The sequence below is a fragment of the Platichthys flesus genome, chromosome 6 (genome assembly GCF_949316205.1).
Source record: "Platichthys flesus chromosome 6, fPlaFle2.1, whole genome shotgun sequence".
Taxonomy (NCBI): domain Eukaryota; kingdom Metazoa; phylum Chordata; class Actinopteri; order Pleuronectiformes; family Pleuronectidae; genus Platichthys; species Platichthys flesus.
In genome coordinates this window covers 17,620,010-17,691,497 of record NC_084950.1, presented here as the reverse complement: position 1 = coordinate 17,691,497, position 71,488 = coordinate 17,620,010, and the positions used below count along the sequence as shown (strand labels likewise).

Sequence of the window (71,488 nt, the reverse complement as noted above, 5' to 3'; positions counted from 1 at the left end):
ATGCACCGGAGCTGAGAGCCACACGGTTAATGAAACTGGGTCTTCAAGTCAGTGGCGTGACTTTGAGAAATGCTCCGTTATTGTTTCTGCACAGCTGAGAATACATCGGCTCACACTGGGAATTTTCTTTCAATAATTAATAGAAGAGAGCTTCCAGGGAAGGACGCAGATCTGCAAGACGCAGACAGGGGAGTGCAGAGACGGTCAAAGAGTTCTTCAATGTGCAGACAAGACGTGCTAAAGTGGAAGATGACATATTTTCGAATTAAAGCAGATTTGCTAGTGAGCTCCTTTTAGAGGGCTCAATAGTTGCAATCTTAATAAAGGGATTTGGGGATTTATCAACACTATACACAAATGCAAAGCAGCTGTTAAGGGAAAAAATAAACAAAGGTTTTTAGACTGATAATGCTCAGCAATTCACTGGGTTTACATTTGATACACGGCAATCAGAATCAAGACATCACATGCCATATTAACTGAGATATGCTGGAAAGTATGCCGAGCATCTTTATGGTCCAAAGCCATGCAAGTGATGCTGCTCTGAGTTTTTTTTCTTCTTTACAACACCACCATAAATATCCCATTAGATAAGCTGCAGATAAGCTCTGAAGAAAGACAAGATAAGTGATTGAGAAGAACTTTAACATTCAGGTCCAGCCAGTCAAACATCTTGGTCTGAGGCTAAAAAGGCAACTCAAAATAATAATTACCCGCATCCTCCGTTCTCCTGCGGTCAGTTGTATTTTTGGTCTATTCCATTGAATTTGGACTTGTTTTCATTCTTCATCAAGCAGGAAAAGGCAGAACAGAATAAGGGCAAATATCCATAAATACATCTAAAACTCGTAGCTCTGATGCTAAAATGAGAAACGTCACGAATCAGGATGACAGAGAAAAATATGTTGAGATTTGTTTAATGTTTCTTTTTTGGTTTAAATGAGGTATCGCTCCTGTGATTAGATAATCATGGATTCTATTAATAATAAATATATTTCCAGCTTTGATAAAGCCTGATACCAAACAGTAGCGTTTAGCATCTGGTCCATATAAAATCTGGCACAGTGTTGATTCCGGTTGCCTAATGCCAGGGCTGAGTAAAGAACGACTGACAGGTTTGAGCTCGCTAAGCCTGTTCTTACTTAAAATGCATTCTCACAGTCCCAGTTATGTGATGGCCACCGGGTCGTAACCCAGGTCAGCTGAGGATGTAGCGTCTGATCCAGTGAAAGGGCAAGCCGTAAAGGTCAAAGGTTACACATTTAGTCGGTGCATTTGTCACATTTATGTTTCATGTTTCTCCTGTGTGAGTGTTGCCCTTTTAGAGAGATGGCCGAATTACAAAGATGTAATAAGATCTGGATTTCAAAAGCTTCAAAATATCTTAATTTGGTTCACTTGTCCAGGGGCACGGTGTCACTTTGGATGTCACGGAAAGACCTTATCTGGGTCGTGGCAGGTCAGTGAGCTCTTTAAAGGTCCACCAGTCAAAAAACTTATCTCAACCTTATTTAGTTTATCAGTGGATGAGTTCATGTGAAACCAAAACAGGATTTAGCTCCCTGGACTGTGATAGAATTATGTCAGAAAATCAACAAAAACATTAGGCTGGATCTACTCTGATCAGAAAATCGACACACAGAGCAACCTTTTTGCATGACAACTTTGAATACAGAACAAACCTCTGTCGTTATTGTATTGTGTTCATGCACTGATTTATGGGTGGTGGCTGCTGCCTTCAAATCTTTGATGATCCCAGAACAGTTTGTCTCAATAGACAGTGAAGTAAAAGCCTCTTTTCAGTGTATGCATATAGGCTTACCTTACATGACCTGCTATAGGGGTAGAGTTACACATGCAGTGTGTGGGAGGACATAAAGTAGGCCTTGTGAATACTTCACATTGGTGGCAAGAGGGAGACCACCAAAATAAAATAATAATAGTTTGGTGTTGGTGTAAAAAATTATGAGCGGATGGAGATGCAAATATTTAAATTGAGAAACATGGGATCTTAAAATGCATTTTTGTATTTCAGAAAGCATAAAAGCAAAAGTCTACATGGAGGTAAAGAGAGCCAATAAGTTAAGGCATCAAAAGAAGATTAACTCACTTAGTAGTTTCCAAGCGCTTAAATTACGCAAACACTTCTCCTTTAACTCCCCGCTGCAGCAGCAGGAGTTCAAACTCACAGGAGCGTTTGTCCGCTCTCTGCTCCGCACTGGTCCTCTCTCCACGATTGGTGGGGGCCACTCGTTTAAGCCAATGGGCAGGGCGCACCGCTAATGTCATTTCACCGTGACCGCCGAGCGGAGCAGCACCACAGCGCACCGTGCGCAAATGGGATCACCGGGATGTGGTGACATATGAAGTCAGACCAGACTCTCTCTCTCGCTCTCTTTGCAAGTGCTCCTCTTCTATTCACAACAACATCTGAGCTTCAGAGCTTATCGCTGTGCACAGCTCTGGGTTCAGCTGCGCGGCACAGTGGTGCACCCTCCTCCCAGGACTTTTTCATCCGATGCCAATGAGACGCAGCGTGAATCGCCCTTCTCACTCCAGGAATATTGGTTCTGGATACTGGTTTTACTGAGACTGAACGCTTTGGAAGGTGAGTGGAGCAAGTCAGTGCATGTTTTCTGTTTTTGGACAATATTTTCAGAGTGTTCATTATGGTTGGATTTGTTTAGCAAACTTTATTTTGAAGTTCTACGCGTTGAAATTGCTCTAATTGGTCCAGTTTGACCCACATTGGGTGCGTTAATAAGAAAGAAACACATGTGTAAAGTGAGAAAGCAGCTCATATAACATCCTCACTAATAGCTTGTGTTGATAAACTACTGATGTCAGCTCAAGAAGTCAACAAACTGGATCTAATGAGTTCATCATCCAACGTCGCTTTGCGCTTTTACGCAGCAGAGACACGTTTCACTCTCCCGTGCGCGTGTAGCCACAGCGACTGCATTTCTCTACTGATGAAAAAAACTTGGTGGGGCTGGTGGGAGAGTGTGGAGTCCCCGGGGCCTCCAGATGTATGGACTCAGCTGTCGCCTGTCACTTTGGTGACAACTGGTCTGCGCTCCGTGACCGTTGCCTGTGCGCCACTGCAGGGCTCTATAGCTGTCAGGAGAGCTGTTGAGTGGTCACACACCCCGGCCAAATATACAGTAAGAGGAGTCACTAGCACTTTCCTCATTTCTAACCTTGATGGATAATGTTAAACCCACTTGGGGAATAACAACGTAGGCATTTAATCTCAAATGTAGTCTGGGAAAGTTTTATTGAAGCAAGGGAATCCATCTGTCAACTTGCTTTTCACAACATTGTTCAGTCAGTGCTGACTCTCAGTATAGTTTGATCTACAGAATCTCCCAGGATGCTTTTAAAAAGGAGCCAAAGTGGCTTATTATAAGGCACAGATATGGTATAAAAGCTCCTGCAAGTTGCTCAAATAAACTCCTCACTCTACTCACAGTGAAACATGCCATGAAGGGTTTTCGTTTTGGAAAACAAAGACGCACCCTCAACATCTCCAGACTCATCTGTGATCAAAAGTGTGATAGAAGAGCCGACACTGTCATATTTAACCAAGAATGTCTTTGGGTGTCCTCTGAGGGGACACCCAAAGACAGAAAGACAGAACGACAGAACGACATATCTACTTGGTTCAGACTGCATGACTGAGACTGGCCTGAGATCTGTCACTATGGCCACAGCTGACACAAACACATTGCTGCTGTCAGCTATAGGTGCAGAGCAGGCCCAGGACATGTCTTCACACGTACACGTTAAATATGTACATGTTGGTAGTGATTTGTGGACAATTCAAGAAGAAGTGGATGGGACTTTTTTTTAAATTATAAATTGGATTACTTTAACAGTAAAGAGGGAAATAAGCTTCACGTTCTGCACCATTTCCACAATGCCACTTCAAAGTGTAGCTTTTTTTTGTCCCTTAGATTCATGATTATATCACTTTCAACATTCACTCCAGACACTGTCCAGTGCAGGGAGAGAGAGAGAGAGAGAGAGAGAGAGAGAGAGAGAGAGAGAGAGAGAGAGAGAGAGAGAGAGAGAGAGAGAGAGAGAGAGAGAGAGAGAGAGAGAGAGAGAGAGAGCGCACAGAACCAAGGTGGTGGTGTCACCTAGTGGCTGGAATAGAGGTAGACGGCCTCACTGCCCAGTAACTGAACAGTAGCGTTGAGTTTATGACCTGGACAACTTTACATTTTTATCCAGAGTAACTGTGAGGTTTTAAAGAAGCGTTTCAGGTTTCCTGTTGTGAGGTTCAGCTGAGCATGAAGGCTGAATTCAACAATACTCCAGGCCCATGGTCAAATGAGAGCGTGTATGTCTTAACCTGACATCCAGCACATTCTGAAAACATTCTGTTTCCACAGGTTTTCTAATGAACGGTGCATGTGTATTCACCCTAAATGTTGTTTCATGTATTGTATATCCACAAATCTGGCTCTCATAATTCGCAGCTGCACATATTTAATGTTTAGATGATCTTGCAGGCGAGACATGCGGGGGAGATTTGAGCTGAGCTGGTATTTTCAGTGATCCGCTGCAGGTGAGAATTCTCTGTGATGATTTAAGTTATTTATAGACATAATGATTTAAGATTTTTTGGAGCAGCCTCCCGTGTCAAACGACGATGGTTCACATCTCATTTCCAGAGCCTCTGAGGGAATCGTGCGTATTAATAGAATCAAACGACTTTGAAAAAAGAAAACGTTTTGTTCTAGATTGTGTGTGAAAGTGAAAGGGAAATAAAAACTACTGGTCTTATCGTCATTTTTCTTGGACGCAGCAACGGAAAAAGTTCCGATTCTCCTCGGCTGAGTGTGTTTGATTGCTCACTTAGTAAATGTGGATCATGTTAATGGTTTATTTTAGCACCAAAGTGCATTGTTATAAAACTGGAGGATTTAGGATCGGGCAGCAGATATACAGACAGGTCTGTGTTTTTGTTTGATTGCCTCCATGATGCAGCTTTCAACTTGAGAAACTAGCTATAACATTAGCTCACTTAGTGCCTGGCAAGACGGGTGGAGGTGGAGACAAATCGCAGACATGAAGCCGGCCTCAGACATAAACAGTATGGCATGTTGTGGTGTGTGTGTGTGTGTGAGTGTGTGTGTCTCTTTTGTCTTTGACTACTTTGTGGGACACATTTCAGACTAAAAACAGTCATTGAGGGCAGGTGGTTCCATTGGGGTGGTTAAGGTTAAGGATCAGTGGTTAAGGTTAAGGTTAGGGTAAGTCTCTGGGAAATGAAGGCCAGTCCCCTAAAGGTGGCGTATGATAACGTGTGTGTGTTTGTCTGAGATGGACAGAGACAAAGTGTCCACCTCTGTGTGTGTATGGCCTGTCTGTACGTGTCGGGAGAGTGCATGGATTTGTGGCAGACACCCAGCTGAGTGCGAATGAGCAGAATATAAGTCCCAGTGCCCGTCTGTATACGCTTTCCACTGTTGATTTAAAAACCCAGTACCAGTGAAATGTACACAGAGGCCTGTTTGTGCGAGGCTAGAATGAATCACCTTCGCGTCCGTGTAAATCGCCTGCAAGCCAAACACTCTGGCAGCCTTTTATCCCCCAGGCGTGGTGCAGCTCACCGCAGCGGCCGGGCTAAAAGCAGAGCGGGACAGGGCCGTGTGTTGTGAGGAGCTGTCAGAGGAGGCCAGTCTTTCATGGCTCTGGACAGGGAGATGTGGCACGGAGTTGGGCCGCCATAGATAAGCTCCAGAGAGCAGAGCCCCGTCGACTGTAAACTGTTTGTGGTAGGTTGGCAGGAGGCTGGATGAAATATGGCTTGTTTGAACGCCGGTGGTCCCAGAAATCTGAGGGCACTGGGCCTGGGCCGAAGGGACGGTGGCCTGGACGGTCAAACTCAGGGCACTGTTACACTGCAGTCTGTGGATGTTGCTGTCTGTGGGAGAGATTATAACCTTTGTGCCCGCTGTGTGGTTAAAGTCCCTCGCCGGTGACTTTCAACGTGTCTGTGAGAGTCGGTGGGATGGGCCTGAAGCGGTGGCACACATTGGATCCACATGCTCAGCATTATTCTAAAGTGATTAAAGGTAGTTAGTGATTTTGCGCCTGCAGGCACAACTCGGTTTATTAGGGAGCTGCAGGATGATGTTAGAGGAAAAACGTTTTTTGGCTCACACACTGGATTTTAGTGCCCCGGCAGATCTCTTGTAACCACACGGCTTAATTGCGGGAGCGACCACGAGACCACCGCGATGATGAAAGCCGTACTCAACACACATGTTTCATTATCACCACCATGTATAGACACGATGCTCAGCTCTTGAGTGAATTCTGGATAATAACCACGGCGCAGCGCTGCAGAGGTGCTTATTACAAACATGGCTGTCTTTGCTAAAGGGGAATAACACATGTTAGGACGCCAAATGTCGGCAGCTTTAGCGACGGAGCTGCTGGAGAGTTGTTCTGACCCTACCTGACACAAACATGGCTGTCTGCAGGAGGGCGTGTTTGTCTCTCCGTCCCTCCACATCTACAGGGATCCATCCAAACAATCACAGCATCACAGGGCTGGAAGCGAAAGAAAACACATTACTCTGAGATAGTCATTAAAAAGCCCAGCTCGTTTCCCCGGCACACAACAGGGGATTCAGTTAAAGCTTTCCGGACTCTTGGCTGGAAAAATGTAAAATGCCACCCCCCCTCTCTCTTTCTCTCTCTCGCTTTCTCCTCTTCCTGTGGCTCTTGTTCCTCCTGCCCTGTTGGCATTGTCACAGGGGTGGAGTCAGTGAGCGTGGATGATATGGAAAAGGTCAATGGGGTTTAAAAATGGGCTCTGCAGGGCAAAGGGATTTTTGGATGCTGAAAACAAAGGTATTTCCTGGGATTTGTTTCACAGAGGTTACAGATGGTGGGGTCAGTCGCTGGATATCAGCCAGAATATTCCTCTCAGAACATTTACTCATTAAAACTTTGAGCCTGTCTTTTTTTTTAACTACCTCCATTAGTCAGGCTTGGAAACACATTTGTGCAAAACAAGAGAACGAGTTTAGGCCAATTCCAAAATTGCTAAATACACAATTGAGGTTTGCATATTGACATCATTATTATGTATTTGCTGCAGTTACAGTTATTGTATTCTGAGCCAGTGCTTTTCAACAACCAGTTGAGTTGGTTCCAAATCATGACAAGTTCTGATAAGGGACATGTTTTTGTGATTCTTATCATTTGCTCAAATCCGAGTCTGGATCCCATGGAAATCCAAATACCCTTCCTGGTGCTCAGCAGGATTTAAATTCCTTGTATGCAAAAAAGAAACTGAAAACCCTGACAGTTCCTTCATGCAAAATACAAACTGTCCATCTAAGATGCATGACTCAAATGGAAATAAGTGCAAAGCAGTGAGCACTCAAGTTGTGAAAGGCAAGAAAAATAAATGTATGTGATATTTCTTACTTACAAATCACTGTTTGCGTCTCATGACCGTTTACGACCACACTTTGTCAGCTCAAAATACAAAGTTTTGGCTTTAATTTTGTTTTTTTATTGTTGTTGTGCAAACAAATACACCAGGAATGTAAGAAAACGTGTTCAAACTCGGTGAAGAACCTATTCAGCTTCTTAGTGCTTTTTCTTTTTCATTGACATCACTACCGTGGCTAACCACTTCTGTTGTATCATGTTATCTTTGTTGTCTCTCTTTTGATAACATTGTATTCAAATGCTTTTTTACAATACATTTGTTTAAATTGGCTTATTACATGGAAATGTATTATTATTATTATCATCTGAGAATAGTAAGCCCAGTAAAGATAGATGTTGAAGCACAATACAAAGATGGGTCAATATTGACAAAGGCCAGCTGAGGACATGTCTTGCAGAGCAGCAGCTTGAGGCCAACAATGGTCCCACTGAGCCGGCACAGAATCAGTTCATTTGGCCACAACAACCTGACGGCAGCTCCTAGTGAGAGGCCAGTTGAAAGAGCTGGGCTTTTGTTTGCTATGCTCGCACTGTCTTCCTGTTAGGGGCTGGGCTCCCAAAGAAAACAAGAGCAGTGGCTCACCAGATGTGCACATCTGTGCATGCGTCCCGGGCTGCAGGCAAACACACACATACTTGACCATTACAAGGGAGAAAGTTTTATGATTCTGAGAAGGCATAAAAAAAGCAGCTCCGATTTTATGGGGAGGATTATTATTTTTGAAAACACAAACATTGTTTGCCCCCACTCACATGTTCTGTTATGCTGGCTGGAAGTGGTTGGGTGTCATTAGTGACCTCAGTCCTAGTAGCTCCAAAAATAACACACTGGTGGAGACCCAAACAGACGCATTACATGTGATGTGTCTAAGAATAAGCGTTGCCCTCGAGGACTGGTATCCTTAATGTAGGAGGGTGATAAGCAGCCAGTTGTGTCCTTTTTTTCCACTCTACATATACATTGTGCCAATACACACACCCTCGCACACACCCACACACACAGACAGATCACAGACACTGACGGCCCTTAGTCAGGCCTGTATATCTGTGAAACTGACCAAGGCCTCTTGAGGGCTCCAGACTAGAACTCCTTAGACCTAAATACAGACAAACAATTGTTAATTTTTAGTTTTTATGATAAGTAGTTTCTATCATACTATAAACCAACAAACCTGTTAAAATGTTGAAAAAAAATCCAAATTATAAAGAACTAAATTCCACTTGTTGCCTATAACATGCTGTCATTCTAGTATCCCATCCAATTTACAACTGCAAAGAAATAATGATTCATCTACAGACACTACGTCAAAAGTATTAAACTTTACGTTGAAGCCAAAGAGGACATGGAGAGAAACTTAGGGTTTCAAACAGATGCATAGATAATTTGATGTATCCTCGCCTCCCAAGATGTATGACCTTTATACATGCATAGCATCTATATCCTTTTCAGAAATGTGAGCATGAGACAAACATCTAACATCCAGACACGTCTCCTCAGCTAGGACTAAACATCCAGTGGTCCGTCTCATAAGGAAAGTCAGTCTAGGACTTTTTTTTTTCCCTTCTGTACATTTGAATGTCAGTCACATGAGGAGGTTAAAGGGTCAACAACATCAGAGCAACAGGGAGCCTTACAGGGCAGATGATTGGGCCTCTCCTCTGGTCTTTCTGATGTTTTTACCACCACCTTAATGACTTATATTGTGTCCAATTAAGCAGATCTGGAAAGAAGCATCCCCGCTCTGAGTTCCCTCTATGCTGTGGCATTGGAGCATGTGTTTAATTAGAACGCTCTAAAAAGACTGTAACAGAGTGTTTCTCCTGGAATGTTAATCATTAGTGGGATCCTGACTGAGCAGCTCTTAACTGTTTTAGAGTATTGTTGGATTCCATGGTTTGCCTTTTGAAGCTGTGCGGCTCAGGAAAATGCTTCCACGTGTGGGAATTACCAACTTTTTGTTCTTTTCTTTTTTAAAGACTGCATCCTGTCCTACGATGAATTGCTCGTAGCACTCTGGGCCCCGAGTATATTGGCTGTTTTGTTACGCTGGGCTCATTCGTGTGTCCGTTTGAGCCCGAGGCTGGAAACACAGGAAATACTTTTCTTGCCATATGAGGGATATACTGTTTAACTTTGGGGGAGAAAAGCCCAGATGTGTGTGAAGTGTGAGGTTTTGAACGCTTGTGCGGGTTAAACTCTATGAAAGTGTGAGGTCATAAGCTTAAAATTCAGTCTGAAAGGTCACAAGTCTTGAACCTGGACGTTCATGGGGTGCTGCTCCAACTGGAATGATCAAATCATTTCACCTTACATGAAAATGGATGCGTGGAAAACTTGACAGCTTCCTATTCATGGGGGAAATATAAGTCTTGTTGAAGAAATGATAAGAATGATGGTGAAAACAGGGTAGTCATGTGGAGTGAATTCATTAGCTTAAGATGTTAGTGGTGCTCTTTTGTAATTTTACTTCTATATTCATCCCAGTTAGCCCAGGGAGACCACACATGACAGGCTGTGGCCTTTTGCCGATCCAGTGCTTTTGTCAGCACAAGTGTGTAGTGTAAGAGCAGCCCATTCATCCTTGGCCCGCTCTGTGCGTAGACAGCCACAGGCTTTTGTTGAGTTATAGTGTCCTCAAATAAAAGGGGCTTCCTCCCTTTAACAGCCCCGGGAGCTCTGTCGCTCCACTTCCCATTGTTCCCAATGAGGTCCGGCTTTTACAACTAGGTGAGAGGATGTCAAATTGAGGGTGAAATATGACCTGTCCAGATCGTACATCTCTGCAATGTTTAGAAAAGTGGTTAGCGAGCAGTGTACTTATGATCAAGTGAAGAAACCGCCAGTGTGCTGACACCGGGCTTTGTTTGGCAGAGACATTTCGTGTCGTACAGGTTGCTTTATGGAAACCGGACATTCATGTTGTGTTACATCATGTGCAACACAACAGGGCTACAGTAAATTACCTGAAGCAGTAATAAATAGGTAGATAAGTAAGATGTTCGCTGATTGTTTCCATGTAACCATTATAACTGACATCATCGACTTAATCATTATTGTGCTGGTTTTATACGATACCATTACAAACTGTAATCTAATAATTAAATACAGACAGCTTGTTTATAGACCTAGGATTTAAGCTTTGTGACCTTTTTCTTTGGTAAGTTGGAAAATTTGATTTTCGGGCAGAGTTGAAAAGTACAAATGGAACCATATCTCATTACCAATTGAGGCCGATAAACCGCAATATCTTTTTGTTTTTCATTTTGATTTCCCCTGTTCGGCGCTCTTGAGAGCCACATGATCTTAAGAAAGGTCAAGTGTCAAGTGAGTAGATATTTCGCTTTAATTTTTTACAAATGTCTCTTGTCAGAAACAAAGCTCAGGTCTAAGCTCTAGCCTGGGCTGCCTCCAATGTGTCAGAGTGAAACAGTAAAGAGGGGTTATGTGAGGGTTATAGGGCTAACAAGCCCACAGTCTGACCTGAGTTTGTCAGCGCCAATCTAGCTAAGTCAATATCAATGCGCTGACTGCTCCACCAGTTGACCTTTTCCTCCCTCTTTCAAGGCGTAAAAAGGATTGTTGTTACAGTAGAGTGATAGGCTTTTATTGGCCTTTATAACTGAGGCTTTTGTTGGGCCTGTGTCCTGCTAATACCCGTTGGCAAGTCATTTAAACCCTGAGAATGCCTACTTTTTATAAGCAAGCTCACACACCAGTGAGAGCTATTCTCAACAATGGTCATCAATGAAGGTAAGTTGGAGACTGACCCTCCCTTTGCCCCCTTGGTACCCCAATTTATGATGTCGTAGGACCAAACTTTGACTAATTTAAACAGATTAAGTGAGACTCTAATTTAAGATAGAGCCCCTCTCCGCACAATCTTTCACATCATGTTCATGTGTCTTTACCGTGAGATATCGTCGGGTTCAGCTTTGACTAGATGCCTCATTTTATGGGTCCTCTTCTTCAAGGACATGTTTAGACCAGAGAAGAATGCAGCTTTATTGTTTAGTGGGTGTTGGTACTGACGACGACCATCCCTGTCCTGTTATTGTCAGGGCATGCTGGTCCTGGACTGCCTTGCTGCTACACAGAGTGGTGTTTTTACTTCTTTTACAGCAGTGAGAAGGTGTAGACCAGGTGTGAGGTGCTGGTCAGGTCATTGTGGCTATGACAGGGGAATGGGCCGTAAAGCCCCGGGGCAATAGATTTATGGGTCATCTGGTGCTCTCTAAGGTCAAGGGTCAGGGATGCATGACTTGTCCATCTTTATATTATTCAACTATCTATGGCGAACCTTGAACTGTGCGGCCTGCTGCTTCTAACTATGGAGTCGTGCAAACTCATACAGATTTTCAGAATGCTGTTATTCTTTACAACCAGAGAGACTAAAGATAATCCACAGATGTCTTTAAATAGTTGTCCAAACCTCATCGCCAGAGGCCATTGTTTGGCCATTTTAGTGTAAGAAGTTCTCACATTTGAACTTCAAAGAAGTTTAAAACGAAATGATGCTAAACTCTTTTAGGAAGGGTTTTGTCAAAAGGGAATAATGATTCTGATCATCTATACATTTTCAAACTATTTGAACAGTTCTGTTCCCTCATAGTGCTTTGGCCAACTACAGTCTGCAACCTTTGTCCAGGTTAGTTTACCATCTAAGCTTTGCATTTCATTAATGCCTCCCCCTTCCAGGGCAGGATGCTGTGTTTCCCTCCCCTCTAAGACTTGCTAATGGAGCGGGGTGCTGAGTCTTTTGGACCAGAACAAAGGCCTGAAGTTTGCTGTGAAAGGGTTCCTCTCCTCCTGGCCTTGGCTGCTACAATGGCATTGTCCGCACACCCACCCACACGTATACAGTACATGCGCCCTGCAGAATAAAAGCACATTAACTCCCATTTTCTTTAGTTTATTCATTTATGTTTCCACTTCGGACAAAACTTTAAGCTGCATTTCATTTTAAACGTAAATGACAGTGAGCTGACAGTCCCCATACATCGCCCACAATGTGATATTTTAGCACATAGGGGTGGGAATGAGAAGTGGGTGAGCATGCAGAGGATGGGGAAAGTGACAATCAGACGCTGTCAGTCATGCAGAGTGTGTTAATGTAAGTAAGAGTGGTCGTGGTTTGCTCTTCTGCACTTGCTGACATTTTGATTACACAACATGTGCTTACTAGAATGTCTAATGACCAGTTAGTGCAGCAGAACATCATTGTCTACATGCAAAGTCCAACATATCAGCTGATCATCTATTATCTGATTAAGGGAGACTGTGGGAATTTGCACCAGTGAGTATGGTGGGGATGTGGGCTAAATGGTGAAGTTGACAGTGCTTGTTCCTCCGTTCAATGTTATTCGAAGATACATTTGTCCAACTTTTAAGTTGCATCCACTACACAACCGTGGTAGTCTTCATGTAGCCCGTTATATCGGCCCCCATGGTGTAAATGCTTCTTGCATGTGTTCAAGTTCACGGAATCACACCCTGACGTCATCGCCACAAAATTAAACAGCTGCTAAAATGGTTTTCAAAAGAGCAATTTTAGCTGTTTTATAGATTCCTTGCTTCCTAGTAAAATGTGCCACGGCTTTGTTTTACAGTCTTACAAGTATGTTAAACCTCCTCAACAAAACCTCACAGTGAAAAGGATAAAGCTGCATTTATCCAAGAATAGTCGTTTTCGCTGTAAAGCACGTCCTTATGGGAGAAAGTAACACTTTGACATTGCAACCAAACAACCACAAAAGGATGCAAAAGGTGCAACTGTTCAGGATTCGACTTAAACTGCTCACTTTTGTTTTCTGAGGCAACAGGAAGAGATCACGCTCTGACATTCCTGGAGAGGTGAAGGAGAGGTAGAGGTCAACTGTGTCCTTCGAAGGGAGTTTCAAAGGATGAGTCGTTACGTGCATTTGGGTTTCAAAGAACACGTCTGTAATTTAAGCTCCTGTCTTTTTAGGACATGATAAAGGCGAAGAGAAAGCCTGGATGTAAGCTACTGTTAGGTTGGTTTTAAAGCTTGCTTCAAAAAGGTTTGAAGATTCTCGTTATTTAGGTTTGTGAAGATAAATACAAATGAGTTGAAGTCGGGCTGTAACTTAAAATTCCTAGTATACGTATCCAGCAACTTGTTGAGATAATCACATTCTGAGTTCAAAACATAGAGATATTCACATAACTATGATAAAAAACTAAGAAATGCAGCGATCATCAGATCTAAGAGGGAAATGACTAACATTATCAAAAGAGTTGCTGAAGCCTAGTTGTGACCTGATTATCATGTCTTTTTTTGTTGCGTTTCTATTTAGCTATTTTCTTGAAACATTACATTTACAATTTAACTTTACATATGCCTATAATAAAGTAACAAGTTCATATTTTGTACAATGTAACAAAGTTGAGCTTTACAATGTTAAACCCTCACTCTGATCATGTTGGGCTGATAAAAACAGATTTGTGGTAGCATAAGATTTCGGTGATTTAAATGTTGAAGGCCTGACAGCTTGTCTCGTTAAGACTTGCTGACATCATATTCAGTAAGAGCGGAGGGTTATGTGAGGCCGAGCCAGAATGTTGTAGACGTGCGAAGGGATAAATAAAGCATCTTTTGTTCACTCAAGCCAGCAGCCACTATGTAATCAAAAAGCCATAGTTTACAAACGGCTCTCTGTAACTTGGGGACATTTTGGGGTGTAAAAAAAAAGAGGGACAACCACCAGATAAACCAAATCCTGAGTTTAACAGCCACCAACTTCCCCACATCTCTGAGCTGTCGATGGAGAAAGAGAAAGAAGAATGTCATGTGAAAGCTGTTGTGGATACGAGGCGGTCGGTGTGGTAAAATGAGCTCTGCCATCACTGATGTGCTACTTAAAAGTGCAGTTCCTGTGAACTGGGGCTCTACCGGTGGTTCTCATTTAGGAGCATATGGTCGAAGTATGAGGGGAGGGTCAGCGGAGGAGAGACGCCTCACTCCTCCATACCCTGTGGTGACTGGCTGCTCGGAGGTTAAGGGGGCGGGCTGAGGTTTAGTGGGCTGGGTTGGGGGAAGCAGGAGGAGGAATGGTTGGTGAGAGAGGCAAGGGAGGGATGACCATCTGGTTGAGCTCCTCCATGTACATGCACGCACACACCCCTCTTAACACTGTCTCCCACACACTCAGACAGACATCTCCCTGACTTTTTACAGCCTCAGCTTTGATATGGGTTGTTACTGTGCTGACAGCTCGGGTAGAGGAGGCTGACTGCTTCTGTCCTGGAATCAGAGCTCTGAGGATCTTGCACAGACATGGAGCCCGGAGGCTGGTGAGGAATCTAGGACTGGATATAGTGGTGATCAGAATCCTTTTTTCTGCCCGCCTCAGGAGACTTGGCCTACACTGAGGTAAGACCTGCAGGGAAATGACTGAGAAAGACATAATTAGGTTTCTCAAAGGGACAGGCTTTGGTTGTAGTGAAGCGGGAAAATGATGTGTTGTTTAAAGAAGTCGGGATGTTAAAGTTTTGCACCTTAAACCATCCTGAAATGTCTCTGATGCTGATATACATTTACATGGGATCCTTTGGATTGCTTAGTTTAATTGGTGGATGATTTAATTATTAATCACAGTATTGCATGATTTACAAGAAATACAGCATATTCAAGTTAGAAAGGAAACAGAGCAACTTCTCATTCATAAGTCAAGGTCTTTTCTTTAGAGGTAGTTTTCTTCTAAGGTGAACAAGGTGTGAGTAGTCTCCTTCCCTGCAAAGTGAATCCACAGGGATTTAGATGTGTTCTATGTTTTCACGTGACAGTAGCATGTGTATGTAGAGTCATAGTTCAGTCTGGCCGGTGCACGCAGGTGGTCTCCCTGGTGCAGATCCCTGTGGGGATGTCACTCCCATCCATTTGGGCTTGAAAAAACACTCTCCACACCGCGAAAGAGGCCTCTGGAAGTTGACCAAACTCATGTAGCACCTGAACACTGCTTAAACCGCGCAATACTCTCTGGTCTGACTTTCAAACAGATTGGATTCAAACATCTCCTCCCTCAGTGTTGTTATTTTTAGTTCCTGGTTTAATCATGCTCAGTCGGTTTATATGATCTTTCATCACATGTTTAACCCCAAACAAGTTTAGGTGTGCATGTGGCTGTTGGCTTACATAACGATCTAATTGTTTAACAAATCTGATCCGGCCATCAGCTTTTGTTTCATACAGTTAAAACATTAAGTGCCAACAGTTGACAGGGAGCTGTTGACACTTGTCACACGAAGATATTTATAGGTGCCGGGAGGGAAATAATATGATGTATTTTCTCTGCAGTTCATGTCTAACACAAAAAGTGTGTGTAACTTTTTTGAGTTCAAGCTGAAGTAAGCAAGGAAAATCTAGTTTTTTTCTCTTTAACTAGAGCCGATTCTGCATTGCAGCGCTCGCAGGAGCCAAGTTAAACATGTTGGGCCGGTCCAAACTGACAGAGAGCACTGTGTTTGGTTGTGTGCATGTCCATCATCCACCTCCTAGAGGAATATAGACAGTAATTCAGACCAGAGGCTGCTTATTTTTCCTGTGCACTCTCTCAAGGGTTGTTAAGTCGTGGCTCCACTCTGGATTTTAATGGACTTGAGTGGAAGTGTTGTTGAAAACAGCCACCTGTGAAATATCACTTTTAGTCCGTCGCAGTATGAGGTCCTCTGAGAGTTTTATATTCCTTAAATTGATAAACAAGATTATCCTTTAGTTCACAGAGGATCCTGTATTTACAGGGTGTTCCTTAATGAATCACGTTTTCGCCCACTCATTTTGAGTCTGTTACAGGGAGACTGATGCAATAGAAGCTTTCAGGGTAACAAAACTAAGTCATTGTGCACTTTTTTTCAGTCGACACAGATCTCTTCATTCATTCTACATACTAGTGGGAGGCTTTCAAATCTTCATACACTGAAAACCTTTCAAGGCAAGGATGTGTTTGAGCTTCCCTCTTTCACCTGCCTTGACTTACATTTCCCTTTTGTCGTTCAAGACCAATTAACATTTTCATACATGTCACTCACCCCATTTTAGCCTCAACTTGATAACACCCCCACTACACTCTGGCCCTCTGTGGGCAGATCGGTCAGATATGCAGGCCTAGAGCTCCCAGATCCATGTTAACAAGCACCTTTACAAAAGAGTGAGAGGCTGTTAAACATGCAGGACTGCAGGGGTCTGGCTAGTGGGAGGAGGGCAGGGCAGGGGGAGTGGAACAGAGAGAGGGGAGAGTTTAAAGAACAAATCTCACAAACTGTCCGTTGTTGGAAGAAAACTTTTAAAAGCCATCACAAGTGATGAGTCAGTGAGTTGGCAAGTCAGTGTAAGCATGTTTAAGGTTATTTGGCTCAGTGCTCATGCCATTCAAAAAGTTAAGGGAGTGTTCTGGGCAAAGTCAAAGGAAATGAGCTGCATGACATCCAAAAGAAAAAATTAGCATGCGAGCAGATGTAGTTGTATGAGAAGGGTCTTTGCCTAACACCAAGCTGTGTACATCCTGTATTCCTCTTCGCGAGCTTGGCTGAAGTTCAAGCCCAACATTCCTATGAGTCAGGTTTGGCTGTGTGAGACATCCTCACAGAGACTTGGCCAGCACGTGAAAGCAAACATCTTTTTGAAAAATGTAGCGCGTGAGTGAGTCTATGCCTGATAAAACGTGAGGCTGGGACATTGGTGTCTGTTGGCTTCTGACCGAACCTGCCTATAGTTAGCCATCTCCCACGTGAAACCCTAGCTTCTCTCAAACAAGGCCACATTTTTGCAGGTTATTTTGGTCTCATTTGAAAGTCAATGTAGAACAAGAGAGTGTCTTATTTGTCTCTGTGCTCTCTCATCCGAAGACAGGTTATCTGGGTTTGAGGGCTTTAACTGTCATGGAAATGGAGATAACACACCACATCTTCGGGAGAGAAAAAAGGAGATGAACAGGATCTTGATGGAACAAGTATTCAGCGGATTCCTCCACAATGGCACCATTGTTCAGGATGGCAGAGGCGTTTTAATGGGACTTGTCATAAGCCAATCCACCTGACTTGACACTTTGTGATACAATGGAGTAACAAAAAGACCAAGAATCCATCAAATAGTCACCACTGATTTTCTCTGAAGGGTCAGACTTGATGGGGATTTGCCAGTAGTTGGCAGTGATGAGGCCACAGGTGGATGACTTGAAGAAGATGAGTTGAAATGAATAGCCAGTAGATGCATGGCGTGAAGGGGTAAGGAGGAGAGTCGGGCTTTCTGTTAACTCAGGTTCGTCACTAAATAATCTGACAAGGTGTTTATGATAATATGAGTGTTTCGACAAGCATATCCTATTGTGGCTTCTCTGCACACCTGTGTCCATGTTGGTTTCAGCTAAATGTGTCTATTCACTCTTCATGTATGAATAGGAACTGCACATGTGCTAGGGCAACCAGGCCTATGTATCACTCCAGGGGAGAGCGGAGATTTCCAAGCCCCTTTACTGTTACCCTTGTGTTCAAAGGCTGCATTCGAGTGTGTCTAGTTTTCTCAGCTGTCTCTCAGCGGCTCTTGTTGCCCTTGCCAGCCATAGGGGGTAGAGGCTTTGGGGGAGGTGGTGTAAGGGCCAGGCTGCTGGACACTGGCTGGGCTCCCATTTGATCTCAGTTAGAGCCCCTGGCCTGTGAGGTATGACCACAACTGGACACACATTCATCATCATCCATGTCTGATTTGTATTACTGCAGCAGGAAGGGAAGCTATAGGATTTAAAGAGTGATGTGGTCAATGGCAAATGCTTTTTCCAACTAGAAGGTTTTGGTTCCAAAACTAAGGGAATTCCTTTTGTTACACTGAAAATGCATTACTTTCTATTTTACCCAGCTGTTCACTGGTTTATATTTTATTGTATCTGTTTTGCTGCTTGAGTACCATCACTTCTGCAAATGTGTGGATAAGTAGAAATGTATTTGTGACAATTGCCACCACACACGTAGTGTCCAAGTCTTTGATCTCATTGATCTATTTGTTTCTTTCTGTTGCCTTGTCAGTGTCCAGCCGAGTATCAGTCAACCCCGTCCCTCAAGTTCTTCACCTGTCTGGCATTGCTCTGTCCATCTTAGAGATGAAAGAATGACCAGACACTCAATGTGGCAGGTTGGAAAACAAACAGTCCAAAGAAAAAGGGGAGATGAAGGGAGGGACCAAGCTTGAGGACATTCTCCATATGTTAGCCCTGTCTTAAGGCCAGGCTTGTGTTTATACAGACCTATGGCCCAACTGATCAAACCAGCATCGGTTCCCATGTGGTCGACCCTCTCAAAGTATGACGCAGCCCCTCAGCAGACTGAAGGTTGACCAAAGCTCTGTAGATAAGGTGAAAGAACCAATCTCTAGCGTTGTTCTTACTTTTGTGTTGGTGGCAAACTAAATTACAGTGTTAGAAAAGAACAAGTCTGCTCAACATTCCCAAGCCATACATATAAGAAACTCTGAATTCACTGTGTGTATTTATGAATAGCTAACTGCTTGTTACTGTCACAATAATGAGATCAGACGTCACCTCGTGAAGCTTTGGGAATTTCCTAATGGCCTATATATCCCCAAAAGCCACATGAGGAGGGCACATGTTTAACTTCCACCACAATAGCAGTGAAAGGGTATAGTTATTTTTACGAGTGTAAACACATCACTAGAAGTGAACTGAGAAAAACGTACTCATTTACCGTAATGGCCTTTGGAAAGGGGTTGTGGGCCTCGTGAAAGGGACAGTGATGGAGTGATTCAGCTGGTGGTTAACATTCAGTGGAATGACACTGACATGAGAGAAGCAGATTAGATGGAGTGAGAATAGCATTAGGTGGGTACTGGCTGATGTAATGGCTGATTAACCAAAATTTAATTTTCTTGTCACTCAAATCCTCCCTCCGCTTATTGTCCCTGCCCCAATTATTTTTTTCTTTGTTTCCCTCATCCTAACATTTGTTTTTCTTTGTCTGTCTAGTAAAAAGAGAGCCTGATGAGCCTGGCGAGTGCTGCATTGTCGGCGTCTGGCTTCCCGGGTGGGGCACGCCAGCGAGACCTGATGATGGAGCAGAAAGTCAGCAAGCTGACCTCTGGCTTCCAACGCAGCTCCACCTCCGATGATGACTCAGGCTGTGCGCTGGAGGAGTACGCCTGGGTACCACCAGGCCTTAGGCCCGAACAGGTGAGCAAAACACAGCTTACAGTCTATAATTTTTTTGTTATTGTCATAAATAATTCATAAAAGTGTTATGAGCTGAGTTTAAACAAGTAGTAATTTAGTTATGGCCCTCTAGTAATACAAAGAAGACTTGAAGCACAATATTGTTCATTTTAACTATTGTATCTTTCACCACGTGAAAGATACAATAGTAAGATACAATAGTATTTCATGAACGTATTTCATTGGTTCATAAATCCTTAATTCCCCTAATCACGAAAATGAATCCAGGTGTATCCTCTGGACAGAGAATAAAAACAGCTCTGACCTGATTCTAACTCCCTTCTAGCCCTTTTGCCTGGCCCAGATAAATGCTGTTCAGTTCATAACTGAGTAACTTACCAGCTTAAGTCTCTGGATAATTGAACTTATGGGACAGACAGCATATTTCATAAATCTTTTGCTTGGTCCCTTTGTTTGACGCAGACTTGACAGGCTTTACCAGGCAGTCACTTAAGGGCAGGATGTGTGTACTTTTATTTACATAAATGCGACATGGCAAAGTCTGCTTGTGATTATCAAGTCCTCTGTTAGGAGGAGGACTTGGTGGGTTGAGCTTAGTTCTAATGGCGGGATCAGGAATCAAGGGGCAGTCTTTTAACAAGCTTTCCTCTCCACAAACACAGGCAGGACTGTTAGTTGTGTTAGCAGGGCAGCCAGTGTGATGTGGCACTTTCCCAATCCCTCCTCACTCCTCATTTCTCTCTTGCCATGATTCTCTCCATCTACCTTCCCTTGTTAAACAACATGTATGGAAGCAATGTGGGGGTGGTGGGCAAGAAGAGACGTGTTCGCAGCAGCAGAAAACTTTAAAGCCCAAAAACCCAAGGCCTTTGTTTGGAAAATGCATGGGTCAACTGTAATGCCTTTACTGCAGCTATTGCCCTGAATAGGTCACGTATTATTGGTCATCATTATAGTGAAGAAGCACATAGGTCCTGGGTTATAGCTGACTGTTCCCCAGCCCCTAAGGAGCTGGATGAGGGCTAATAGCAGCATGAAAATGTGCATAATTTACGGTGGGGGGCAAACGTCGGGTTGATTGTCAGGGTAAATTGCTGTTAACCCCCCCCCCCCCTAGACGGCCAAAGCTGCAGGAAGCCCCACTAACACACAAGACAAGCACATCCCACCTCTTTATCTGGCTGGCTGTTACAGCCCCTCCCTCATAAAGTTTAGTTTCCAGTGGCTAGCCCCAAGGGTCAAAGTGCCACAACAACAGGCTGCTTTGTCCTGTCCTGAGACGAGCATATGACTGGAAAAATACAGCCTTTAAACCAATTTGACCTGTTGACCTGTTTGGACTTGTTTTAGTACAGAATTAAATGATTTATTCAGTGCCATAATCAAAGAGCACTACCTCTTTATGTTGTCTTTTAGAAATATGCTGATTCCACAAACTAAGTCGCCCATATATCTAATACAGAGCTGTCCCAGAATGTGTCTCTTCACAAATTAATGTGCTGGTTCTTTGGTTTTTAAAAAAGATTGTGTCCTCAGAGATATGGGTTGTTCTATCCAAGACAATATAATATATTGCTGGGATTCGCTAGATGAAAGTTTGGGTTTTAAATTCTTGAAAAAAGAAAAGAAAAGAAATAGCAATACATTCAGATTGATTACTCCACATTCTTAACAATATATTATTTGGAATGAGCTTCAGTTTGGTTGTGTGGGGAATTATTGTACCATCCAGCTTAGTTCTTTTGCTTTTGACTTTTGCCTTACTCTCACTATGTTTTACTACCAAAGTCTCAATGCTTTTACTTGGTGTCATATGGTCTGTTTGAGTGCTTAATCACCTTACTTCATGCTTTATTCTTCAGGTCCAGTTATATTTCTCCTGTCTGCCTGAGGATAAGATCCCCTATGTCAACAGTCCAGGAGAGAAGTTCAGAATCAAGCAGCTCCTCTATCAACTGCCACCACATGATAATGAGGTGAGAATATTTTGTAGGCATGGTTGTCAATGCATTTCGGTATCAGAGTTTTACTCTTATTTCTGTCAAGCTGTAAGAGAGATTGACGCTAGCTGGATCTGTTGCTGCCTGCTAAACCCACAGCATTAAAAAAAACTTTAAGATGTCCATGCCATCCCACTAATGTGATCCCTTGGCATTCTTGTTGGCATCACATTGGGGGATTTTTGTTCCACAATCGTGTAGATATGTAGTGTGGGCACAATGTAACTTTTGACTTTATGATTTTATGATGTTTGCTGGGAGCCCCCACCAGTGGGATTCCTGTCATAGCAGGGTTTTTTTTACGAGAACTGCTCAGCAGGCAACAAGGATGCTGGCTGAAAGGGTTTTATGTGATGCCACCACCACAGTGGCACCACAGTTCAACTTGGCTGTCTTTCCTCCTTTGTTGCCCATCCTCTTGGCTTCATTCTAAACACAGGCCTTGTTTGTGTAAACGTCTGCTTTCCCTCTTGTTAAGGCTTTGGAAACATCAAGAAGGCCTGTTGTAAAAATGAAATTCTCAATCAGGAACTGTGGGTGGAGATATGTTGGGGGGTGTAGAAAGGGCAAGCTGGGGTCAAGAGTTGGCTTTGTTCAGCATGCTTTGGTATGCTCTCTGCCCACTTATACTTACCAATCACCTTTATTAGAGGCCAACAGTCTTGCAGTTTGATCTTCCAAGGGGCAGAAAAAAATAAAACTATTCATATACTGGACAGCAAGTCGTTTTTCAGTACAAGAGCCTGAAAGGAAGGAATCACCTTTATTCATGATGATTAACTGTTACACTGGCTGTCTTTTTAACCATAACTTATCACTTTCATTTTCATTTTCAGGTGCGTTACTGCCATTCCCTCAGCGAGGAGGAGAAGAAGGAGCTACATATGTTCAGTGTCCAGAGGAAACGGGAAGCTCTGGGGAGGGGTACATTAAAGCTGCTCCCACGGAATCTTCTGAACACCATTTGTGAGCATGTAAGTTCCCCTTTTTACATGTATTATTTACAACTGTATTTATGAACATTTATTGAACATTTTTCTTCATGTGATACACTGGTAAGGAGGATGGATCAGTGGGAATAAATATTGGCCACTCAAGGACTAAAGTTAGGACCATGCACATGCAGATGGGCAAAACATACCCCTCATCAATTGTACAATTGAGCTTGGAAGCCATTTGATCGGGTTTCTATAGATTTTGTGCAAATTCAGAGTGATTTTAAGGTTTTATAATCATCGTGTCATCATGTCTGGATTTTTCAGTGCGGGGAAAACATCAATGGTGGAGAAATGGCAGTGTTCGCCTCAAGGGCGGGGCCTGGGCTGTGCTGGCACCCTGCATGCTTTGCCTGCTCCACATGTAGAGAACTGTTGGTGGATTTGATCTACTTCTACCATGATGGAAACATCCACTGTGGAAGGCACCATGCTGAGCTCCTAAAACCACGCTGCACATCCTGCGACGAGGTAAACCCACAAGACTGATAAACTAAGTAAAAAACAAGATACTTCAGGGAAAACGTCCAGTCTGAAGTTTATGGTTTTTCACATTTCCTTTGGGATAGCGCTGACATTTATTTTACTTCCCCACTGACTTGAATAAATTCCACAACAATGTACCGTGTAGATCGATGACAACCAGAAATGCAAAAGATGGCAATTCTGTCTCTTACAGTCAACATTTTTGTCAACAGATTATTTTTGCTGATGAGTGCACAGAGGCAGAGGGGCGCCACTGGCACATGAAGCACTTCTCCTGTTTTGAATGTGAGACTATTCTGGGGGGGCAGCGCTACATCATGAAGGATGGAAGACCGTACTGCTGTGGCTGCTTTGAGTCTCTCTATGCAGAGTACTGTGAGGCTTGTGGAGAGCACATTGGTAAGACAGTTCTTTCTTATTCCTGTGTTAAAGTAATTCACCTATCATGATAGCCTAGCGTTTAGATTTGTTTTGCTAACCATCTCAACATTTCCCCTGTTTTCAGGCGTTGATCATGCCCAAATGACCTATGATGGCCTTCACTGGCATGCCACTGAGAGCTGCTTTAGCTGTGCCCAGTGTAAGAGCTCTCTCCTGGGATGCCCCTTTCTGCCACACCAGGGTCGTATTTACTGCTCAAAAACCTGCAGTCTTGGGGAAGATGTACATGCCTCTGACTCCTCCGACTCTGCCTTCCAGTCAGCACGCTCACGTGAATCCAGGCGCAGTGTGCGCATGGGCAAAAGCAGTCGCTCAGCTGATCAATGCAGACAGTCACTCCTCTTCTCACCTTCTGCCAACTATAAGTTCCCTGGCTTCAGTGGAAATGCTGATGACACCCTGACCAACAAGCTGGCCCACATGAACTTATCTGATGAGCATTTTTGGAGAGGACGTGGTGAGGAGACTGAGGCCCCTGAGAACCAAGAGGAGGAGTGGGCTGAGCATGAAGACTACATGACTCAGCTGCTATTAAAGTTTGGAGAACACGGGGTCTTTCAGCAAGCCAATGATTCCAGACCGACAGATTTCTGGATGGCTGAAAAGGATGCAAAGGCGAAGCAGGAATCGTCTACAGCTTGTGGCGGCAGCGGAGGAGGAAGGGGCAGCCTGGCTAGTAAGAAGTACCAGGCTGACATGTACTGGGCCCAGTCACAGGATGGGCTAGGGGACTCAGCCTATGGTAGTCACCCGGGCCCGGCAAGCAGTCGAAAAATCCAGGAGTTGGAGCTGGATCATGGGGCTGGAGGAGGCTTCCAGGGAGAGGAGTCAAGATGGTTCAATGACTCTCTGGAGTGTATCACAGATGAGTTCAAGAAAACAGCTCAAAGTGTCAGAGACTCCATGGACTCACTGGCTCTCTCAAATATAACAGGTGAGTAGACATGACATGATCAGGTATTAGAAATATATATTTTGTGATTGTGACTGGTTGTTGAAACAGATTCCTGAGTACATGAGCAAACATTTTATATTTTTTTTTCTCTCCTCTTTAGGGGCATCAGTTGATGGTGATAGTAGAGATAGACCTTTGGTATATTCCTTGCAAGGCTTCCAGGAACTGGAAACAGAAGACTGTGATAAAACCAGTAATATGGGAACCCTCAACTCTTCTATGTTACACAGAAGTGCAAATTCCCTGAAGAGCCTTGTATATGAGCACGAGGAGGTGGAGGAAATTGTTCCAGAGGAGGAGGTGCCTGCTCGGCCAGTGGACAGTCCCAAACCTCATGTCCCTGCAATCAGAAGGTCTCGTTCACAGTCTAGGCCTCAACAGGTCAAATTCTCTGATGATGTGGTTGACAATGGTCATTATTGTGATCTCCCAGTGCGTCAACCCCCCATGAGTGAACGGACTCGAAGGAGAGTGTACCACTTTGAGGAACAGGGCCAGGGACTTCAATCTGGTCGACACCATCACCACCACAGGAGACGCCACAGTCGCAAGTCGCGCTCTGACAATGCTCTTAACCTTCTGCCCAAGGAGAGGGCCCAGATGAGCTACAAAGTGGAACACAGAGGGAACGCCCTTAGCTCCAGAGGTCACCAAGCCATTCATGGCCGACCAAGTCCTTCTGCTTTGTCAGACTGTGGGCTACAAGGCCCAGCCATGGGGAGGTTCTCTGGGCTTTATGGGGATGATGATGACTGGTGCTCCACATGCTCATCTTCTTCCTCCGATTCTGAGGAGGAGGGCTTTTTCCTGGGTCAACCCATTCCTCAGCCTAGGCCCCATAGACACTACTACACTGAAGACTTGCCCAGCCCTGTGGTAGGCATGTCTTCCTCTCATTATGGCCAATGGACTAAGTCCAAAAAGAAAAAAGGACACAAGGGGAAAAACTGCATACTTTCATAGGATTTCACTCACCTATCCTCAGCTTTGGATAATGCTCTGACATACACATGTCACTGCTTGCTAATAATGCTTCGGAGTCAATTTACCAATGTGTTTGTGTAAGACAACAGCCCTCATACCAATTTTTTCATTGGTCTTCGCTTCTGTGGCATTACAACCTGCAAGTAAGAAAATATTTGAGAGTAATGTATATTTTTAAGCACCATCTGAACTGTAACAGTGCAGATATGAATGTATATATTGTAGAAAAAAACCCTGAAATGGCTATTTTTTATACCCTTACGTTAATGGCATCCTCTGTACCAAAATGCCTTAAACATTGAATTATTGGTAAATGGTACAGAGACCTTTTCCATGAGGGTATCAGAAATGTAATGATGAATTGACTCTGACCCAAGCTCTTCAAATGTGTTTTCTTTCAGGCTTGTGCACCGCAAACATATTAAAAGAAACACTGAGTGTATTAAAAGGCCTGGCTGAGTGGTGTATTTATGGTTCACTATATCATAAGAAAATCATTGTAATCTGTATAAATGTACAAACCGGAATATAAGGCTAAGATAGATGATAATTGTAATAAAAATATCTATATATCTTGGTTGGTGTTGTTTTGTTCATGTGCAAAAGTATTCGATAGACATAAGAAACAAGGAGTGTAATCAATTAATTCAAGATCATTTATTTAGAAAAATATCTTAAAAAGGCACAAGTTACATAGATAATACATGATCTACAAATAATTCTTGATCTTTTCTATACAGAATAGTGCTGCACTGCAAAACAACCTATAGATTTGGACCCTTAAATACTGGTTGGAGAATACATATGTGTAAATAAAGCCAGACTAAAATTGTCAGTAGGATTCAACAAATAGATCAGGACCCATGCTGGTTGTATGATCAGTTCAAATGTGATCGGAAATAAAGTGAATTTAATAAATGTGATAGATTTTTCCACATCATTGACCTAAGTAAAAGACAGCTGATATTAGTCTCTCGTGCATCTCTCTCCACAAGGCTCCTCGCATTAAAACTTTCCACATAACACTTAAAGGTTTTTCACTGTAAAAGCATATCCATTTTAGGAATTATTTAATCTGATATGAAGAATTAACTCCTTTTTATGTTGCAGTTAGAAGAAATTTGCTGTTCCTTGTATATAATTAAAATGAATCATGAATTAATAATAATTACTACACTGTTGCTATTACTTGATTAAAACAAGATTGAAATGAAATATTAAAGATATACATTTATATAAATTCTTATTTGGACATTTTTCTCATCATTTTAGAAATACGATTTTAAGACTCTTCTACTACATTATGTTGCTCCTGTGTCTTGGGACCTGTCGTTTTTGCTGAGGTGTCTGGTTGATCTAATACCTCGTCCAGCTCCTTCACAAAGTGCCTGAGGGCATCTAGGCAGCGCTGTTTCATCTCCAACAGGTTCTTATCCAGAGGAGCCTGCAGCAGATTGTCCAAACTAGGCTCCTTCGCCACCAACATCTTCACCACTGTGCGAAATGTCTCACAGTCCTGCCTGTAATGCTGCACATACAAAAAATGACATTAGAAATCTTAATAATATGTACTCAATCACAATAACAATTTGGTAAAAACATTAAAACAAATTACAGTATACATTTGTCTGTGCGCAAGGAATATTTAGAGGTAATCCTGACGATAAATCTAAACATTTAATTTAATTATTTTGTTCTGATTGTAATAAAAAGCACAAGTTATCGATATGAGTGATGCAGATTGAGAACACTGCTTAATCCAAGGTATCAGGATGTTAGACATTTCCACATATGGCGCGCACCAACAAGAATACACACACAAGAAAAAAATCATCAGAGTGATTGTCATTTAAAAGACGGATTTAATGCATAAATCGTGTGCAACGTGTGTATATTGAAACCCATGCTTTCATAAATTTTTGATATTATTTAAAGGCCCATTGATCAAAAACAGTAATGGACCCCACAAACAAGGGAGCCGCTCCACCTGTCAGCTCTTTGAATTCTACAGGTCCACTCTCATCATAACCATCTTCTGGTAAATTGGTTTATTCTTTGAAACAGGTGTGTGAATGTGAGTGAGCGAGCCCATTCAAGTGCACGTCCGCCCATAACAAAGGGAACATGAGGTGTCAGAGTATGTTAGTGGTGCTGTAGCATTCTTCACACCCCATTGTAACAATCTCTCACATCCCTCTCAGATTTTACTGCCGACACAAAACGGCTGTAAAGTTCTTTATTAGAGTCCCAGGTGCAAGCTCACAACATCTTTATCACCTGGGGAGAAAAGGCTAAATGTGGGGCCCTGTGCTGAAGCTGCAGGGAGATTTAGGACAAGGTTAGCTTGTCAAGAAGCAGTCTGGTACACCAGGGGTCCTCCAGTGCTGAGTTAATGCAGCCCAGACCCTCAAATTAGAGTCACTGGGGAAGACAGAATGTGTTTCTGTGGCTTAAAACAACCACTCTGCTGTCCAATACAAGAAATCAAATCCAACTAGTTCTTAAATATTAGAGAATGTCTACAAAAAAACAGCATTGAAGGATATACTTATCTCCAAAAACATGGTCATTATCGTCTGTTTAATATCTTTTTTGGATCTACTGTAGGAAATCACTTAATCTGATGGAAAACTTTGTGTCACTTTTACTGAAGTGTCAGGACAAATGACCTACTTCTTCAAAGTGGTGACTTAAAACAAGCCTCATTTTCCTGAGACATACTTAATATCTGTGTCACGTTCATCTGCATAGACATTTTAGGAATGTGAGCAGTGCAAGCTTTTGTCGTAGAACAAAAATGTGTTCACAGTATCTCATCCGACATTTACTCTCAGTAAAACGCAATAAATCCTTGGTTTGGGTCATTTTGACAGGGAAAATGCTGCCTGTCAACCTCAATCAGTGTCCAGTGTTGAGCAGAATGTGAGGTTAACCGGTTAAATGGGTATATTCCAGGGTTCTGTCAGTTACGGGGAAATTTTTGACCACAAGTGCTGTTTCCTTGCCTAGATACACATTACATAACGTGTGTCGAGGCTAACTCATGTTCATGTATCCAGGAAGTTGAGCAGTGAATTGTAAATTAATTTAATCACACTTGCATGCCTTAACTGTACTTGATGACAGTTTCTGGAGATTTTGGGGCAAAGGGAGTGTCTGCAATAAGCTCACACACCCACTGGGTAGAACTGTCCTTACTAAGTGAGAAAAGAATTGGCATTAATTATTTTTGGTATATGGCATGTGAAATGTGAGAGGGAGCTCAGCAGGGTGGGGTTTTGAATATACGGGTGTTTGAAAAGGTCAAAGAAACAATAATACTATGACCTTCAGTTTGGAACAATGACAACAGAAACAATTCACCACAGAGAACCGCTCACTAGGTTTCTACGCGAAAGAACCGAGGCATGCTTTAAAAACTAGAAGATGAAAGACGCTGCCGAGCGTACCACAATTTGGGGCACGTCTCTGACTGTGTTAAACCAGGCTAAGTAAGGTAATGTAAAATGATAAATTGACAAACAAAATCTGACGGGAGAAAATGAAAGGTCCCGATTTTTATGCTGTGCCTGATAATTATATGATGTTAAAAGAATACAATGCCTCCAGCTTTGACATGACTCCAGTTTTTCTTGATAGCTTTATCGTCTCTCACCTCTCTCCCCATGATAGTTCCCCTACTCAACTAGCTACAGCATGTTCAGAAAGGAGATTCTCACTTATCTATTCATTCCTGTAACCCTAACCCACATTGTACATCAAAGTACATATATTCAGGAAATAGTTTGCTCAGCGTACAGGGAAAATGTAGGGTAGATTAAATATTGATTATGAATATTTAAGCAATACGTGTTATTATCCCAATACGTATTATACACACACGCACACACAAACACAAGGGAAGGCAGGTCAAGTGAATTTAGACAGAAATATCCCAGACTGTGGGAGATATTTGGACTGAGGCTGATGCTTTAATGTCTGCAGATCATGTCAAGCGAATTTGTGGCCCCACATAATGACAGGCCTCACCAATGACCGCAAGGAAGTGAGAGACTCACAACACGTGTGGCCAGCTAAGCTCAGGGTCAACTTCATTCAACAAAACAAGTTTTGGTTCTCCTTCAGTATACAGTATCAGCTGTCCCATCTTAGGCCTTCCTCCACCTTTTCTTTTATATAATCTTAATTCAATAACACGCAACCATAATTTGAAGTAGATTTTTACACTCTCAAGTGGAAATGGGAGGAAGACGAATTTGTTCCAGGTTTGAAGACGTGAGAGGAAACAAGGAATAATGAGACACAAACATGTGGTGAATGTCCCACAAACCAGCACTTCTCTAATCACTTAGGGCTGATTGTGTTTGCCATCTCCCAAAACAAAATCTACCTAGGCTTTCCGTGCTAAAGCCTTTGTTGACAGTGATTACATTTTCACTACATTACGTCGCACATACACAGTTTTACACACAGCAAAGCTTGAAAAGAGGACAAGGAAAGGGAAAGAGGCCTCGAATGGAACGAGAATGTCACTCAATAGACGGTATATCTCCGCCGAGCCCCAACAGTCCTCTAATTAAACCATATTTAAATTCACTAGATTGCTAAGTTTTCATTAGATTCCGCACACACTCATAAATAGGAAATCAACAAAAAAAGCTGAAAAATGCTCTCTCGCAATGCTGGATTTGTACCAAAATTGTATGGGTTCTTCCCTGACCCATGTTTTGAGGTTATCTGTCTTGTAGATTCTCCCTAATTCTGCAGACAAAAAGACAGAAAAACAAACAACTGCAGACAAAAACATGCTCCCATGTTACTCGAACAAACAGGAAGGGTTCTTCTGACCAGAGCGTGCTCTTTATGCTGTGAGAAAAGGTTGCAGGGAGGTTTGTTCCTTCGCTCCCTGGAGTGGGAGCCATGAGCTGATCTTTAAGACTGATACTGGGGGCCACACAGGAGGGGCTGGAGGCCCTAGAGAAACTGCAACACTCGGGGCCTTAAGGAGAAGGCTTGAAAAAGTGGGCTTCTGCCCAAATCGGATGTTTGTGGAGTTCCAAATTGTGACCACACTGACAGGAGTGTGTGTGTGTGTGGGGGGGCGGGGGGGAGTTGAGGGTTTGAGTGAGATTATACATAAGGCGCTCACATAGACATTTAGTGAGGTTCTGTTCAAGTGAGCGCTGATGCAGGCAGGGGTGCTGCATAATAGGGGAAGTGGGGTAATGACTTGAGGGCTGGTACACATTAGGGGATATTAAAAGAGCCATTTTAATCACTCAAGCTGCAAACCGGACCTCTCGATAGAGGGGCCAACAGTTGAAATGGATAGGTTTCATTTGCACTGATTGAGATGATGATCAGACTTCTCTGAAAATCACTCCCAGGCACTTCTGAACAGATATTTTTGTTTTACATGCTGTGATTTGTTCTGCGGTCACTCCAAAGAGTGATGCATTACTCCACACTTCCCAACATGCAAGTCAACTTGTCAGAAATGAAATGATTTCATATTGTGAAACACGTGACAAGCAGAGTCATAAGCAGGGATGTTTACCGTGTCAATTAATTAGTTTGAGGTATGCAAGCTTAAGTGGTGTGAAAAATCTAGAGGAACCAGCCTCTGCTAAATGTATACTGTATCCAGTGTTAAGTACTAGCTGAAAATAAAAGAATAAGGAATGACAATAGAATTCAAAAGCAGGTGGTCATTGAGGTTTTAGTTTTAGCTTCTGTCCATTTATTGTGTTTTTCAGGATAAGGCAAGATAACTGAATAGTTTTCCATGAAACTTGATGGAAGGATGGGACATCGGGAAAAAAAAAAAAACATTAAATATTTTTGTGTGGATTTGTACAAAGGGATACATCCAAGAATGTTTCATCACTTTCTTCAACATTCCGAGACATTTTCATTGTTTTCCCTAGGACTAATTAATGGGTCATTTTCACCGAGTGTGTGAAACGTGCAGATTGTTGGGTCTTGGTGGAGGTATGCACTCAATCAGTTTTGTGATGCAACACACAAACTGCTTTTCAATGAATCAGTTCCTTCAAGGAAGTTTAGGAAGATATGAGGTCCTGCTCCGCCCACTACCTGAACTGCTGTGTGTGTTGAACTGAGCCTGGGACAGATGTCTCAGTAAAGTCACTGGGGAGGTTTGTGCTTCTCACCACGTCTGTAGAAGCAGTTGCAAATGGCTGGGTAAGCATGTGTCTGCTTATGCCAGGAGACGTACCACACTGTGGGTGGGCCGCCTGCATCCTTCAGGGCAATTCCTGCCCGGCTTTAACGGGAACAGATAAGTGGTACTGTAGTGGAGAGCGATGAAGGGTAGGGAAAGAAGTGCAACTCCAAATAGCAGGCCGCAACAGACGTCAAAACCTGATGTGCAAAGGGCTGTTCTGCTGAATCATCCTTCTTCTCTGCTCCGACAAATGTTTCTTCAATTAAAAACCCCCAGCCACACTATAGAGCTAATGTAAATGGTTTGTGTGAATCCATGAGCCACCAAATCATTAGAGTGAAAAACACATGTGGCGAGGGCAACCACACAATATGGTGAACCCAAGAAAACCCTAAGTTCTCTGGGGCCACAATGTCTCTCTTGTAGTGTACAAACTTGTTTTTTTTTTTTTTTTATATATATTTAAATATATCAAAGTGTTTCAGTATTGTTAGCGCACTGATCTCTCAACTACGACCCACTGGCACCCTGCCTGACCTGTGCCCACGTCCTGTTTGATCCCTTCGACTCGGAACATTCACAGTCGCCAGGTTTGATGTAAGAGAGGGAATAGAGGGGTCAACTAAACATTAGAAGGACAAGACTAAACACAAAATAAATGTCAAATAAAAAAAAAATCTCGATAAGGGGAGACAAGTCTACAGGTTTCCCTTGCTGATTTCAGGATTATTATTTTTTATATACTAAAACAATAATTCAATGGTTCAACTTTGACAAAAAAAAAGGGGGCAAGTTAAATGGTGGTCTACACAAAAGAGAGTTAAGAGTATTCACAGACGTTAGGTGGTTTAATGGACAAAACCCTGCTACCTTCTCAATTTCCAGAGCCTTCTCCTTAATGGTTTTCAACCGGCCAGTCTTCGCGTCGTCCTCTGGTGTCGGCTTTGGCTCCATGCTGGCAGCAGGCACATCCTGCGTCTCCACTACAGATGCAGCTTTTTCCTGGCGGGCCAAAGGTTAAGGGTTAGGACCAAGGTCACCAGGTTTAGAAACTGGTTCTGATTTCAAAGTGTTTCAAATAGAAACAAGTATACTCTCTTACGGGTGTTGAGGTCTTGTTTTCGTACATGTCTCATTACGTACGCATGCCGCATGTCAACAGTAAACAGACGTGACCAAATACAGTACAACTCTGTTGATAAAATAATGAGCCAGTATGGTAGATGCTACTGAGTATTATAACCTCCCCCAGTTTGTTGGGTTTTTAAGATTCCACAAAAACTTGGTGGATGGATGGGACATGGGCTGGGAAAAGAACCCAATACATTTTGTGGCAGACCCAGAAAAAAGGCAGATCCACAAATGTCTTATCACGATATAAGAGGGGTTATTTCCACTGATTTCCCAGGGAATAATTATTAAAATCTGATAAAACAGATCTGGCATATTTAGATGACTGATATCGACAGCCGTTTTCCGACAAGGCCTGAGTCCGGAGTATTGGATACAGAGTTCACCCGAAGTTTGCTTTTCTGAGTTTGTTACTTCTGAGAGCATATTGTTTTACCTTAGAGGATCCTAAGCTTTGAGGAGACCCCTCCACAGGGCTGCTGGGAGTGCTGGTCGCCAGCACATTGGGTTTATCTACAGAGAGAATGAAGACAAATGGAAATGGAAAGAACTGTGAGCCAACATGCAGATAATCAGTCTCCGATAAATAATGGAAAATACAACGTTCTCACAAAGAGACCTGTAGAATACATGAGGGTTACCATGGCATTCTTTTATTTAATTTAGCTTCGTACAATAAAACCCTGGGGGGAGCATCCCGGTGGGTCGGTGGTCTGGGACTGACTGTCTAATAAACGGTAAAAAAGCCATAACATATAATGTGAATTTTAAAAATACAGCAGGGAACAATTACTTTCAACTATGAGACATTAGATTATCAGTCCTTATTGTGACGCCAAGGCATTATCCAGCAGCTGAAAAGAGTAAATCATTATTTTGTTTATCACTCCCTTGTTAGAGCCTCCCACACAACGGTGGTCGAGGAGTTTGGCTGTGCCGAAATTGAAATATTGTCCCTTTTGCTGGCTCCACTGTGTCTAGAACAAAACAAATATATTAAAGTTAGTTTTTTAAGGAATCTCCCATAGTTATTAGAGTGAGCCTAGGTAACACACCCTAATTTGAGTCCCTCAGTGGGACTATGGACTATACACACAAACAATAGCGGTAAAGGCTCAGGCATTCAAACAGACTATTTATATATTATATAACAATAGTCCTCCCTGACAAAGATTGGAGTCACTGCACAGAGCTTCCTTGTGCACAGCATAAACCTGGTATACCTACCCCATCACCAAATCCCTACTTAGCTCTGCTGCCCTAATTAATGTCCCAGATGGAGGTGGAAGAGGGAAGTACAACTGTTTTCTCACAGTTTATTGCATCTTCAAAGGGTGCTACAACCATGTTGCTAACACATTAATATGTTTATGCATCTTACAAATCAAAGCACTGGAGAAATTACTATCCTCACTTCTCTCCCTCAGACTAATAACAGGCCTTGTGTCAGAACAATTTTGACAGGAGCTCTGTAAAAAGTAAATTTCATTAGCTCCACATTGTTAATTAATTTTAAGCTGAGAAGCCTGTTAAAGTCATAAAAGAAAACATGTCAAATGACAGAGCCACAGTGATTCTGAAGACATTGTTAAACAAGAGCATGAGTTGGTTTCTCACTGAAGAAAGAGCTCAGAATCTGAATCCAAAGCCAAACTACCCCAATAAACCCAGGGTATCCTTTTCCCAGCCTCTAAAATGGGTGGTGTTGGTGTAATTAACATCTTAACGTGTTTCAGCATTCCCTGACCCCTCACACTACACCTCCAAAAACAGATGCTACACCTGGAATGGCTTAATTCTTTTACACATGATAATTATACACGTTTCTGTAAAATGGGGAAAGGGTCTCTTTGGTTGTCCTTACAAAACAGCTGCAAGGACACACATTGTATTAGATAAAAGGTAAATTCACAGCTCTACTGGCTACAAGCCATCTAATTGTCTCCTTCAGGGTTTTACTTGCCGTGACCAATCTCAAAATGGTCAAAAAACCTACAAACAACCACTTACATCTGGCTTTTGTCTGTAATGGATACAATCGGCGTTCACTCCCAGGTCACATGATGATGCTTATGTTCAAACAAAACAATTTGCATAGTTGCTCTTTGCAACTATCCTACATGAGGAAAGACGACTGGCTGAGTCAGTAGCTTCCTCTACATCAATGCTTAAAACATACTTGTCTTGTATGCCATTCCCTGATTTTTCTATTATTGTAATAATTATCTTTTTATTCTTCTATGACTGTGTTTTTATTTATTTTAATGAACTTTTACTTTGCGTGAAGCACTTTTTAAAATAAGTCAAACAAACAAATCATAATAAAATAATCATATAATTCGTCTTGCTCAACGTCAGCTATTAGGACTTTATTTCAGAACATTCAGCTGATCACAACACAGGGTTGTAACTCATCACGTACGTTTCTGCTCGGCCGGTTGAGCCTTTGAGCCTTTGACCTTGTCAGGGGAGAAACTCCTGCTTCTGCTGTTTGACCCAGAGCATCCAGGGATCTGGGCTTCCCTCCTCACAGGGGAGCGGTGCTGCGTAACGGGCGCAGAGCTCAGGCAGTCATCAGGGTCTCCTCTACAGAAATGAGCAATAATCAAGAAGTTAAAGTGTCTATAAATCCTGCAAAAGGTTGAAGTTTGAAAAAGGATTCTGTGCAAGGTTCTGTGCTGCAAAACAAATAAAATGAATTGTGTTAAAAAATTCTTTGGATCAGTACAATTTATAAAAGGTATTTATTCAATTGTATGTGTGCATGATAACCTCAGGCAGAAGCATCTTTAAAAACAGTGAGCTGCACTTCACACAGGATCAAATTCTTCTGAGGAAACTTCTACTGAAAAACAAACTCAGATTTTGTCAGATTTCACCTTATTAAAGTTTCCTTATGATTGAGATTTCAATACAGAACCTTTTTAGATAAAATTAGTGTTTCCCGTTATGAAAACCTTCCACACCGGACACAAATTTTGTATCTATACAATATAAGAGTGGAATATAATGTTTGTTTTTGAATATATAAGTTAATGCTCTAGAGGCATAGAACACGTATGCCTCTAGTAAGTGTTCTATGTAGACAGGAATTGTTACGTTTAAATATAAGCTTAAGTCTTAAATAAAAAAACTAGACATCTGATTTCAATCTCTCCCTGCTTACACAGTTGGCAGTTTGTTTACTGGTTTTACTAGTTACGAGCACATGGACATGAGGGGACTGACTTGGGTTTTTTGTCCACCGCTTGTCTCCGAGCAGGGCGAGCCCTTCGGCCTCTGCTGCGGGGATAGGGAGCAGGTCGGCCATTGTTCCTGAAAAACATGGGGGTGAAAATTCTGACTTCGGACAAATCAGAGGCTACCAAAGCTGGTTTGAACCCTGGAAACGACTGTTTGGTAAACAACAGTTCATGGAAGATATGATAAACAAATCAAGAGTTTGTTGACTGCAAATTCAAAATGCATCATTTTCATCATTACTGGTTTTAAAAAGCAGCAGTTTTGGGTATTCGTCAGTGTGTGCTTACTAATGTGTAATGGAAAAAGCATAAAAAGGAGGAAGAACCACAAAGATTTAAATTCCGGCTGTGGCACAATGATCAATTTGTGGAATGGAGGCAATCACCACTTTGGCACAAGCGACATTTGGCCGACAGTTGCACGAATTTTGGTCGTCTTTCACCATCTCTCCTTAACAGTAGGCACAGGCACGATTACACTAAAAACGATCCTGAAGTCACAACGCACAGTAAGCATGTGATGTAATGACCATATCTGATGTTAAATGTAAAACCATTAAGTTGTGAAATGTCACCGTTCACTGAACCTTGCTTTTAATGATTTTCCAGACTCAAAGAAAAGCTTGTGTGTGAACGAAAACCTTTAGGTGCAGAAGTATAAATGCCCCACAGGCACCTGGTTGGCCCGACCTCTGCCTGAACTCGAGCCACATCTCAAATAAAAAGCAGGTCTAACAAGGCCTCAAACTTTAAAGACTCATGCTGTGTTTGAAGTAGCCGAGAAGCAGCCTGACATTTGCCAAACGCCTCGACCGCCATCCATACAGTACAAAGCCCACATCAGAAGGCGATGATAGAGAAACTTATTAACTTAATTTAAGGGGGGAAAACGAACTCAATAAAAGATAAATCAATCTTTTAACAGACATGTTAGGGATTATGCCTTATTACAGAGGGTGAGATTTTCCATATGAGCTTTTTTTTTATACTGACAGTCATTATACCAAGAGATGAAAAGTTTCTTTAAATATCCTAAAGATAACCTGCGGGATTAAACAAACAAATAATGATATGACTGCACCATGTACTTCATTCTGTGGGTGTGTGCACTGGCATGGCTTTAGATTAACGCTGGTTAATGGAAGGGTTGAGCAAGCATCTGGATAAAGCATTTATTTTAAAAAGCATGGAATATTTGCATCTATATTTCTTTGATATCAACGAAAATCACAAAATTAACCTGGCTTCAGGTAACTGGGTGGATTTACAATGGTAGAGAAAATGATAATTTGGAATTCAGTTAATTTCATGATCTGTGGGCAAACCTCCATAAGGATGCTAGAAGAGTGACTCAGGTGTGTGTCACTATGACTCCATGTTGAGCCACGAAACCACAGCTGTAGCCACTGAGGCTGCGCCATTACTCCATTGGTGCAAACTCTCCTTTGTTTTACAGACGCTGGAATGCCAGGACTTTCTGTCTTGTGCTGGAGTTGAAACACTCATTTTATATTTCCCCCCTTGTCTTCAAGGCCACGGAACCACCTTGTGCAAAAATGAATCACACACATAGGCTTCCTGCTTTGTTGTCGGGAAACAGGAGGGGGGAGGCAATCACTTTAATATTGCTATAATTTATGGTCAAAGTTGGTGCAACGTCAGCCTGAATTCAAAGTGACTTCCATGTACACAGCCAACACACAAAGCATCCAAAAACCGAAACAGTAACAAAATGGCTATGATCTTTCAAAAAAAGAGTTACAGTCTGAAAAGTAATTAAATCAGTGAAGTGTGATCACAACCTTTCGCAGTGCGTCAACTGGTAAAGTTTTCACAAGAATCACTTTGGTATATTAAATTATCCTTAATATGCAGTGTAGGTTGGTAGGACAAATTTGAATAGTGAGCACGTCTTCCCCTTTGACTAATTTGACCAATTTGCAGCAGATTGATTTTAAAATAATCTGGACACTATAGATCTATGCTGCTCAGAATATCTGTGAAGTGTGCGGGTGTTAGACTGTAGAGGGAGTGGTCCAGCTGTTTTTGCTCACAAGGTGGGGGTGGGGTTGTTTGGCGGAGTGAGTAGACACTAGTGCCCTTTGTCCCTCTCTCTAGGTATGACTCCTGGAAAAAAATGGGGCCTGTGACTATAAACTGCTGGTATGTTGAAGTGGCTGAAGCGAGGCGCGTATGTGTTGATATAGGAGTTATAACCACTGGACTCAGCTCCTCTTTGTTGGGTTAAGCTCTTAAACTTAACTTAAGAGTTGTGTGGTCACAGCTAATGAGACATGATTCCTAAATCTATTTATCAAAGCAGCAATTTCCTGCCACAGGAACAATTTGTACCTATGGATGTTATATTCTTATATTGTCTTGGATGGAATGTAAGGGTTAAAAATTTCAAATATATTGTCAAACAGATAGCTTTATGTTTTTTATATATAAGAATACTAAGATTTATGCTCATTGATTGGTGTTGGGTAAAACCAATCCAATCAAAATATTCACTTTTCAAAACAAAATACTTTGCCTCCACCTACAGGTCAGTTTGATGCAGTGCACAGATAATTCAGTGACGCAACTGAGGATCTCCCACAAACACCGTGACAAAAACCTGTCAATTAACAAAATAAGAACACTTGAAATAGAAGGTGTGAAATAAATTACCTCGAGTCCAACTGATACCTCAAGTCATCTCTGGGATAACCCTGCGGGGAGTACTGGTCCTCCTGAAAACAAAAACAGATATACAACAACATTAATTGTGAAACACTGGTCCATTTGTAAATACAAACAGGCTTATAACCACCGCAACAACAATGGACTATGCTGTTAACTGTATGTCATGTATAGGTTAGTCACACACACTGAGATGCAATTTATAGTTGTTTCGATTTGATCACCTAAAAATGATTAGTCTAATCATCGTTTGAACCGACTCTGACCTGGCTATAGTGCTATGATTCTTTTTCAGATGAAGAAAAATAACTGACTGTGATTTGCAAACTATGCATAACAAGCTTTTCTTACATTTCGCGGGGCTGAGGGATTTCTGTGAAAGTTGTCATAGTTGGATTGGTCATCATAGTAATGACAATCTTCAGGTTGGTAACTGCAGTCCTCGTGATACTCTCGTGTATCCTGGTGATTACGGGCCCCACCGTACCACTGGTCTTCACGAAAGTCTCGGTCGGACTCCAAACTCAGTCGAGGCACAACGCTCCGCTTTTCAACAACATTGACGACTCGACGATAGCTCACCTGACAGGACACAAAAATATAGGTTTTTAACTATATAATAAATAAAGCCCATTGAATGTCTATAGGATTTAACATGATAAAATGCCCCAAAGGGCCAGTGCATAGCCTGTGTGTGCCATTTTGAAGAACCATCATCAAGTAATCAACGTATCAACCAAATTCTGCAGAAATCTATAATTTAAATTACCTTCTGGAAACCTCACAATAAACAACATTTTAAAAAAGCAGTATCGTGTTGTGTAACAGAATTTTATGCAAGAAAAAATGTAATACATTTGATGATTTACCTGCTTAACAGAAGTGTATTTGATTGAAACAAATGTTGTTTCAATCAAATACACTTGTTGTGTACCCATGGATATTAAAATAGTAATCTAATTATTATTGTTTCGGGAACAATGACCCATCAAATGTTGGTCCTTTGGCAAAACTTGGTGGGGGTAAAACGGTCATAGTGATGCAAAAGATGTGCAGAACATCACGAGTTTAGCAAGTAACGTCATAATTCTGGTAAATAGCAAGAAAAAAGAGGAACAGTTCTATGTAAATGAAAAACTAGCAGTGTGTGAAAGGAATCAGTGACAGGGTGTGGAGCAGAGCTAGTAGCAGTTAAACAATGTGTGTTTACTGTAAAGACCAATTTATTACCTTGTTTTGTAGCTTACAGTGACAAAGTAACATGTAATCATTTCAGAAAAGCATCTTTTTTAATAAAGATGGAATAGTGATAACTTTAGTAACATGATGAATCCCCTTTGCATGACAAAAATCTTTGATTGTTGTTTGCTTATCACCCTCTCCATGTGCTTGAGTCAAAGATGGAATGAGTAATGTTAACTTCTCTTCCTTAATTTGATTAAGGAAGAGAAGTTCCTTAATCAATTGATGTACATTACATTACATCAATTTGTGGTGACATGATTACTTTTCTTTACGGTAACCTAGTTAAAGGGGGCGGCTCATCTTACCCATTGGCTTGACTTAACCCATTCTCCCACTAAAAGTATCTCAGGATGACACAAAGATGTCAAGAGAGCCTTTGGTATTAAAAACCATATACTGGTGTTGATGTGCTGTAAAAAAAAAGGCTTGACATCCACTGGAATTCATGTCTGGAAAAAGCTTGATATATCTTAGGTCTCAACTGAATTGAACTGAGCTGAATAGAAGTGGATACAAAATCAAAATTCATCTTGAGAGCGCCTTTCCAGTGAAGGAAAAGCTGATGAATAGTAAAAACTGCTGTTAATGCCTACCACTACTCATAATACAACAACTTCAGGAACAATAACAGAGTGAAGATCTGTTAGGTTTACTTAGGAATAACTGAGGGGCCTTTGTCCAACTAACAGAATTTGGCCTTGAAAACAACACTTACCTCTCTTGAGAACATTTCTTGATATGTCTGTCTAGTTGAAGGTCGATCTTGTCGATATGCCACTGCAAAAAACACAATATATTTTTCATATTTGAAATGAATGGTGGAATAATATAACAAATGGATTGTCATTAAGGCCAGGTACATTTTCAAACAATACTGCGATGCATAACTTACTAACCCTCCCTTTAGCCAAACCACAAAATCCCGAGCAGCCAATGTGTCCGCCTTTTAAGGATTGTGTCAGACCTTTACTCCAACCATATGAAAGCTGGAGATTTAGAAGGCCCCATATTTGACATCTTTCTAGGATTTTATTTGAGGTATTGGTCCCCCTAAGATGATACATCAGAGGTTTAAAGTCGAAAAAACTGCTGCAATGTGTATTTCCATGTCCTCTCTCCTGCCTCTTGAGCTCCTCCTCTGATTGACTGACTTTGAGTGAAACGCAACCAGGCCTATCACCGGGTGGAAGTCACACTATGTTTGGATACAGCTATAGAAGAGCAGCCACATATTTACGGTCGGTACAACAGGATGTTTCTGAACAGTAAGTTACACCATCCTCATGTTTGTTCAAGTTTAGCAGGATAAGCTCATATAGATTTGCAATGAAACATGTCACTAGGTTGAATGAAGTGATGCAACCAAAACACTTTCAGAGGTCAAGGGGAAATATAGGAGTAAAGGAAATATCAATAATAACACTGTTAATGGGCTCCAAAAATAGTCTATAAGGAATCATACCAGGTTATAGTTTTTATATGGAGTCTATTAGTTGATTGATAGTCAAATGGTCAGTAATCGTATAGACAATGATTGGCAAGTTGATTACTGCTTCTCTTATATAAAGGTTTCCTTCCTGTTTTAAAATATATAAAAATATTTTGGTTGGGACAATGGTCAACAAAACATTTGATGGTTTCATTCTGACATAAAAAAACAACAATTGTTTATCAAGACAATAAGCTGCAGATAAATTGGTACTGAAAATAATAGTTGCAGTTGTAGAAACATGCAGAATGCCAGTGTTATAACTTACTGTTGTTTGAACCGTGTTAGTCCCGTGGGTGTGTTCCGGATGTCAGAGGAGAGAAGGATGAACCCTGAAGAAGGAAGGTGAAAAAAGACTGAGCATGAACTAATTTACCGCACCCCAGATGTGTCACATACACAGAAAGACATTTGTTACACACACACACAAACTCTGACCTGGGTTCAGCAGAATTCCCAAACCATCTCCACCAGTAACGTCAGGACACTCACACACAGCACTGCTAATCTACTCTACTCCTTCACCTGGAAACAACCAAGCTAAGCATCCAGGAGAACGGGAGCAGTCCACACGCGGGACAACAACAGGACTTCCACTGCTCGGATGTTATTCTGACTAGAGCGACAAGCTGCGGCTGCACTGTTGTTAGCGAACCTGGCTAGTTAGCATCGTAGCACAAGTCCAAAGAAGCTCACTCAGCAGATGACGACGTGAACGCTGCAGGCCACCAAGTGCGTCTTACATGTTTACATCTGCTCAGCCCCTGCACATGAAGTCAAGTTCCATCTTAGGGCAGAGTTTCCTGTTCCTGTTCGCGTGCAAATTAACCCACACAACAACTGTCACGACTTTTCGTTTTTCTCTAAACTGGCAGAGGACACGCAGCGATGGTGGTTGGCTGCCGCCCCCTAGGTGCGGAGGCCTACTGCAACAACTTCTTCTTTTATACGCAGTCTCTTCTTCTGCTTCCTCGCCAGATGTTTTCTGCCTTAATCTCTTCCACCACACTCCACAGTGCCCTTTAAACTCACTACTTTTAGTGCTGCTTCTGTAATTCCCTCTATCATGTCCTTCCTTGGTATATACTTCCTGCAATTACCTAGTACAGGATCTACGGTTACTGGTACCTCACAGCAGAGGTGTGGACTCGAGTCACATGACTTGGACTCGAGTCACATGACTTGGACTCGAGTCACATGACTTGGACTCGAGTCATGAATTTGATGACTTTAGACTCGACTTGACAAAATGTAAAGATACTTGCAACTCGACTTGGACTTCAAAATCAATGACTCGTGACTTCACTTGGACTTGAGCCGTTTGACTTGATAAGACTTGCTCCTTTCCCCAAAACACAAAGATTAAAAAGTATGTTATTAAGGAGCGCTCTGTATCTGTCATCGTGTTTGTGTGCGTCTGTGTGTGTGTGCAGCGCCGCCGCTCCCAAACCGCGCACTACGCGCTGTGCGTTGGGCACCAAGTCCTGAGGGGGCACCAAAAAAAAGCAACTGAAAAATTATCATAGTTATAATAATTATGTAGCCGAGCGTTTGGTTGTATCATAAGTCCGGCTTCAGCCGACAAAGGACACGAGAGCAGGTCATGCGCTCGGGACAGCACACCCGTTTATTCTCCGTTCATTTTACAACTTCACTCATCACAGCACCCACTTCCTTTAAAACCCCCTTTCAAAATAAGAGTCACTACCAACAACCCACTTAAAACCGGAAATACAAATCAACCCTCAACAATAACGTCATTAAATAAATTAGCTTACAATTATAATGCCGATATTATTTCAGTATAGAAATATTAGGTACCTTTTAGCCATGTATATCACAAAAAAGGCAGAACAAGAGATATATTAAATTGCACAAAAAAAGTTAAAGAAGATTGACTATTCTTGTTTGTACTTATTGATGATTATTTAATGTAATCATAGAGGAGTTATGCTTAGGGCACCAAAATGGCTCGCAGCGGCACTGGGTGGAATCATACTACGTCCACATCGTGCACAAATGACTGACAGACTTTTGGCCAATTTGGTCTGTTGCAAATGCAATTCAGCATAGGGCCCTGACATGTAAAAAGCACAACCCTGTTCATTGTTATGTTCAAGTATTTGTTATGTTTCTCACATGTACACACACACACAGACAATATGAGGTAAGATAAATGAGATGAGATAAACACAGTACAGGACAGAAATGTTCATGTTCATGTATTTGTTATGTTTCTCACATGTACACACACACACAGACAATATGAGGTGAGATAAATGAGATGAGATAAACACAGGACAGGACAGAAACTGCTGTGGAACTAGTTGAAATGCAAAATACAATGTTAGCACTTTTGTACAAATAATTACAGTTGCACTTGTTTTTTCAAATGTGTTCATTCTGTAGGAGTGGTTTAAAATGTAGAATATTCTTGCAAAATATGAGTTAAATGTTAAAAATGACTGGTTAATAGTGCAATAGGGAAGTGCAATGTTGGCACAATTTTTTTCTGTAATTTCAATTGCACTTGTTTTAATAATATTAAATAAATAAATAAATACAGATTTTAAAAGCATACATGATCTGTGTAAATATATTATTACTCAGTGATCAAAAGGACTCGAAAAGACTCGAAACTCAAACTGCAGGACTTGGACTTGACTTGAGACTTGTCAGTCTTGACTTTGGACTTGACTCGGGACTTGCCTGTCTTGACTTGGGACTTGACTCGGGACTTGAGGGCAAAGACTTGAGACTTACTTGGGACTTGCAAAAAAATGACTTGGTCCCACCTCTGCCTCACAGTGTTCGCAAAGGCCGGTTGGATGTTTCCCTATGATGGTGAATGTCCTGTTCAGGTTGCTGTGCCCTATTCTAAAAAGTCGATTCATTACCACCTCTTCTCTCCTATTTCCTCCTCTCTTTCTTTCATCTCTGTCTCCTCTCTTATCTCCTGGTCCCAGTGTTGCTGCCACTCTTTATTGATTTCCTTCCATTCACTACCCTTTCCCTCTGATTTTGAAAGTTTCTACTATAGTAGAAAATGAGTATCTACTATAACTATTTCTTCTTATGTAATGATCATAATAATAATAATAATAATGATACAAATGATTATTGCTATTATCACTATATATGATATTTTTATTATAGTTATTTTTTTTCATTATTACATTGACTATGTTTCTTAATGCCCCCCTCTTTGAATTATATTCATTGCATCTTCGTGTTATGACATGACAACCCTGTCCTCCTCCATACAAGCGTATGTGGCGGATTTTCCATTAGTTTTTTTAATTAAGTATGATTGAGAGGTTGAAGGCAGTCTTCCCCAGTTCTGATCTCTTCCCTTATAGAATAATTTGCACACTGCCAATGGGCATGTTTTATTGTCTCATTCTGACCACCATGATGCTGCCCATCAGCCCAATTCTATGCCCACAGTGACTTAACCTCATTCCCAATAATTGAACTTGGTCTACTCTTCTTTCCCTCTGGAAATCCTATATTAATAAAAAAAGGCATAGTAGAGTAACTGTAGCATATAAGATCTGCTCTCATGGTTTATGACATATTTTTGAGTTTCCAGTTTCAATTACAGAACACATCTCCAGTGAACCATATGAAGGCAATATAGCATTATTATCCTTGAGGGTTGTTTTTTATCCATGTTGACTGATGCCTCATTCTTCAGCCCTATAGCCTATGGCTGGCACCCACATGAATCCCACACTGCATCCCGTTTTATGTATTCTGTACACTGACATCATTATCACCACATCTGGCCTGGCCTGAGACGTTCCAAGATTTATTGCCTCTAATGCAGCAAGATGATTAATACAAATTACCCTTGACTTTGGCCTAGAATCTTCAATCCACCGAAGGGTTCATTGCCGGTTTCTCTGCAGTGGATATTGAAGTTTGACCAGAAAACCTTCACACTTATCGTATTTATGAAATATGCCACAAACGCTACTTTCCCAGTGGTTTCATTTTCAGAACCATCATGTAAATTTGTAGGCAGCGGACTCAAACCTCATTCTGATGCTCACTGACTGCTTACACTGGATCTAACATAGTCTTCCCACTGATCAAGCTTAGGATATGAAGATCTAAATCAACCTGCAGCTAAATATGTGTAATAGCAATCTGAATGTATGGATTTACAAACAGTATTTATGTAACTGTTTACCTGAAGTTTCCTTATTAAAGACAGTCTACATGGAAACTTTACATTACTTATAAAGAGCTGTGAACCCTGTTTTTAAACATTTATACAGCTTAATTTACAAATGTTGATATAAACAGAAATTGCAGATATGGAAAAGCAGTGTCTCCATATATTCTTTAAATTCACAAGATCCTTTGATATTGGAGGTATTGATTGACCTGCTGAATTTATGGATGGTGAAATTTAGCTGAAATGGAAAGTACAGGTATCTGTACTTTACTTGAGTATTTATCTTTCTGACAGCTTTTACTTTCATTCACTCATTTTAACACAAATATCTGGCCTACTCCTCAAATTTTCAAAACAGGTGCGTAACTTTGGGTTTGAATGTATTTGAAGGGAATTATCAGTTTTGTTTTATTTTGTATGATCAAGAGCCACGTTCCCAACATCAAGGCAGATTGAAACTTAAATGGACAATAACATAGAAAATACTTATCCTTGTGTATCTGCAAGTTCACATCACACACAACAGACATAACACAGCGTGAAAGATGTATCAAGATGAAACAGACATGAGAGAGAGACGCATATGTCCATGACAAGAAGCAACATAATAGAAGAATTGATCATTGAATACTTCATTCAATACATTGTACACATTTCCTCTGGATAGGTTTTCATGCTCACAAATATACTCTTGCTTTGACTCCTGTTTTCAGTCAATAGTTTATTTTGTTTGACATAAGAGTGGTTTAAGGTTGATCGTCTTCGTCTCAGTTTGCTTTGCAACGGATAAAGCAGGTAGAGAACCTTTAAGGACATTTCAGAATCAGTACTTTAATAATTTACTTGAGTAAAGAGGTTGAATCTAACTAATACGTTGTTTGTAACACATGTATCTGTACTTTGAGTCAAGACTGCGTGGACTTTTATCAACTCTGAAATTTACCATAGAAAATCACTATAGGTATAGTTCACTGAAATATCAAAATTTACTCATTATCTACTACTCAACTACTCACTATGTTGGTGGAATGGTTGGTGAAGTGTTAGAGTCCACAAAACACATGTGGGGTTTTCGGGGTTATAAAGTGTTCTTACTGATCTCGTCTCGCGAGAACTGCAGCAGTAACTAGGAGGATATCAGAAGACATTTAGGCAAAAAAAAAATGTTGATGACACAACAGGAGCCGTAGTATGAATATTGTTTTCTTGACGTTTGAAGAAGTGGTCCCCATTTATTTCAATTGGATGGGATTTTGCTGCAGCACTGTTTACCCACTGAAACTCCAAGTGTTTTGTGGACTCAAACACTTCACCCACCCCTCCATTGGCTTAGCAGTGAGTAGATAAGTGAATTGTAATTTTTGGGTGAACTATCCCTTAGAGTTTGATCGTGTTCCTCTCAGTTTGCTTTGCACAGACACAGCAGGTACAGAACTTTTTGACTTTTGAGTACATTTCAGAGCCTGTACAATACATCTATACTTGAGTAAAGAGGTGAGAATCAGTACTTATACCTTCACTTGAGTTGTTTCTAAGACAAGTAGCTGTCCCTCTACTTTGAGTAAACACTGTTTGCACGTGTACCACCTCCTATCTGTACCACAGCGACCCGTTGAGCTGGAGGAGAGGACCCTCCATCTTCATCAGTCTCGTGTCACTTTTCCCACTGCCCCTGTGTTATGATCACATGAGCGGTGATTGGCCGAGGGCCCGTCACGTGCTCCTCCTCCGAGTTTCCCCCGACAGCTGAGCCGCAGCAGCAGCAGCTAAATGCGTCTGTTCGCCTGCATCATCGCAGAGTTTCCACTCGGAACTGTCACAACTTCCACAACATGGGCGACAAGAAGAGTCCCACAAGGTACAGCTGCCTCTCGAGCCGCCCGACCAGCACTTTAACCGGTCCGCCAGAGCCCGCACGGCTCGGTCAATGGATGGAGGGGTTTTACTGAAAGTCTTCATGGCGGCCGGTGTTAATACGAGGAGACTCTGCCTGTTTAACCCGAGAGCGTCTCCCTCTCTGTGACTTGACTCGTGAGCGTAGTTTCCTGTTGTGGCGCTTCGCGTGCCGTCTGTGGCCCGTGTGTTAGACAAGCTTTGCTGCGTGTGGTAAAGCGTGTGTTTGTGTTTTGCTCTCTGTGTGCAGGCCGAAGCGGCAGTCCAAGCCCTCCGCAGACGACGCGTACTGGGACTGTAGCGTGTGCACGTTCAGGAACAGCGCTGAAGCGTTCAAGTGCATGATGTGTGATGTCAGGAAGGGCACGTCAACACGGTGAGAGACGTCATGTTTTCGAACTTAAAGGTTCAGTGTGTAAGATTCAGGTGAAAGTGATCATCTAATAATCCAAGTTAGGTCTTCACTAGTGGGTTTCATCTGAATTGTACGAATTTTAGTTGTTTTTAAAAACTAGAATGGGCCCTTCATATTTAAATACTATATATGTACATCAGGAGCAGGGCCTCTCTAAGGACACCAACATGTTTTTTACAGTAGTCCAAACTGAACAAACTAAACACGTTTTTTTGTTTTTTATGACAACTGAAGGTTCCCACACTGTGTACTCTGTGTTTGGAAGGGGAAGCTGAGTGGTATTCAACTGCAACATGCAAATTCACCACTAGATATCAGTAAATTCTACACACTGAACCTTTTAACCTGCAGCCACCAAGTCCTTCATCATAGCAAGGTTAACTAAAACTAAAGTAAGATTTGGAGCAATGTGAGATACTCCCAGTCCTGTAATATAACCTGTTTCAATGTTCACTGATTGATGAAACTGTTTCAAGGCTTTTTAAATCATCGGCCGTGCAAAACATCAAGGGGGCCAGGTGCCTAAGTGAAAAGGAAGGGCAAGACTCTAAAAGATATTTACAATACACTGATACATATTGGGCTCGGCGATACGGAAATAAATAAAATATAATTTTTCACATCAGTTGATATTGATTTAAATCAATTCACAATTTCTGTAATTTTTGCTTGAGATGGTGAAAAGGATTAGTGGTATTACCTGTCGTTCTGGGAACATGCTTTCGACACAATTTACATTGAACGCTACTCTGCTTCTTATCAGAGCTTAAATAGCCAAAATATGTCCACACTACCGAATTCCTCTGACTCTTCTTTTCCTCGTCCCTAGAGCCTTGGGCTGTGTGTGTTGGGGTGTCTTCTTCTGTAACGCTGTCGCTCTAGTCTTCTGTCTTAATTTTCTCTTTTATCTCGCTCACGTAGTGGTGTGCACGGCTGACAAAGCCCAAACACTATCACGTGTGCTGTTGCTGGCTGCTACTCCTACACTCTGTGCTGTGTGCGTCAATCTGACCTGACGTGGCTGACTGGCTGTAACTCTATTTCAGACACATGATTGGTTTGGCACGGCGCTTTTCTTACTGTTAATGGCTGTTTGGGTTGTCTGTCAAAGGAGTTCTATCGACTATGTCTTAAATTTCTGTTGAGGAAAAGTTATATTGTTTTATCACCCAGCCCAAATACACCTTTATTTAATCAAGTACGCATGTACACACATGAAGATGTCTTATACTCATTAACAGATCTTTTTTTTTATTGTTTTAATTCACAGAGAAGATGTTCTTGCATTCACTTTTTCTACATTTATATATTGTGTGTATATATAGTATTGCGTGTACCATGCACATGCAGGGTATGCATTGGCCCTATGATAAAGTGACAAACAATGTTTAGGCATTTTAAACACGATACCTAGTTGACAACAAAGAGAACAGGTCACGGAAATGTAGCCTTAATGTTCCTCTGCATGGTGTTAGATCCAAATGCTGAAGGGCCTGGTCACACATATGCAAAGTGAGTTGGGTCAAAGTTCACCAAAGTTAAACTACACTCGAAGCCATGGTGCAATTTGCCTCTCCGCTGGAAAGGGATGTTTTATCATCCGCCTCACTCTCACAGATGGAAGTGAACGGAAGGCAAAGGAATTGATGCCATTATAAACCTTGATTTGCATTAAGAAAAATAATTTCAAAAACATTTTAGAAAAGGAACACTTATTTAGTTTAGCTTTTTGTGCAGCTTCAGGTTACTTTGCAGCCGCCGGCCCTGCTTACCACAGCTCAATTACTGAAGGCCACTTCAACAGTTTCAGAAAGAAAGCTGCAAACCACATTACCACAGACCAAGTTATCAGAACATTCCAAACATGCAGGTTGAGAACAGGTACTGCCCGAGTTGAACTTTAAAACAATAACTCATTTTCTCTTGTCTCTTTCAGAAAACCACGGCCGGTTTCTCAGCTGGTTGCACAGCAAGCAAATCAACAGTTTGCACCCCCCACACTGCCAAAAAAGGACAAGAAAGAAAAATCTGAGAAAGACAAGAGCGATAAAGAACCAACACTGAAAAAGAAAAGCAATAAAAAGATCAGGTAATTAATCCACGTGTGAAAAGAAAATAGTAGAATATCTCAATATTCCCTTTTCTGTGATATATAACTAAAATATTTTGTATCCTCTGATCAGTTTTCATGTTTTTTGAATTTTTCTCTTCACCAGGCCAAGGTTAAAAAACATAGACAGGAGCAGCGCCCAGCATTTAGAGGTCACAGTTGGAGATCTGACTGTAATAATCACAGACTTTAAGGAGAAAGCCAAACCCACACCCACTTCTACAAATGCTGCCTCCGCAGACCAACACAGTCAAAGTGGCTCAAGCTCTGATAACACGGAACAAGGTGTCTCCAGGTGCTCCTCACCCCGGGGAGAAGACTCGTTGGTCAACGGAGAGACTCACTAACCCTTCACACTCCCAGTCAGCACAAGTGATTCTTCTGCACTCTCAACAGCCTCAACCAGAGATTAAACTTCATGCACATCTTTTTATAGAATACTTTAAAAGCCAGTACGATAGCATTTACTTCCATCTGAGGTTGTATTTTTCACTGCCTTCCCATAAGGAGTCAGGATATCAGAACTGTAACAGAAAGAAGTAATGGATGTTGGTGGAGCTGTAGCACATGATGTGGTCTGGGGACTTTTCCTCTCCCACCTCACAGTTATGTTAGCATCACACCCGGGCCTTGTTCAGACTTGGTTATATCTTTTGTTACAGGTGATCTGATTACAACTGGACAGCTCAATGTACAGTTGTGATTACGGTTAGACCACATTCCTTTAGCAGTGTGAATGTAAATGTCTCCTGAGCCATGTTGACGGACCACCTTCTCAGCTTGCGTCCTCTGACCCGCTACAGCTTCACAACAAATTGAACGAATTTTTGCACTTTTCAAGCTGTTTATAGACAAAATCCTTGAAATGTCCAGAAAATTGGGTCCAGATATTTACCGGGGTTTCCCTTTTGCATATGAAGAATACAGCAGGAGATAATCTGGGTCAAATGCGTTCACAACAACATGGACATTTCGAGAATAATCAGGTGAGGGTGGCACCTTGGAAGAGCCTGCAGGGGGCAGGACATGACATATATATTCTGCTGCAAAAAGCTCAGTGATCTTGTTTATAGCAAATCGACACCAGCGTTGGCCTTTACATCCAAAAGCTCTCAAATCTCATTGCTTGTCCAAGTTGACACCATTGTCAGCGTCTTCTTATTATTTTGCATCCTCAGGTTTTTGTATTCCTCCAGTTTTGTTCTGTTACGTGTTAGAACCGTCATCGACATGCCCAAATGCTCGCTGTGAACTTTTGCCTGCTGTATTTTCACATGAGCTCACTCTGATATTCTACTGGGGGGCTGGCAGGAAAAGTTCCAGAAAATGTCTAGAGCAACTTACTGGGACATCTATGTTCTCCCAGCCCCTCTGGAAGATTTCAGGAAATTGTCTAGTTCATGTCTGAAAACAGGCTCTCACTAACACATGAACAACAGACACATCTGTTTAGTCAGAGTAGGTGGAAACAACATGATTTGGTCTTTTAAAATTAGAAATGACATGTGTTTCTATTTGCATATAGAGCAGGGAGATGAGATCTTATCGAAAGTCGTCTCTGGGGACACATGAAGACGCATTCTATAGTCAGGTATGAACTGACGTCCTCAGAGCTGTCCACTTGTGATCACATCTCTGAGATGCACGTTGAATCCAAATCTGAACAGGTCCTTGGTTTGGCATTGCTGATGAGAATAAATGATGCATTGTGAAAGAAAATGTGAAGAAGTCCTCGGAGAATTGTAGTTTATCCTTGAAATTTGTTATTAATTGCACTTAATGGCATCCTGTGTTCATGATAACACGTCATAGCATTATTTCCACTTTGCCATTAACAGTAATTCATAACTCTGTTGGTTACTGGCCTTATCCAGCTGTCATTTTATGACATTGGATGCAATAATTGTTTCACTGTCCAACATTTGAGTAAAGATATTGAACAGTTGTTCTAAGTATGTTTCTCTTTCACTTTGTTGAGTTGAGCATGATGTAATCTATAGAATGATTTATATTGTACAATAATGTTGAATAAAATAAGCTGTAGATACTTGGATATGTTTTTATTTTAAATGTTTCAATACAAACAGAAACAATTTGTAAAAAGTTTCCATATTATTGATTGTTTGTTGAATTTGTTAACAGTATATTATCACATCATGACTGATAAGTTCTGTAAAATCAAGGCAGGAAACGTAGCAGACTTGTTTTTTAAGTTGCCGCGTTAGTTTGGATCCGTCAACAAAGTGAAGATACTTCACTGGACTGTGTGTTTTATTATTACCTGTCACTATTGTCCTTATACTCTTTCTCTCTCACACATATACACTCTATGTCTCTCTTACATCAGTCTCACACAGACACTGTGTCGCTTTCAGGGATCTAACTAGACGGAATGCCCTCAGAGGTGAAACTTTCCCGCTGGGCGATGGCACGTTCATTCTGCCGCTGCAGCACTTGCAGACTTCTTGGACTATGTCAGCGGGTTCGTAGCCCTCGAGGAGGAGAGGAGAGAAGATTGATAAGAGGATTTCAAGCAGAGCCGGCCCTGGCAATGTTGGAGCCCTAAGCGAGATGTCAGATTGGCGCTTAATACCACTGGTGTCTAAACTTAAGGATGGAAACCCTCAACAGCAGGATTTTAAAACAAACACATGATTATGCACTCTAATATTAATATTAAAAATAAATGAAAACACCCTTTCAGTCCTAATCATAAATGGATACTTGTTTTTTATACTAAGACGTAGTGAAATTAAAAGGAAAAAATAATATAAGGAAGCTCAATATAGGAAGTTGATTGCAAATTAATGCATTTCCTCCTTCTTTGGTCAGACAATTTCTTGTCGGTGATGCCTTGTAGATCTTCATCCTTTAGTTTTTGTCTGGTCTTTTAAGCTTTGTTTGTTTTTTCCTATGAGCGCAGACGTAACCGTCTGTCATGAGATAAATAGGGAAGATCCTGAGACCAACCCACTATATTTAATAAAGTTAATTGACAAAGAAAATTAAATAGTTGCATATAATCCCATTCTTCCAACAACACAAACACTCTCTCTCTCTCTCTCTCTCTCTCTCTCTCTCTCTCTCTCTCTCTCTCTCCCTCTCTCTCTCACAGACACATACTTTATCTGTGTATCTCTCTCACACACACACAAAAACGAACACACACACACGCACACACACGAACACACACACACACACACACACACACACAAAAACACACACACTGTAATGACAGATGGTTGATCAAACCGGATCAAACCCAACACACGTGTGAGGGAAGTGGGCGGGGCTGAAAGTGTAAACACCAACTGTCCTCTTCGGCTTAGCTCCTGACTTTAGAGGATCCACGGTGGGAGTTCGTTCATTCGATGGTGGCTAGGATCAACAAAAATGATTCTTTAGCGTTTAAAACCAGTAACGCAAAATGCGATGCTACCTTCACGCATTTCTCCTGTGCGTGGTCCTCACCCTGTGCTCACTGCTCTACGTGTTCAGTCAACTAGCCTCCACCTTGGAGGACAGGGAGGAGTGGAGGGACGTCAGAGAGCAGGGGATACCGGGGAGGAGCAGTCATGACACCGTGCACCTTCTCAGGAAAGGACCGGGGCTGGCAGGCCTCCGGGACCGCGGTGAAGACGGGCTTGACAGGTAGCTTAGCTTAGCTTAGCTTAGCTGGCTGTGTCACTTCAATTAATTTCACCACTGACAGTAGCACTAGTTAGCTCTAGCTGCTAAGTTAAGGTATCTTTGAGATGAGTAATAGGGTAAAGCTAACATTCGCTACGGCTAAGGTTCACTTGTGTTACTACTAAGTTATAAAACTAGCTTGTGTTAGCTTACGGGCGTATAGTAATAAACAAGGCCTGGGCCATGTTAAATATAATTAATGTGTAATGTGCTGTGGTCCTCCCCCCCCCCCTGTCTGTCTCTAACTGTATGTGTTCAGAATTACATCTCTAATTAGCTAGCTCCTCGTAGCTAACGCTAGCTGGATACCCGATTGACCATTAACACTGAAGCTAACACACTCTGCCTTTGGTTGGATTTAAAGCACAACCGGCTGTTTAACAACTAACTCTGTAGTGGGCAGTTCAGTAGACATCTTATCTGGACACCTCTGGTTCTGTTGTTCCAAAGTTAATGTGAATTTGAGGATCGCAAAGCTCACGTTTTCATTTTGACAGGTGTAAATCACTGTCAGTTTCTTACTGGAGTCCATATTGGAAACTGCCTGCTGATGTTTGTGGCGTGAGCTGCTTTTTGGACTCTACTCTTAGGTATGACTGATTTTGTCTCTATAAAATACCTGATTTATGATCCTCAGATTTCAATGTGCAACTTTAACCTACTTCCACATTCCACAGTTCAAAATAAAGGATGGACCTGTTGCTGATTTCCCAGTGTACCCTGGGCCTGAGATATGGAACTCATTATCACCAGCAGTTGTCAGAAATCACACATGCTGACAACTCAGTCAATGTGTTAATATAAACCTGACTCTGTAAAGTCATCTCATCATCATAAGGAGTGAAAGAGGACAAGAGAAAAGTGATGATCTGAAAGACAATACTTTGCATTACATCATAACGTTTAACGTGTTACTTTTGTCATAGAATGCCTCTCTTACATACTCCACTATAAATATATATTTTTTGAAATATACACAAAAGTAATGCATAAAATATAAATTATATATATTAGGCCTGGGACCCCATCATTGCGCTGCATAAATATCCTCACCTCAACTGTGAAAGTAGAACTTTCCATGGCTAATAACGATCAACTGTAAATATGCCCAATTGTACATTTCCATCATTCATCTTGCACATCTTGTTTTTATAGTGTTTATAAAACTTTATACATTTCCCTATTTTTATAATTATGCAGTTGCACAAACATACCACAGCAAATTCATGTTATGTGTTAGCTTGCTTGGCAATAAACCCGTATTCAAATTCCTTTATTTATGGGGTCTGTCAATAAGTAATTGACAGATTACAGTAATACAGTCATGGGTGCAGCATTAGCTACAGCTTTTCTATGTTTCAAATTCTCAGTGTTATCTCTCGGTTACAAAGATAAGACAGATTTTATTGACTCTGTTGGCTACCTTTTGATCTGTCACACAATGACATGTATACAGAGTTATGGTGGGAAATTATCTTCACAATATGTGACAGGCTACATTTATGATTTCCAAAGCTGAAAGTGGTACTTCACAGGGAACACTTGAAAGCAGCACAGAGCACGACTAATAATCCTTTTCTACATCTCTTCATTAAATCGAATGGCAGTGCCAACCCTACAGGGCCGAGTATCATTCAGCTGAGGCTCATTCCTTTATTCACTCCTGATAATGTCACTGAATCCAATCTGTTTTATGTTTAAAATGTTTTTTTCTGGGTCAATTATTGAATAATCTAATTTCGTCTCTCCTCGTAGAGTGAGGTCAGATGCTGCTGTCAAAGAATCTATCGATGACAGGAGTCACCTGGCTGTGGTGGCCTGTGGCCCCAGGCTAGAGGAGACTCTTACCATGCTGAAGTCTGCTGTTCTCTTCAGCAAAAAGCCTCTGCACTTTTACATCTTTGCCGAGGATAATCTACATGTCAGCTTCAGAAGTTCTGTAAGTGTCCTTCCCATTGTCCTCAACATCATCAGAACTTTCATGCACTTCATTTTCATTTTCTTGAGTTTTCTAAGCCATGGTTAAATTCTGACAAAAACTATCTTAATAATGTCTGTGATCGTTGTGTTTATCTTCTCTTAAAGCTGGACTCCTGGCCCAGAACAGTTCAGACCAAGTTTAAATTCACCATCTATCCCATCACTTTTCCCGAGGAGAATGCAAAGGAGTGGAAGAAGCTTTTCAAACCGTGTGCTTCTCAGAGACTCTTCCTGCCAGTTAGTCTGGAGTCATCTTCAACATATACTGTATGATTTCTAATGGTTATAAAGGGGCAACACATTATAAGAATATCCCTGTTTTATTTCCAGCTGATCCTGAAGGAGGTGGATTCTTTGCTGTATGTGGACACAGATATAATTTTCCTGCGCCCCGTCGAGGACATGTGGGCTTTGCTTTCTCAGTTCAGTCCAAGCCACTTAGCTGCCATGGCTCCAGAGCACGAGGAGCCACGTATCGGCTGGTACAACCGATTTGCCCGTCACCCTTATTATGGCAAGACAGGCATCAACTCAGGTGTCATGCTCATGAACATGACTCGCCTCAGGGAGAACTTTTTTAAGGTAACTTTCAGGTCGTTTTTTTTATTATGTGTAACTATCTAGCAGTGTGCAGTACTCAAACCTCTCAGTTTAATATACTAGTGCATCATAATGGTCGACACCATTAAAAACAACATATGGATGAGACGTCACTTTTGAAGGCACAGATTAAACAGGGTTTTTTCTATTGATTACCTAGACTGGGCCGGCTTGCCATTTTAACATTTCAATGTTTCATAGAAAAGTTTTGCTCAAAGTTGATAAGACTATTACTACTATTTAATGTGTATTGTGTCAATGTTACCATTAATAACCTAATATTTGTTGTAAACAATATTCCATCTGTGGAGTATATAGTGTTAGTCTATTATCCAGTTCTGGTAAAAAAACTCCATTCTCTTAATTGGGAAGTATTTTGAGATGTGTGAAAGGAGATCTTGGGGAATAAAAGGGTCTCGGGCGTAGCTGCACCACCGACATTGACCAGTTGATGTCACTCTTGTTATTTATTTTTAATAAGCCTTACAATGAGCCTACTTGTTTGACAGAAAGAAACAGTGTGTTTGAGTTGAGGTGAAGTGTCAACAAAGGGAATCATTTAATAAAATTGCAGGTTTATGTTTTCCTGATGCAAAATAATATGAATGCTGTTCTGAATCTTATTTTTCTAGAATGACATGACCACAGTTTCACTGCGGTGGGAGGAAATTCTGATGCCTCTTCTCCAGAAGTATAAACTCAATATCACGTGGGGGGACCAGGACCTACTTAATATCATATTCCATCATAACCCAGGTACACAAATATATTTTCAATATGCTCAAGACACAAACGAGTCTTCACTCAAGGACATTTTGGTTGTTCTTTTGGACATTTCCTATTGAATAAACTAATATTTGATTTGACTGGCTTCTTTTGATTACATCTAGTTATTTCTAACAATCGGCCCAACCCTGCCTCTTGCTGCATTACAGAGAGCCTGTATGTGTTTCCCTGCCAGTGGAACTACCGTCCAGACCACTGTATCTATGGCAGCAACTGTCAACAGGCTGAACAAGAAGGTGTCTTCATTCTCCATGGTAACAGGGGAGTGTACCATGATGACAAGCAGCCAGCGTTTCGAGCCGTCTACGAAGCCATCCAAAAGGTAAGGAGAGCTTCAGCTAGTCACCAGTCTGTGGTTTCCTTGAGCCCTCCCAGTAGAATAAAAAGAAAATGTGTATTTCATGAAGGGCCCTTGTTTTATAGCAATCACCAAGTCTTGCTGAAAGTTTTGAAAAGAATTGAGCATATTTATTCTTTCAAAGAAAATCTGCCTTCAGACAAATACAATAGAAACATTCGGGGATGTAGTATTCGAAAGGCCTTGTTTATTCTGGTGAATATTTTGTATAGACTTTCTCTCTGGTGCCTCTGTTTCTTTAGGGAACAGTTGGAGAAGCAGACCAGACTATTTGGAGAAACATTTGCTAGTCATTATGTTATCAATAGGCTCTCCAGGCCATTGCCTTTCTCTTATGGATGTTCCCATCCATCCGTGCTTAATCAATAGTCTGTTAAACATTTCCGTCATTCTGTCTCAGCTCTCCCAAAGCAGACAAATCAGCCCTACCTGGTTTCGACCAGTGGAGGGTTTGCTTGAGATGTTTTCAGCTGTCAGCGCGAAGATTCACTGAGTCTGTTGCACATCTGACACGTCCGTTTAATTCAAGGTGTTAGCGCTGATGTTTCTTTGGGGACATGACGTATTATCTTTGTGTCAAACTGGTCCAGGAGCTCAGGATTCTTCTAGATCAGTTTTATCAGGGATTACACAAAACTTCCAGATGGATTACCAAGAAACTTGGTGGAAGGATATGGTATGATTTAGGGAAGAACCCATCCAATTTTGGAGCAAATAAAGGATTTGTTTCCACTTTAACATTTGGAACTGTGTGAGGGTGTTTAAAAAGGGTTTTCTCTATTTTCAGAAAAAGCGTTTGCAGATGGTGCAGATTCCAAGAGCAATTTGTATCAAGTTACTTTAAATGTGAACAAGTCCACGTTCGTGACCAAAAATCTTATTAAGAACTGAATTTTAAGGCTCATTCTGTTCATGTTTGTTATCACATATTGCTGTTTTTTATTATGATAAAGTTAAAATCAAGGGGAAAATAATTGTTCAGGGTGGACTGAGATTATTTTATGTTTTTGTTATTGTTTTCAAATCCCATAACAACACCAAAATCCACACTGTCTAATGCTTTTGTCTATTACTTTCCCCCAAAACGCATAGCTCGTTACGTTTGCTTTATTTTTAAAGACTGACTTATTTCTTGGTTGTGTTTTGATGCCTTTTACAAAATCTAAACATTTTCAGAAAGCTAGCATCCTGAATGACACCCAGCAGAACAGTGCCAGTGCATGGCTGGCTAAAGAGAAGGATCAGTCAGACTTGCTTTAAATGTTTTTCACTTTTTTATTGCATCTTCAGTGTCCGTCATCACTGAGCAGGAACGTCTCTATCATTCTCTCTCTCTCTCTCTCTCTCTCTCTCTCTCTCTCTCTCTCTCTCTCTCTCTCTCTCTCTCTCTGCACACCTTCGATCTGCTCTTGTTGATTTCAGCACTCTGGTCAACATGCAGTCAGGAAAGCAAGGGAAGCTTCATTAGCTGGTCTCCATCCATTACCGCCACAGGGCCCAGACTGGCTACTATCAGTGCAGGCAATGTTCTCAGCCATTAAGTAAACGAGCAGGCTTCATTATGGGGCACTCGGCCCCCCCACGTCTCCATCAGTCTCTCCGACAGCACAGACACACACACTGCATCCGAGACAGCACATAACATATTTCACTTGATTTTCAGAGGTTGAGGAATGCTTCGGTTTGCCATTTGTTATAGTGAAACGTGACCTGTATTAAGTAGATAGATGTAAGATATGGAGCTTTGTAGTTTATCTTATTACACCAGAGCCTGGTGTAGCTGAAGAGTGTTTCATCCTTTTGTAGTTATACGCCACGTTTTGTTGGTGCTTTTATCAATTCTTCCTGTTGGTCCAGCTCCTTCGGCCCCCCACCCACATTGTTCCCACTCAGCCCTTTGAGGACAGCATCCGAATGCCTGGAGCAGGCAATTCTGAGGGAAACTCATTTCCATCCCACCAAGAGCTCCTTAGTCAGTCTGGCTCCCATGGTGGGCTCGCCCAGCTAGCCGAGGAGCTCGCAATAAAGGGCACTACCATTACCCAGCCAAGCCCACAGAAGAGTAGTAAAATTTTTAGTGCTGATGCTAGTTTGAGACATGATGGCTGTGTGGACAACGTACCAGAAGCATCCACATAAAAAATCGATAGGAGGCTGTTAATGGTGTTTTATTGCCCACTGCACTATATGAATGATAATAAAGAAAGTGTGTTTTGAGTAACCTGATGCCTTGTGAAATTACTGTCAAATCAGTGCTGTAAAATAGTGATTTCCTTCGCATTTATACTAGAGCTTTAAAACAATGGTTTACCTCATTTGAAAACAATAAATAAAATGCCTGCATCTTGATTTACATTATGCATGTAACGGAAGTGTTGTTATCAACTGGCATCTTTAAGGCTGCAGTTGAAGCTCTCCCCACTGCTGTAACACCTCACTGAGTCCTTTGTTGTTTAGTTTGGATAAAGTATTTACCATCCAAGCCAAATGTCTATCAACTTCCCAAAGTTGATCAATTAATCTGATTTGAATGCAGTTTTTATTTTGCTCTTAATGACTATCACAGGTATTAACTTAGATGCTTTTGTTTAAAGGAGATATGCAGATATTCAGGTTCATAATGTTAGCGTGGGATGTTTCTTAAAGTTTTTATGCTCATGTTCAGAATCTTTCAGATGAATTACTTATGAGGTGCTCATTGTACAACACTGTAATACTAAAGGACCTTCTGTGATCATATGTGTGAAATCTGAAATCTAATACTTGCTTGTGTTCCGTTACATCGCAGTACCAGTTTGGCAAGAACATGGAGGGGTTCCTGCTTCAGCCTCTAGAAGCATCGCTGCAGACCACCACACACACCTACTGTGGAAGAGCCAGCCACCTTTTTACCCAGAGGCTAAAACAAAGCATCATCAACAGGACGTCGCACAAAGACGACAATCCTGCCCGCTCTTAAATACCACTCCTTGAATAACGTCTCGCTGGGTGAAGATTCTAGGATTCCAGACACTCCTGTGGAGTCGATGAGCTGGACGAGAAACAGACTCAGGTCAAAACGGAATAATCATCTGTTTACGAACTACATATCAAGATCGTTTAAATGGGGAACTTTTGTCTGTCCAACAGGTTTATTTTTTATTTGAGTGAAACTAATGATGGTACCTATCTGTCCAATGAACACAACAAATGCTCCATGTTGGAAAATGTACTGAATCCACTTTGCCTTGCAGAGATTTTTGACATAATATCTGAAGATAAAGACACGTATTTTCAGACAATCAGGTTAATAATAATAATAATAATATTTTATATATAATATTATTGTTGTGTTTAGAGAAAGATCCTGCCATCACATTGTAAAAAGTCTCACATGTCTTTGTGAAAAAATGACACTCCACAGGGTACTAAAATACATTTTTCTTATCCAGAGTATATTAGATTTGTTTTAATATAATTTTTCATACAGGCTTTGTATTGGTCTTTTTGACGATGCAGTATCATAGAAAAGTGTTGTTATAATGTTTAGGTACTTGTTAGCTGCACAAGAATGATTGAAGTATTCATCAACCATACTTCCAACTTGTAGAGCAGAATGTGATCAGTATTTGTGGTTGTTTAACATGTGACATTAAGCACTTTTGATCTTTCACGTAAGACTAACCTTTCATGTACTTTGGTATGGGAGTTTTTTAAGCCTTGCTTGCTATAGTAGGATTAACACAGCATTAAAATCTGATACTTGTTTAATGCTGTGTCTGATCAGGAAAAAGGATCTCCAACCGCTTCTCTTTGTGAAATCAGAAATTAATAATCTCTTTTTTTCTGTGTAATTTATCCTTGTTTACCATATATGTCAGAAAATCAGTATCATAGTGTTTTTGCATGAGAGTCTCTCCTTTCTTTTCTTGTAAAACAGTATCGAATGTCATCAAGACTCATCCTGCACTTGGTCTATCCAATCAAACGAGTAGTTTCTGTTTGAACCTGAACATTTCATAAACAGGACCAAGATCATAACAGTGTCACAGAGAGCTTTTAGTTTCTAATCAAGCCATCAAGACCCGAACATTTGCACTATTGATTAAAGATTGTAACAATGTTATCAGATATAAGAAAGCAAAAGCTGTGGTTTCAATGTTTGACAGAAAATAAAAGTTATAAACATTCAAACGTGTGGGAAATAGATATTTTATACATTTTTGTACACTTTGAGATGATTAAACCGTTTTATTGTTACCCATGATACTGTTTGTACTGTCTGTAAATGTGTGCTTGCAAGGAGGATGAATTAAAAAATGCCCCCCATCTTGCTGCTTTTAAAGTAGATATAAAAATCTACTTTATATTAAGAGAAACTCTTATCGTATCTTTCCCGCAGTAGTGTCTTGTTGAAGTCGGTGTTCGAAGAGAGGAGACGCGGACCCAGTACCTACAAGTATAATGTTTATTACACAAGAGTATTATAGGTCAGGACGAGTTAGTAGAAAACTCTGAGATAACACCTAGCCGATTAGTGAAAATCTGCCTTGACTCTGCAAGGTAAGGCGTTTTATAGGGGAGCTGTTTACCACAAACCTAGAGATATAATGACGTCACACAACCGGTGACGTCATTAGGCCTTCTGCCTGTATGTGTCGTACCTTAAGATTTAAGGATCCGCTGAAAACCATCTCTCCTCTCATTATTCCATAGACAGTTCAAGGATAGTTCAGACAAAGAGAAACACACTGAACACATCTGGAGATAATACTTTAAAGGTTTGAACTTAAGATTCAAGGCGCCTTAAGATATTAACATGTCATTATGATCTATACCTATGCTAGAGAAAATTAACTGGATATTAACATACAATTTATTGTTTGTAACTGTGCTATGGAAATCTATTAGCTAAGGGAATATTCTACACTCTTTTAAAGTATTGATGAAAAATAAATGCAATAGCCCTGCAGGCTACTTGTTGCCCACTCACTCCACACACAGTCTGAGCATGAGCCACGTCCGAGAAGGCAGCGGCAAGCTGAAAATAAGAAATCAATGTGTGAGTATGAGGACTTTAGAAAGTGTTAGATGTCCAAAAAAGGAGCTGATGTGTCTGGGTCAGTCGCCTCTGGCTCTTCATTTCACAGGCAGATTGACGGACGTGCCTGGAATCCGCAGTAGGTCTGCATGATGAATTTAAAATGGTCTGAGGAGCCTTAGATGTATCCCCCTTTTTTCTTGCCAAGGAACGGGGAAGTGAGCAGCGAAACATTGTCAGTGTTTTAGAAATCTAAAGCTCAATTTCATGATGTGGAAGCTCTCAAAGCAGAGTCTCTCAAAAAGATCTGCACATTAGATGGTTAATGGTTGTACTGCACTGTAAGAATAGTAGAAAAGGATTTTGTTTATTCTGGTTTTGGTCAAAATGGTCGATCATCTCAAGCCTCGGGATATTCTCCTCCTACTCAGGGTTGGGTGACCTGCTGTAGTTTATAAGAATGCTTTATGAATTGGCTCTGGCCCAAGATAGAAGTTTGTCTTTTACTACTTTGTCTATTACTACTCCCACTTACAGAAGCATCTTAAAAGGTTAGGCAAGTGCATTTCTTGATTTGCTGTGTGAATACAAAACAAATCGAATGCAAAAAAAAGAAAAAAAGGTCAATTTATTTCCCCTGTGATTGAAAGTGAAATGCTCACAGATATAATTGAACACCTTACCGTCTTCTATAAGATGGATGTTTACATGTGCAATATGTAAAGCATATTCAGTTTTTAGGGCGAAAGGCTTATAGCGTTACTGCCTGGTTTTACTCCCCCTGAGTATGATGGTAATTGAGCTCTCATTCTCTTTCGGTCTAACAGGAACTGCCGATGGATTATTCATGTTATTGCTTGCACCACTTGGCATCAGTGATGTTCAATAGCGATTTAAAGCCCAGGCATAAACAGTTCAGAGGCAAATGGCCCATCACAGAGTAAAAAGGGTCACAAAGTAAGGGCTATGCATTATTAGGCAATGCAAAGTCATCAATGTCCCCTTTACTTGATGGAAGTAAATCAGTTAATGTGCAAAGGACATTTAGAGTGTCAAGATGGCATCATGTGGTTAATTACATCTGGTACCAGGTGTAAGAAGGATATGTACTCACTTCAATGATGTATTCACATATTCCCACTCATAACCTGGGAGAAAGCAAAGAGAGAATATGTGAGCAGACCATGCACAGTTTTCTAGTGCAAGTTGATTATAAAGCTAAATGTTACTTTGCATTGTTTTTAAATGTTACTTGGGTAAAACTATGTATGTGATTTGTAACTGTGAAATTCACAGCGAGCAACATGTGACCTTATATTGTGTATTGTACCTCATCATTGAAGTATTTAGTATTTTAATGTCATATTTTGCATAAAACAAACCTTTCAGGGCCCCTTAACATTTGTGGGGTCCCAAATAAACTTATATACTTATGTACATTAATTTCAGAGTAGTTTGCTTTTCATAGGTAAACTGAAATGACAGATGAGTATATGACTTATAAGACTTACCTGAATCTGCAATAATGGCCATCAGCATGCAGAAAGCATCAAAACTAAAAAAGTTCAAGCTAAATTGTTGGAATAGAGTCATTCAAATATAGATATATAGATATATACCGCAAACGTAATAACACCTTTAACAAAAGACGGAAATATTATTTGTAGAGAAATGTAACTGAGTAAAGTAATAACCAACAGAAATAATACATAACCAACAAAAACTGTGCAAAATAAACATTTATTTGAAATGCACTGGTCACAAATCCTGTGTTCATTTGCTGTGAGCTCGGTTCCTGCATCAAACCAACTCAGGGGATTTGTTCTCTTCGACGTTTCTTCCAACAGTAGGTCTATCAGACCTATATGAGTGGAAACTGCTTTCTACTGGCACTGATAAGAGCAGCTCAGACAAAATCTAATCATACAGTTCGAGTAAACGTGATCAAACTGAAGTGCATGACAGCATTTATTCACAACAGAGTTAACAACAGAGTAAGTAGACTCCAGAAACATGACATGCATCTTTAACTGATGGAGCTCAGTAGCCCCCTTAAATTTAATCATGCAGCACCAAATTGAGCACACTCATAGATATCAGTCCATTAAGTTTGCCTGCTTTTGTTCATCAACATTAATGCATTATTCCCGAAGAGATCTGCAAAAAATGTAAAAAATAAACACAATTTTAAAGGAAGAGTCTAAAAATTCCCTGATCGGTCCCCTGTTCCGGATCCATGCCAAAATGCAATAGATTTTCTATGGCACATCCTTCCTTCAACCTAATTTCAAGAAAATGTATTCAACAGTTTTTGCGTAATCCTGGTAAAAGACAGACAAAAGGCAATAAAAATACAATGTACTTGGTGGAGTTAACCAATGAAAGTAAAAAATGGGGCAACCCCATTCCCCAGAGTTTATAGACTCATGGAGGAGTTAAACCAACAGGAGGATGAGGCTTCTCAGAACCTGCTGGTGGTGTTTGTATTGATGGGAGACTGGGTGGTTGTTTGACAGTAGGTTTGAAAGACAGAATATCAATAGAGCAGTTATGGTGTGTCCACTGTTTATTTGAAGTATATCATCCAAGCACTGACGGGTTCACAGTCGGGCAGACAGAAACAACATCGGTCAACATGACAACATTGAAAAGCAAATGCAGTGGTGATGGTGAGAGTGAGAAGAATTTCAAAACATGAGAGAAAGATCTTTCATTCAACTTTGGCCAGAAGATGTAGATGCCATGTATCCAAAACAATGAGCTAAAACAGGCTCAAAGGAACAGTATGGAGGAGTGGAGATGGCTGATGATTGTGTGTTTTCAGCACTCAAGCAAAAACCTTCACATTATAGAGTCCTTTAATTCATTATCCATGACAAAGATATATATTAATCTAGTTCAAAGCAGACTTTACGAAAGGCTCCACACACACACAGTACAGTTTGATAAGTTCTGAGACCTGACAGGGAAACAATTAAGATAAAGCCAAAGGATGACTGAGGCTTTCATCGAGAAGACGTATTACTCAGTATGTTACATGACATCAGAAGCCTTACTCATCAAGGGCACTTCTAAGAAGAACGCCCGGTCTTCACTTCAATCTGCTCATTTCGCAGGACAGCACTTCTCAGTGAGGCTGAGACTCTGGTTAGTTAAAACATGAACCCGACAGCGAGCCATGTATCTTTTCGGTTTGATGAACCGAATGAAGTGACACACCAGAGCGAGGATGAGAGGAAGGTAAGAGGTTTATCAAAACGGAATAGACCAGGTAGGAAAATCTATTTTTCCTCCTTGTGCATCCATCTCTTTGCTCCCCATCCCTGCTTGGGAAGGTTATCATTAACCAGTGAACATTTTGATCAATAAGACATTTGCTCGCACTGCTGAGACAGGTATAATCGTGCTGATATGTCAAGATTTAAAACAATTAACGTAATTTACGTTGAACATTAACTATGCATGGATCCGTCAGTATCATGCTGGGAAGTGAATTTGCCACTGTAAGCAAGATGGGAAATATGCATATGCAAATAGAATGAAATAGCTAGTTCCGAGCCTGTAGTCAGACATGGATATCATCTTGTCAAGTGGTGACGTTCAATTTAACCAATTTATGAGGTGGTAGCTGAAAATGTTCTGGATGCTGACTAAGCTTTCTTCTTAATCTAGCACAGGGTCTCATCTCAGTACAGTTATTAATGGACTCGAGTGGAAATTATGATTCTTCGTAATTTCCTAAATGTAAAAAGATTACGAGCCTACATCCAAGCTAGTTCTCAAGATGTACATAACGATGACAATGCTAAAAAGCCCATGTTTTACAATTATATTCTATACAAGCACATCTCTTGGTTTAGCAGGTAAACATGCTAATACTTGCTAATTAGCATTCAACACACAAAGTACAGCAGAAGATTTGTATTTGGTCATAAACCAAAGTGTTGGACAAATTAAAATTTAGTCCAATGACGACACCACATGAAATGTCAGGGATTCACTAAATCAGTACCATTCGTTCCGAGTGGGACATAAATGTCTTCAACCAAATTTCATGGTAATCAATCCAACAGTTGCTCACCTCACAACCATGAATGTCAACTTGCGGTGGCACAACATGAACTGTTAGGATTCTGTGGTAAGGGCTGTTCCACATGAGGATTTTCAGCTCTTGACCGATGTGGGAGACCGCAGACATAATGACAGATTCACCGATTTTTAATCTTACAATCTTCAGTCCACAAACTGGACGATGTGTCCAGATTGTCAGTCCACACACTTCCCAAAGGCGTATACAGCCCGAGCTGGAGCTGAGTAGTAAATGTATTGTTGTTTTTTAGTTACAGACGTCAAAGTACTCAACATCTGGTTGGTGATGCTTCCTGGTCATCTAGTCTCTCTCGCGCTCTCTCTCCGTGTCTCCAAGACTTCCCACAGATAGTGCAGATACTTGATTGGCCTGTAGACCGCTGCAGCTAACATCAGCATGTTGTCAATTCTACTACTTTATCCACACTAACTTTTTTGAATAAAGAGAAATGGAGATAATGTGTGAGCTGGTTTATTTTTTTGACTTTGTTGCCACAATAATATCAATATGGTATTATTACCTGCATCACCAACTTCAGGCCCACTGGTTTGATTGCACCAAGTGAACTTACTCATCATCCAAACCTTATGTTGTCAGAGGTCAAGACTGCAAACAATTCTGGGGGCCTGGGTAACTTAGTTTCTGGAGAGACTGTGACTTCCTTGCCTTTTTTTCTTTTTGTGTTGTTTAATTGTTTAGCTCTCTCAACTTCCTGCAATTGGTCCAAAAGTCGAAACTGTTAAATAAAAATGTTGGTTTGACTAAACTTTGGTCTGTTGGATAAGACCTGGTATTTTAGTTCGGACTAAACTGAACAAACAACACGTTGGTGTGAGAGCTTCCAGAAGCTCTAACACAGACAGAAAAACAGGTAAAAACTAAGCAACACGAAATAATAATTGCACCAAGTGTGAGGTAAAACCAGGGAGCAGGGAAAGGAACAAAACAGATGAACTGACAAAGAAGACCTGGGAGCACGGAGACTAAATACACAAGGGAGGCAGGCATAATGGGACACAACGGGTCGCCGTCAATCACAGAGGCGGGAAACCAAAAACAGGAAATAAGACAACCAAAGACAAACAAGATGAGTCATTTTAAAGAAAAACAAGTAGCAAAATAAAAGTCTAATCAGACAGCCTTAAAATTCCCAAATGTCTTTCCAAAGTCCTTAACAGGCCAAATCCAAGTAATTGTAATGTGCTATCTGGGTGACATGATTGCCATCCATACAAGACGCTAGTTGAGGTATTTCAGCTTGGATCAAAGTAGTGAACTGTCACACTGACACACCAACATTGCCGTTCCAAGAGCAACGCATCCAGCGAGGTTAAAAAGGTTATTCGTGAATTAGCTTTTTCTAAATTTGTGTTAAATTTCTTTTCTAACAATTTCTTAAAATGGGTTCCTCCAGGAAACGGAAGAGGAGCTACATTAAGGAAACATCCTCATTCAGTTAAACTGTGCGTGGATCAATAATTCAACAAATAATCCATACCCTCGCTACCTGAGGTTGCTGGCTCCTCTCTCATCACTCAGCAGCCATAAACCACAGCTCAAAGAGCTTCCATATTGACCTCAAGGACTCTTGGTTCCTTTGTCATCACATACAAGATAGTGAGGCATGTTTTATAGATGCAAAACATTCAAACACAAAAATAAATATGTTATTACTCCGTCTGCCTCCATATCCGCTGTTTATGGCCCGCTTGAAACAAATGTCATTGAGATTGGAGTAACACCATCTGAATTACCACTCATAAAGGAAGATATCAATCACTCCGGCTGACCTTTTTTCTCCTGATAAAGTGTCTCATCAATGAGCTACATCCCAGTGCCTGAGGGCTGAAGGGCTATTGGTCGAAATCAATGCAGTGCCAAGTATTGTTAGTGGACAACATGCCCATGATTCAATACTGCACACTTTCTTGATTGCATTGTACACACCAGTGACAAGCAGCATTAATGGACTGAGCAGGTGATTCATGGTAACTGAATGACTGACTGCTATTAGGGGGCGTTCGCTTTCATGCACCAGCATGGCGATAGCGTCAGTGGCCATAAATCGACTGTGACTTGGCCAAATGCCGGGATCGTGTTTGCATCTGCCTGCATGCAAATGAGTGTGTGGTCATGTCAGTGTGTAATTGTTGACTTTAGGGAGGCATTTCCAAGACAGCAGGTTTTATTTACAGGAGTTCTGCTGGAACCCCTGTGGCCTGTATGCCTTCCTCTCTCCACAGTGACTTCAATTATAGTGTGTGTCCTTTCGTCTTTTTTGTTGTTGCTTTAATTGCTTAATAATTACACTACACTGAGCAAATGTTCTTCTGTGCACATGATTTTTTTCACAAGTTGTCTTTTCAATCTGTCCCCAACCTCATATACTGTAGGTAATTTGTCTTCCCCATGCATCCTTCCTCTCCTGGCGTCTCCTAATGACTTTACCATTCCTATAGGCCCACACACAGAGGTTGTCTCATTGACTATTGGAGCAGCTCGACCTGCGTGAGGAACCTTTAATTGTTTTTACCGGATTCTGACAGCGGATGACACATGATGGATTTGCCTGGAACACTTATCTCTGACACGTAAGAAGGACAATCTGCGGTTACATTCACGGTCAAATGAGAACTTCTGCAAAATGCTGCACAGTCAGACGAAACCAAAACATTTTAATGGCCGGATTTTCAAGCTTGTGTTTTAGACCCAGAGAAGTGTCTCTCATTTGGAGTTCAAAGTACATTCAGAAGAAGTCCCGAAGGCTAAATGGGCATTTCCATAAAACTCCACTTTTTACCACAAATCTCTCTCCACCTCGCTGTGATGGAAGTGTCAAATGAGCTGGGCTTTCTGTGAGAGCATTGACATGTCCCTCATGTAAAACCTATTATACAGAACCTAATCTCACTATATTTTAGCATTTTAGTTCTTTCACTCTAAGGAATTTGTAACAGTAAAATAGATTAATCAGACACTCGCTTCAACAATGCAATCTAAGGTTACCTAGCTGCAAAATGCATAATGAGCTGTAGGAGTCAACTAAGCAATATACCACAAATTGCTCCATGAAAACCATTTTTCAGATTCCCCTATTATATTTCAAGGGCACTTTGACCACCACAACACAGAAATGGTTCCTCATCAAAGCTCCTACAAGTCATTATCATTATTTATGCATGCTCAGAGGAGTGAAGGGCCTAATTTGTCATTGATGTGACTGATAATAGTTGAGTTTAGGCTACGTGAAGCTTCGATAGAATATTTCTCAAGAAGGCCTCATTTTGTCAGGTTCCATTCCTCACCCCTTACAGGAAGAATTGTATAGAAGACTTCAATTGAAAGTCAAGTCAAAGAACTATTAAAAAGAATACTCATTCCAAATTAATTTGCATTAAAAAAGTTATTAATTGAAAATCCGACGTTAAAGCAATAAAGCAATTATTGGTAAGTTATCCTAAATTTTAAGATACTGTTCAAGACAGGGAACCTGGTCCAGACGGTTGCTTACGAACAGCCGTAGGTGCCTGTTTTAGTGGAAACCAGAGATCCACACTGGTGGAGGAGGTGTGGACTGCCTGGGGGTCCCTCTGAAGGATTAGATGTGTATCAGAAGGCCAGAGGTCAGGCCCCTACAGAGGGTCAGACAATACACCTGAGGCTTTTAAAGGTTCAGAGCTATAGGTTATTAGTAGCAAATGATTACAAAGTGTATTTTATTAGGTTATCATAGGTTTTATTATGTAAAATCTATATTGAAAATTTGAATCCAAATGAATAAAAAATCTCAATAAATAAGTGAAGAGATTAAAATATTTCCCCTGGAAATTAATTGCAAAGTAGCATAAACTAGAGAAGCAAGAACCACCAATGTGTACTTGAGAAAACGATCCACTACCATAATCATAAGTCAACATGAGCACAACAATCGGCCAAGCCAACGTCCTTCCCCTAAAGGACTCTTAACTACAAACATGTACATTCTTCTGTCCAGCATATTGTTCTGAACTGTGTATATTCTCCCAGAGGAACCTTAATCCTGTGTTATAGTGTTATAGCCAGGCCAGATTTATTTAGCTCGGCTCAGTAAACCGCAGTTTGATAATAGAGGCTGTTATTCCAAACAACACAGCGTGATCACTAATTATTAGTGGGGAAACATTAGTTTCACAGAGTAGTAGACATTACAGAAAAGCAAAAAGAGGACATTATTGTCTGGAGTAAATTAAAAGCAAGAGAGGAGACACTGCCTTTATTTAAAAAGTTGTCCATGACCAGAGAATAACAAGCTTTCAATTAAAGGGGACAATCCTTATTGTCATGGGACCCAGAACAAGTCACTGGTATGTGCCTTCAGGGTCGGACTACACTGTTTCATTATCTCTCTCATGCACTCATGGATTTCCTTTTACCTTAGCCCGTTAGGCATTCAATGTTCCCTTCACTCGATATCGCACCTATAGAGGTGTTCAGGAAAAATCAATTCAATGCTGTGAGTGGAGTCACTCTTGATTGTTATATTGAGTGAAACATTTACACTTTGCGCACTCTTCTTTTTAGGAATAGATAAATAGATACATTTTGTTGCTGTTCATATACTGTAAGTATATCATCTCAAATGAGAAGTCTCACAGTGTTGCTTGAAATGAAAATACCAACTGATAAATTGCTAAAGATAGAACATGGAACAACCTGATTGACCTAATTCCAAATACAAAACCTTGAAATTATAACAGACTATTTGCACATGGCCCGATACAGTGCATGAACAAATGTATGCAGACTGCAAATACCATTTGACATTTCGAATAATGATTGAATTCATTTTTTTACGAAGGGTTGGAACTTCGTA

At 41.1% G+C, this 71,488-nt stretch overlaps 4 protein-coding genes across 6 annotated transcripts; 3 read left to right on the top strand and 1 right to left on the bottom strand.

The window, feature by feature from the left end:
• Window positions 1-19,472: 19,472 nt before the first annotated feature.
• On the top strand, window positions 19,473-26,064 carry prickle1a (prickle homolog 1a). The gene is made up of 7 exons (XM_062389224.1): window positions 19,473-19,671; window positions 21,534-21,647; window positions 22,508-22,645; window positions 22,934-23,137; window positions 23,365-23,551; window positions 23,658-24,527; window positions 24,649-26,064. The coding sequence occupies exons 1-7, from the start codon at window positions 19,483-19,485 to the stop codon at window positions 25,509-25,511; spliced, it is 2,565 nt and encodes an 854-aa protein (XP_062245208.1). The 5' UTR covers window positions 19,473-19,482; the 3' UTR covers window positions 25,512-26,064.
• Window positions 26,065-26,173: 109 nt separating this feature from the next.
• On the bottom strand, window positions 26,174-42,399 carry LOC133955351 (periphilin-1). 2 transcript variants are annotated; one of them, XM_062390146.1, is made up of 10 exons: window positions 42,213-42,399; window positions 41,780-41,844; window positions 40,738-40,799; window positions 39,129-39,359; window positions 38,766-38,827; window positions 36,079-36,165; window positions 35,273-35,436; window positions 33,287-33,363; window positions 32,590-32,721; window positions 26,174-27,060 (listed from the first exon to the last, which is right to left on the bottom strand). In XM_062390146.1, coding segments are annotated over exons 2-10 (1,062 nt in total). In that variant the 5' UTR covers window positions 41,781-41,844; window positions 42,213-42,399; the 3' UTR covers window positions 26,174-26,814. The 2 variants fall into 2 exon arrangements, with proteins under 2 accessions (XP_062246130.1, XP_062246131.1); XM_062390147.1 differs by lacking the exon at window positions 42,213-42,399 and adding an exon at window positions 41,950-42,096 and having other exon boundaries at window positions 41,780-41,843.
• A 4,866-nt stretch (window positions 42,400-47,265) lies between these two features.
• On the top strand, window positions 47,266-52,163 carry LOC133955703 (YY1-associated factor 2-like). Its single transcript, XM_062390681.1, has 4 exons — window positions 47,266-47,552; window positions 47,838-47,963; window positions 49,939-50,091; window positions 50,219-52,163. Exons 1-4 carry the CDS (start codon window positions 47,527-47,529, stop codon window positions 50,457-50,459), a joined length of 546 nt encoding a protein of 181 aa, XP_062246665.1. The 5' UTR covers window positions 47,266-47,526; the 3' UTR covers window positions 50,460-52,163.
• A 1,234-nt stretch (window positions 52,164-53,397) lies between these two features.
• Window positions 53,398-61,699, top strand: LOC133955354 (glucoside xylosyltransferase 1-like). Of its 2 annotated transcripts, XM_062390152.1 has the most exons (8): window positions 53,398-53,763; window positions 54,300-54,392; window positions 55,558-55,741; window positions 55,888-56,019; window positions 56,113-56,364; window positions 57,015-57,138; window positions 57,318-57,490; window positions 60,315-61,699. In XM_062390152.1, the coding sequence occupies exons 1-8, from the start codon at window positions 53,540-53,542 to the stop codon at window positions 60,483-60,485; spliced, it is 1,353 nt and encodes a 450-aa protein (XP_062246136.1). In that variant the 5' UTR covers window positions 53,398-53,539; the 3' UTR covers window positions 60,486-61,699. The 2 variants fall into 2 exon arrangements, with proteins under 2 accessions (XP_062246136.1, XP_062246137.1); XM_062390153.1 differs by lacking the exon at window positions 54,300-54,392 and having other exon boundaries at window positions 53,399-53,763.
• Window positions 61,700-71,488: the final 9,789 nt, after the last annotated feature.

Bases quoted from the DNA above. Each gene is read 5' to 3' on its own strand.
- prickle1a (XM_062389224.1), top strand. From the start codon at position 19,483: ATGAGCCTGGCGAGTGCTGCATTGTCGGCGTCTGGCTTCCCGGGTGGG. The intron at 19,672-21,533 runs GTGAGCAAAACA...TTTATTCTTCAG, and splicing joins CAGGCCTTAGGCCCGAACAG to GTCCAGTTATATTTCTCCTG. The intron at 23,138-23,364 runs GTAAACCCACAA...TTTTGTCAACAG, and splicing joins GCTGCACATCCTGCGACGAG to ATTATTTTTGCTGATGAGTG.
- LOC133955351 (XM_062390146.1), bottom strand. The intron at 36,166-38,765 runs GTAATTTATTTC...CATGTTTTTCAG, and splicing joins AGGTATCAGTTGGACTCGAG to GAACAATGGCCGACCTGCTC. The intron at 32,722-33,286 runs GTAAAACAATAT...TTGGCCCGCCAG, and splicing joins AAAGCTTAGGATCCTCTAAG to GAAAAAGCTGCATCTGTAGT.
- LOC133955703 (XM_062390681.1), top strand. From the start codon at position 47,527: ATGGGCGACAAGAAGAGTCCCACAAG. The intron at 47,553-47,837 runs GTACAGCTGCCT...CTCTGTGTGCAG, and splicing joins GACAAGAAGAGTCCCACAAG to GCCGAAGCGGCAGTCCAAGC. The intron at 50,092-50,218 runs GTAATTAATCCA...TCTCTTCACCAG, and splicing joins AAAAGCAATAAAAAGATCAG to GCCAAGGTTAAAAAACATAG.
- LOC133955354 (XM_062390152.1), top strand. From the start codon at position 53,540: ATGCGATGCTACCTTCACGCATTTCTCCTGTGCGTGGTCCTCACCCTG. The intron at 56,365-57,014 runs GTAACTTTCAGG...TTATTTTTCTAG, and splicing joins TCAGGGAGAACTTTTTTAAG to AATGACATGACCACAGTTTC. The intron at 57,139-57,317 runs GTACACAAATAT...GCTGCATTACAG, and splicing joins CATATTCCATCATAACCCAG to AGAGCCTGTATGTGTTTCCC.